Here is a 72089-nt window from a genome sequence, read left to right as displayed (position 1 = left end):
ATTACAATATCATACTTATAATTCCTTTTGTTATTTGGATATCATAGATTAAAAAGAACTATTTAAATAACATTGTTATAATTAAATAGATGCTCCAAAGCACCTAGTATATTTTATGAATTTAGATTATAGTTATTTGATTTTAACCTTTTTTAACATTATCCTAAGAATAACTCGAATAATAGATACAAGGATGCATGGTATGTAATTTTATCATAATACCATGTACAAATTTTATTTTTATAGGAAACATGATGTGAAAACGCATTTAAGATAATTGATGAGCTTAAATTGAGAACATTGAAAGCATATTTTTAATTAATAAAAAAGTCATTTTTAGAAATATCCCTCCATGCAGATACGTCTTTAGTCACCCAGGATTATTTGTCATTGATATGTCACCTTTAATCAATATAAACAAATGAACGATGAGATGAACATGAATGGAATTGAAAATATTACGAGAGGCATGGATACTTGTCTCTCCCATCCTACCAATCCGGCATGTTATCTCAATCGTGTAGATGATATGATTCTTTCCAAAATGAACCAAAAGCAGCTGTTTCATCCATTGGTTCAAATTCAATTGAAAAAACACCATCCTACAAATCGATGTGCATTTGAGCCTCGATTCACCTGATTTGATGACCCCTCTTCTCCGTTCTTCCTAAAGGGGTCGTCGGAATTCGGTTTATCGATCATTTGGGAAACAAAAAAAAAAAAGGTTGAGATTGTAGAGAGAATTGAAGATGTCGACGGAAATGGCTAACACAGATCCAGAGGGAATCGATGGTGTTCGTATGACATGGAACGCCTGGCCTCGCACAAAAGTTGAAGCAAGCAAGTGCGTCATTCCAATCGCCGCTTCGATTTCTCCGATCCGTCCTCACCCACACATACCTAACAATCCTTACGCGCCTCTCCGATGCAAGACCTGCTCCGCCGTTCTCAACCCTTTCTGCCGTGTCGACTTCTCCGCCTTGATTTGGATCTGCCCATTCTGCTTTCAACGCAACCACTTCCCCCACCACTACTCCGGTATTTCCGAAACCAATGTCCCCGCAGAACTCTACCCCCAATACACCACCGTCGAATACGCCGTCCCCAATCCCGACACCCGTCTTAACCCTCCTCAACCCGTCTACGTATTCGTCCTCGACACGTGTATGATCGAGGAGGAATTAAAGTATGCCAAATTGGCATTACAACAAGCACTTGAATTCATACCGGAAAATGCTTTGGTGGGTTTTGTTTCCTTCGGGACGCAGGTTCAGGTCCATGAATTGGGTTACGCTGATATCTCCAAGGTTTATGTGTTTCAAGGCTCCAAAGAGATGACCAGAGAGGATGTACTCGATCAACTAGGACTCCTCGCCGGCGTTGCCAATGGCCGGAGAATGGGTGGTGGGCCGGGTTTTCAAAAGGGGGTAGTACAGCTACAAGGACAAGGGTTTCCAAATTCAGGGGTTTCTAGGTTTTTGTTGCCTGCTTCCGAGGGCGCCTACATCATCCATTCGGTGAGTATAATCTAAATTATATTCAAATTTCAACAGTTTTGATTCCTCCATTCTTACGAAAACTCATAATTTAGCGATTAGAAGAATTGGGTGTCGATTTATGGCCTGTTGCACCTGGTAATCGATCGTTGAGATGCACTGGTGTCGCATTGAGTGTTGCAGCGGGTTTGATTTGTGCTTGTTCGCCTGGAACTGGTGGTCGTATAGTGGCTCTGGTCGGTGGGCCATGCACAGAAGGCAATGGTTCTGTAAGTTCTTCAGATTACAAATACGCCATTGATGCATCATAAGCTCTGTTTTCACATTTCATTCAAACGGATGGTTTCCGTTGCCATTTTTATCTCACAAGATCTTAACCTTTTTCGCATTTTGGATTTTGACAGATTGTCTCACAAGATTTATCTGATCCAGTTCGATCGCATAAAGATTTAGACAAAGATTCAGCGTTATACTTTAGAAAAGCAGTCAATTTTTATGAGGAACTTTCAAAGCAGATGGTTAGCCAAGGTCATGTTTTGGACCTTTTTGCTTCTGCACTAGATCAGGTACAAAATGGTTACATGGATACAAGACAATGTTTCTTTAATTCTATAAAAAAACTTATCCACATTAAAAATGTAGTTTTTTGTTCATATCCTTTCGCTTTTAATGCAATTTATGTTATTAGGTTGGGGTTGCAGAGATGAAGGTTATTATCGAAAGAACTGGAGGCCTTGTTGTTTTATCAGAAAGTTTTGGTCATTCGGTTTTTAAAGATTCATTTAAACGTGTTTTTGAAAACAGAGAAGATTCTCTTGGTCTTTCTTATAAGTGAGTATTTCATAAGTTGGAAATTACATATTCATTTGAAAATAGTTTATTATCAGATAACTTTTGTCAAGATAAGTAAACGACACGTTTTTTTTTTTTTTTTTTCTATCTTTTTAAATTCATAACTAGTTTATTACTTGTAGTGGCACACTGGAGATGAACTGTTCAAAAGATATAAAAATTCAAGGGATTATTGGACCTTGCACATCTCTTGAGAAGGTATTGGTTTTACTAAATTTTATAACTTTTAATATTATCTTTAAAAATGTTGTGACATTTAAAAAAAAAAAAATGCAGAAAGGACCTGCTGTTGCAAGCACAACAATTGGTCAAGGGAACACTAATGCATGGAAGCTGTGTGGACTTGATAACGACACATGTTTGACTGTTTTATTTGACATTTCTTCAAGTGATAAACCAGATCATTCAGGAAACTTAAATCCACAATTGTATATACAAACACTTACAAGGTATAAATTAGACATTAAAATCTATCTTATTACACTAATGAAAATTGCTATAACTGAATATTGATTCAGCTACCAAAGCATTGATGGACAATCAAAGCTTCGAGTTACTACCATTACAAGAAGATGGATAGAGGGTTCAGCAGTTTCAGAGGTATTATTATTAAATATTTAAATTATTTTTACTTTTGTTTATTGTGTAAAAAAACAAAATTCCTCGTTTACAGGAATTAATGCAAGGTTTTGATCAAGAGACTGCTGCTGTAGTAATGGCTAGATTAACTTCTTATAAAATGGAAACAGAGGTATCTAAATTATAAATTATAAATTATAAATTGTAAATTGTAAATTATAATTCAATTGTTTGTATATTTTTGTTAGGAAACATTCGATGCAACAAGGTGGTTAGATAGAAATCTGATTCGTCTGTGTTCTAGATTTGGCGACTACAGAAAAGATGATCCGACTTCATTTTCGTTAAACCCTAATTTTTCATTGTTCCCTCAATTTATGTTCAATCTAAGGAGATCTCCATTCGTACAGGTAATTAACTTTAATTATTGATCTAATAGATTAGAAATTGCAATAAACAAACATTAAATATAATATAGTTTTAATTTGTGGAATGAAATGCGAATGAAGGTGTTCAATAACAGTCCAGATGAGACAGCTTACTTTCGCATGATGCTAAATCGGGAAAGCATAACGAATGCGACAGTGATGATCCAACCTTCTTTGATCTCGTATTCATTCAATTCGTTGCCTTCGCCTGCTTTGCTTGATGTGGCATCCATTTCAGCTGATCGAATCCTTTTGTTAGATTCGTATTTCAGTGTTGTTATTTTCCATGGAATCACTGTTGCTCAATGGAGGAACATGGGCTACCAAAATCAACCAGAACACCAGGTATATATATATATATATATATATATATATATATATATATATATATATATATATATATATATATATATCTCGTGTTCATTCTTTCTTTCCACTTCACACATGCCACCCAAAATAAAAAAAATTCATAATTTTTTAGGCATTTTCACAATTATTGCAAGCTCCACATGATGATGCTGAATTGATAATACGTGATCGATTTCCTGCCCCACGATTGGTGGTGTGTGATCAGCATGGTTCTCAGGTCATCTCATCAAATATCATTATCTTATATTTTGTTTATTTATTTATTTTTACCTTTTTACGTTGTATTAAATTATTTAAAAAAATGTTATATTATATGGTAATTAATCAGGCACGATTCTTATTGGCCAAGTTGAATCCTTCAGCAACTTACAATAGTGACGTGGGTGCTGGAATGGATGTTATCTTCACTGATGATGTAAATCTTCAAGTATTCCTTGAACATCTACAAAGGCTAGCAGTTCAATCTTCTTAGATACATAACACTTTAAATAGCACTTGATAGGGTTACAAAATTTTCATTTTTCATCAAAGTTTTGCAGCATAATCTAGAAATGATTATTTGCACAAAAACGTGTGATTGATCAAATTTGATGTAGTTTGCTTCGTTTAAATCAAATGGGGTAATGAAAGAAAGATGAAACATGTAAATTTGAAGGTTGATGGATTATATGAGGCAACAATCTACTATAAAAGATTTATTTTTAGTTGTGTTATACATGCATTGTATTTTATTATTTTCATTTTACCATATGTTTCCAAGTATTTCAATGAAAATTCTGAAACAAGTATAGATATAAGCCAATTAACTTGTTTAATATGATTCTCTTTGCCAATAATGTCATCAACATAGCTAAGAACATGAGGAACTACTGGATCCCATGAATATATAAAAAGAGAGGACTTGGGTTTTACAACACAAAAATCTAAGTTTTAATACCACAACTATGAAGCTATATATTCTTTTTGGCATCATCACTTGCATATGCGCATGTTCTATATGCCAATAACAAAAATAATAACATCTATGCTAATTTTTTATTAAGTAATGAAATTTTGCCACACATCAATAACCGTTGATATGTAAAAACTTTCAACATGATAGAACATATATGAGCATGATATGCTATGAAATGTCATTATGTTTGCTTTTAGAAAAAACTATAATGGGCCACATCATAACTTTTATGTATTGACATGACTATGGATCCTGGAGCCATAACACAACTTTTATTTATTGACACGACTACGGATCCTAGGTACTTAATGGGCTACATTATAGAGTAGGGTTGTAAATGTATCGAACGGACATGGACAGAGGCTTGTTTATGTTCATTCGTTGAAGTTAATGGAACGAAGACGAACAATGATTTGTTTGTAACGTCCAAAAAATACTGATAAAAAATTTGATTCTAAACCATCAATTCCATACAACCATTTGTTCCAAAACCAATCAGAGTAAATTGTATTTCCAAACATTAGGGTAAAACAATTATAATCAGTGCGGAAAAGCCATCAGGGGATGCTGTGCAGTTAAGCCAAACCCTTCCCTTTAGAACTGGAAGTACCTGAAAAAAAGTTAAACCACAAACCGTAAGCACAAAGCTCAGTGAGTTCCCCAAAATACCACATGCGATACATACATTTGCCATGGACTATCCCTATGGTCTTTCCTCGGATTGCCATGGGATACCCATGTGGTTTAATATACAAGTACCATGGACTACCCCTATGGTATTTCCTTACACTGCCATGGGCTATCCCCATGGTCTTGTATACAAGTGTCATGGGTTACCCTATGGTCTTTCCTCGGATTGCTATGGGATACCCATGTGGTTTAATATACAAGTACCATGGACTACCCCCATGGTATTTCCTTACACTGCCATGGGCTATCCCCATGGTCTTATATACAAGTGTCATGGGTTACCCTATGGTCTTTCATATAAATTTCATGGGCTACGTCTGGGGTCTTCCATGCAAGTATCACAAAGATAACTAGCATCCTACATAGTATAGTGAGAAAACTCACATTGTCGATGCAGTTCTTAGCTAACAGCTCTCACAACTAACAAATGGGCGCTAAACACCTCCTAATAAACCACACAGGGTAATCCCTAAGTCTACCTTCTTAAAATAGAAATTTGACCAAAAGTCAACGATTAAAGTCAAAATCAATGTCCATCATCACCATTATGTAATATCCATAAAAATCATGCCAAATTTGAACTTTTTAAAACATTTAAAAATCATTAAGTTATTACAATTCGTTTTCAAAATAGTATCACATCAGAGTTCCCAGAAATCATAAACATAAAATCGAGGAAGTGTACGGTTTGGATAGAAAACGTAAATTGTTAATTTAAATATAACATTACAATATCAACTTAAATATAAATTTCAGTTCCATTAAAAAAAACCAATGAATATTTTGTAAATAGTTAAAAATAATAATTGTAGTGATAAATGAAAAAACTAAATTGTAATCTCAATTTAACTAAAATATTTCCTAAAGATTTTTTATAATTGTTAAAAGTTTTCTAATAAGTAGCTTAAAATAACTTACAATAAAAATAGTTAAAAATAACTCTATATAAATTATTATATTGTTACCTTTATAATAAAAAATAATGTTTAATGTTTTAAATAATTATAATGATAGAAATTAAAACATTAAACAAATAAATTTAAAAAAATTAATTAACAATAAGAACAACTATAAATAACGTTAAACCATATATTATATTTAATTTCATTCATGTGCAACTCGTGGGTAGAAATCATTCAAACGATTGGGATTATGCAATTATAATAAATGTATATATGATCATATAATTCAAAATAATCAATATATTATATCAAAATAGTATACAAATTATTATATAAAATTTAACGACAATGTTATTGTTATATTTAAAAAAAACATATATTTATAAAGATTTCAACTATATAGGTGTTTTAGCGCGACGCGCGGACATTCGCCTAGTATACTTATAAAAGATACATTTTTACTTGCGCCACATGCATTTGAAACCTCCATAACTTTTCAATTTCTTTCTAATTATTATTATAAATTGATTAATAATGTTAAATTAATGCAAAAACTAAATTATATTCATAAATTAATTAAACTACAATATTAAAATATTATATTTTACTTCTATTTATAAAATTATGACTTTAACTTTTAAAAATTGTATAGTTAACTTATTAGTTTAGATATATTGTTGTATGCGAGCAATTGTCCTTTTAAAATCGCAACTTTTGTATAATTTATTATGCAAAATAGTTAAATTATTAAATTCAATATAATGTTAAACGGTTAAATTATAATCCTAAATTAAGAGACTGTTCTATAAATAGTTAAAAATAATAAATTATAGTGTTAAACCTAAATTATAATCCTAAATTAACAAAAAAAACCATGAAACTATTTAACATAATCATTAAGAATTTTCAAATAAGCAGCTTAAATATAACTTACAATGAAAATAGTTAAAAGTAATATTATATAAAAAGTTATAATGTTATCTTTAAAAACAAAAAAAAAATGTTCGTTGTTTTAAAAAATTACAATCAAAGAAACTAACAATATTCATTAAATAAATTTTAAAAAAATTAAATTTCCGAAACCAAATTAAAATACTTAAAAGTTTCCAAATACGTTATTTAAAATAACTTACGACAACAATAGTTAAAAGTAACATTATATACAAAATTTATATTGTTATCTTTAAAAACAAAAAAGAATGTTTGATATTTTAAATAATAACAATGATAGAAATTAAAATCTTAAGTAAATAAACTTTTAAAATTAATTAATCAGAACAACAACTATAAATATTTTTAAACCATATATTATATTTAATTTTATTAACGAGTAACTTACAGATAGAGGCCATTAAGACAATTGAGATTATAGAATTTTAAAAAAATGTTCAAATTATCATATAATTCAAAATCTACAATGTTTATACCAACTTATAATAAGATTTATTATATAAGAGCTAACAACGTCATTGATATATTTAAAAAACATATATTTGTAAAGATTTGAAATATATTGTTGTATTTTGCGCAACGCGCATGTATTTGTCTAATATAGTTGTAAAATAAGCATATTTCCAAGCATCACATATATTTGAAACTCACATGATGTTACAATTTTTTTTAATAATGATTATAAATTGGTTAATAATCTAAAATAAGTACAAAACCTAAATTTACTCAAAAATTAACTAAAGTTGATTATTATTCAAACATCTTTTACTTCTACTTATAAAATTATATCTATAACTTTTAATATATTATATCAAACTTATTAGTTTCGATATGTTTTTGAATGAGAACCATTGCATTTTTAAAGTTACACCTTTAAATAGTATAAAATATTTAACTTGTTACTTTAAATATACCGTTAAAGGGTTCATTTAAACTGAAATTTAAATTAAACTTAAAATAAAATCCAAAGATTATTTTATAAATAATTAAAATATATAGTATGTAGTGTTGAATGTAAAACCTAAATTGTAACCCGTAAAATAACTAAAAAAAATCTAAAATTATTTTATATTTGTTAAGAGTTTTTAAATAAGTTGTTTAAAAATAACTTACAACAATAGTTAAAAGTAATATTATATAAAAAAATTATATTGTTACCTTTAAAAAGAAAAATAATGTTTGATGTTTTCAAACAATTACAATGATAAAAATTAAAATGTTAACCAGAAAAAATTTTAAAAAAAATTAATTAAACATGACAACAATCATAAATAACATTAAACCATATATTACTTTTAATTTTATTTATGAGTAAGTTGCGCGTAGAACTCATTAAGACGATGAATATTATATAGTTTTAATAGATGTCTAAATTGTAATATCATTCAAAACAATCAACGTTTAATAACAATTTAGTATAAGAATTATTATATTAAAATTAACAACATCATTGTTATAATTAACAAAAAAACATATATTTATTTATAAATATAAATATTTCAGCTATATACGTATATTCTACGCAACGCGCAGATATTCGTCTAGTTTTATTGAATCATTGTCCCACAATGAGGATTTTAAGTTTAATAAGATTAAACTCCCTATTAAATCCCCCATTAAAGTCTCATTGGAGATGACCTAGGTTGAAAGATCTAAGCTCAAATGGCAATTGAAATTCATTTGTAAGGCTATTGCTAAGAAGCCTATGTGGTTGCTCTAATAAGGGTAAAAAAACAGCTTCAATTTGATATATTTGTGAAGGGTTAATGACTTAGGAGTCTAATAAGGTTTTAAGTTTGTCCACATTAGGTCCTTAAGATTTTTTTCTTATATATTACACCAATATGGTTTGTTATAACCGTTAAAAAAAGGTAATAAGGTTTTAATTTTGTCCACATTAGGTCCTTAAGGTCTTTTTTTGTACATATTACACAAACATGGTTATTATAACCGTTTAAAAAGGGGTAATAAAGTTTTAATTTTATCTACATTAGGTCCCTATTTTTAATATTTTTATCATTTCATCTAACTCTTTTACAATTTATATTAGTATCTAGTTAGATGGCTTTATCATTTCATTTTCTCATTTTAGTCGTCCATTCACTACAACCACGGTTTCATTTGAAACGCTACATAACAATTTTTTTGTCAAAAAAAAAAAAAACTAGTAATAATCAAAATCTTAATGATTAACTTTATGTTTGGCACACCACAGGTAACTAATAGGCTAGTTTATTTTTTCGATATTTTTTAAGTTGTCCTGTTTTTGGCAAGCCAAAAAATAGTGTATAAGCTAGGTTTTAAAAAAGCTACTTAAACTAGTTTTTTAAAAGTTTTTTTAATTTCCAAGTATACCCCTTAATTAATTAAAACAACATATTTTTAAAATATCCTTTTATGTCATTATATAAATTTCAGAAAGCTTATAAGCTAGTGATGGCCAAAGTAAATGAGTATCCGCAAAAAGTAATGGGGTATCGCCGATAGGTAATGGCTCCACCAATGGGGTATCCCTGATATGCCATCACTTATCGGGGATACCCCATTACTTGTCGGGAATACTCTTTTAGTTTGACCCTGACTCTGCCACTGACTTATAAACTATCTGAAATCTATATAATGACATAAACGGACATTTAAAAAATATGTTTGATTAATTAATTAAGGGGTATATTAGGAAATTTAAAATAAAAACTTTTAAAAAACTAACTTAAGTAGCTTTTTAAAACGTTAGCTTATAAGCTACTTTTTGACTTGCTAAAATAACAACTTAAAAAAGATCGAAAAATAAACAAGCTTATCAGCTAGCTGTGGCATGCCAAACATAACTTTAATCATTAAGAATTTGATTATTATTATTTTTTTTCTAAATTTTTTTTCTAAATGATAAAAAATTGTTATGTAATCTTTCAATTGAAACTATGGTTATGGTGAATGGGCAACTAAAATAAGAAAATGAAATGATAAAGTTATCTAACTAGATACTAATATAAATTATAAAAGAGTTAGATGAAATGATAAAAATATTAAAAATAAAGACCTGACAAAATTAAAATCTTATTACCCTTCTTTAAACAGTTATTACAACAATGTTGGTGTAATTTATACAAAAAAGATCTTAGAGACCTAATATGGATAAAATTAAAACATTATTATCTTTTGTAAACAGTTATAACAAATCATATTGATATAATAAAAAATAAAAAAAAAACTAATATACAAACTTAAAACATTATTAACCTCCTAGTCATTAACCCATTTGTAAGAGTCCCTCTCTCACACATTTGTAAGACTACTAGGTGTGGGCAACATGTTATTACATGTTATCACATCCAAATTGTCCACCTCATCATCCTAGTCACAATTTGGTGTTATAACACCAAGAGTGGAAATGAGCAACACCAAATAACATGGGATAACACATACTATTTTCTATTTCTTTTTTTTAAAATTTTTTTTTGGATGTTTTTAATTTCTATTATTCTAATTTGTTTTATTTTTTTATTTACTTCATATATTTCTAATTCGTTTTATTTTTTTAATATATTTCATATATTTATAAAAAAACATATAAATTAATAAAACATAATTTCATTAACTAGAAAATTAAAAACACCATACAAACTTAAAAACAAAACATTACAAACCAAAAAAAAACATTGAAAAAAAAAACACACGATAGTCATAATAATTAAAAAAAAAACACCGACAAACTATTCTTCGCCAAAGTATTTTTTCTCAATCTGTGCCTTTATCCTCTGTATCACTTCAGCTCGTCTCGGTGGTAAATTTTCTTCGTTTGTTGTAAGAATTGCCAAATCCTTCGACATGCGATCTTCTTGGGCTTCTTGACGAAGGAAATCCAAATGCTCCCGTTGTAATTCGTATCTTTTATTTGCGATTTCTGTGTGGGCGTCGATTTTTTTTTCATTTCCTCGTGCTCTCGAAGACGACTTTCATTCTTCTCCGCATGTCGTTGAGCGCGTTTTGCTTTGTCGCGCCCCATAGGTCGTCGTGGCGGAGAGATTTCCTCGATGTCGTCAAACTCGTCCGGGATCTCATCGGTGTCCGCGTTGAGGTCGATGTTCGTGCGTCCGTCGGAAACATCAACCGAACCCGAACCACGAGACCTTTTGGATTGTTGTTCCGATGATGTTGGCGTTTTCATCCATTTTGGATCTTTCCTCACTAACTCCCATACTTTTTCATACTCAAATACGTGCCCCATTTGCACGTGATATTCCTCCCTCGTGGCTCTAAACACATCGAAATCATTGGCACCACTCTGACGTTGCGAAGAAAGTTTGTTGTATATGGAATTGAATTTGGTGCACTTCCGACTAATTTGAGTCCATTTGCCACTAAGCATATCATTATTGCGATACGTGTCACCCTTGTTCAAAATTGTACGGAATTTGATGATTACGGCATTCCAAAAAGCAACTCTCTTCATATCGTTCCCAATAGTTGGTTGTTTTGAAGTACCGCACCAAGCCGTCACCAACGCATGCTCTTCCTCCGGTGTCCACCATGTTGGAGGTGCTTCCGTTTCGTCCGTCCCGACAACGACCTCTTTCCCTTTCTTTTTTGGTCTCCCTTTTTTTCCCGATGCTCTTTGACTACCACCAGCTTGCGTCTCAACAACGAGTTCTTGCGTGGGTGTGGGTTGTGTGACTGTTTGGCGCATGGGACCGAATGGGGTAAAAAGGTTTTGTTGAATGTTTGCATTTTGTTGCATAAATGGCGAGGTAGGGAATTATAGTAGGGGTGAGGTGAGATTGAAAAAATTGCCGGAATATGGAATTTGTGGTGAGTTTTGGGAGGTTAGAAGGTTTATGTATCCCTCATATCCCGCAAAACCTAATGGAGTGGATGTGTTTGTCTTCGGAGGAGGGGTATTCGGGTTTTGATCCATAGAGGGTATTTTTTTTTTGAATGAAATAAAGATGGATATAGATAAATAGAGATAGAGAGGTAAAATGATATATATAAAGTTAATTGAAGAAGTAAATTTTTTTTTTTATTAATTATACCGTATGCAACGGTATTATTACCGTTTTTCAACGGCTAAAAAACAAAAAAAGTTCGAATTCTACACGTTATGGCTCGTTATCGTGGTAACATCTCATGGCGTAACGCGCCTTAACGCGACCCTGGGGCGGTGTTCCGCGCCATGGCGCCGTTAAGGGCGTATGTCACGTCATATAACACGGCTACCGCGTTGCCCATACCCGAGCGTCTAAGAGTCACTCTCTCACACACGTACGCCGCACGTTAGGAAAAAATGGCACCACTTTCTCTTCTCTTTTGCTTGGTAATTCTTAGGTGGAGCTAACTAAGGTGGAGGTTTTACCATGCTATTTTCATGAAACCAATCGTTTTACCAAAACTCCGTACGTCTTATAATAATGTTTTCCCTGATGTTTATGCCGGTTATGTTGGAACAAATCTGAACCACATTTCATTTTGCTTCACATCTCAAGACAATCCTATTAATGAATACTGCCCTTATTATCAATTTGCTGGCATAAATAATCACCACATATAATCATGCACACTTTCCAATACCTTCTTTAGAAACTCAATAATTTATTATTTCCATTCTATTTATATGTATATAAACCGAATTATGACCAATAACCTCATTAAACCATCACAAAAAGAAAATGTCTTCCACAGAGGCACATCACCCTCATTTTGTATTGTTTCCGTTCATGTCCAAAGGCCACACCATACCATTGCTCCACCTAGCCCAGCTTCTCCTACGCCATGGCGTTTCTCTCACCCTTTTCACCACAAAAGCCAATCGACCCTTCATCACTCACTTTCTCCACCATCATGCACCAGATTCAATCTCTGTTATAGACCTCCCATTTCCTAGCGATGTTGAAGGAATACCTCAAGGTATAGAGAGCACCGATAAGCTACCTTCCATGTCTGTATTCTGGCAATTTGTCACAGCAACGAAGCACATGCAGCCACACTTTGAACAAGCACTCAACAATCTCTCCCAAGTTATCACCTGCATCGTTTCCGATGGGTTTTTAAGCTGGACACTTGAATCTGCAAATAAATTAGGGATCCCTCGCCTCTCGTTTTTTGGCATGTCCGGCTACTCAACCGCCGTGGCTCTAGAAGTGGGTGCAAACCGGCTGTTGTCAGGACCTGAGTCCGATGATGACTTAATCACTGTGACAAGGTTCCCATGGATCAAAGTCACTAGGAATGACTTTGACAAACCTTTCAATCAGCCAGATCCCACGGGTCCTCAACAGGACTTGCTAATGGAGGTTGTGATAGCAATGGCGAATAGCTATGGACTGATTATGAACAGCTTCTACGAGCTAGAGCCGCTGTTTATTGACTATCTGAACCGAAAGTCTAACCTCAAAGCTTGGTGCGTCGGACCACTGTGTTTGGCTGAGTCGGGATTAACAGTTCTAGATCACGATCAAAACCCCAAATGGGTGGAATGGCTAGATGAGAAGCTATCTCAAGGACGCTACGTTTTATACATAGCATTCGGAACTCAAGTCGAGATATCAACACGACAACTGGAAGCCATATCCAAGGGTTTGGAAGATTCCGGAGTGAATTTCATGTGGGTGGTGAGGAAGTGCGAGAGCGAGGTGATGAGTCATGTTGTTGATGAGCTTGAAGAAAGAGTGGGAGAAAGAGGGATTATCGTACGAGAATGGGTGGACCAAAGGGAGATTCTGAAGCACGAGAGTGTAAAAGGGTTTTTAAGTCACTGTGGTTTAAACTCGGTTATGGAGAGCATATGTTCAGGGGTTCCGATACTAGCGTGGCCGATGATGGCTGACCAACACCTGAATGCGCGGATGGTGGTGGAGGAGATAAAGATCGGTTTAAGGGTGGAGACGTGCGATGGATCTGTTAGAGGGTTTGTGAAGTCTGAAGGGTTGAAGAAGATGGTGAAGGAGCTCATGGAAGGAGAAAGGGGGAAAGAGGTGAGGAAGAAAGTTATGGAGGTTGGAAAAGCTGCGACGGAGGCAATGGAGAAAGATGGATCATCCTGGCGGACAATGGATGAGCTCATAGACGATGTTCGGACTTTTAGAAATCTTAACAGAGTGATTTGAGTCTTCGTTTTATCGATCCTGTTCTTTGTAAGATACGTGTAGTAATGTCGTTTTTCTAAAAGTATTTTTATCGGTTTCCACTACGATGAAGCTATGCCATGCATGTCCTTCCTGTCGAGTTTAAGGAATTTCTTATATCTTATATTTTCTTCTTGGTCCTGTAAGAGTTAACATTATTTTAAAGAATAAGAGCACAAGTTCACTTTGTTTTTTCCCAAGAAAAATGGTTTGTTATTTTTATGTAAATTTTCTTTTTACCATTTAACAAATTAAACCGTAAAATATATACAATTTTTTTTTTATCTAAATATGAATAATTTTTTTTATAAATTTTGTTAAGATTTTCTATACTTTCTTATAATATTTTTATGATATTTTTTTCCTATATATTTTTTTAATATAATGTTTTAAACTTTGCTTATATTTTTTTAAAATTTTTTTATACTTTGATATAATTTTAATACAAGTGCTTTTAAACCAAATATTTTATAAATGTTTTAACTTTTTCTTGCAAGTTGTTAACTTTTTTATTTTATATTTTCATATAATTTTTTTTTATAATTTTAATACAATTATTTTTAATTTTTTTACAACATTTTTAAGGTGTTTCACAGATTTTGTATGACAATTTAATATTCTTTCGTAACATTTTAAAATACTTTCGTTAAATACTAGTTTAAAATATTATATTAAAAAAATTAAAACTTTATAAACTTCTAATTAAAAAGTATTAAAAAGTTATAATAACTTAAAACATTTACATTATATAAACTTTTTTTTTTTTTTTTAAAAAAACCCTCCATACTTATTGTTATATATTTAATTTATTTAGTTTTATTGTTAGATACTATTTACTTTAAAAATACTGTATATGCTTAAAAATAAAAGATAAAAATTATAAGAAGCTATGTAAAATATTTCACAAAACAAAAACATATTTATTAATTAAAAAATAAAATTTAGAATTAATCAATATTTAATTAATATTTTGGAAATTATGGATATTTTAAAAATAACATTTGAAGAAAATAATACAAACAAATATGAAAAATAAAATCGCTATTAAAAGTGGGGAAAATGACTTATCCGAGTAATTAACTTTTCGTTTTTTTCACGTTAAGACAACTTTTTTTATACACATTTGAATATTTAACTTGTTAATGTGTTCACATATTACCATTATCACTTGCTATGGTCGGTTACAATGGTAATATGTGAACATATATAACAAGTTAAATGGTTAAATGTATAAAAAAATAAAAAAGTTATATAAATATGAACAAAACAACAAAGATAATTATTCTGATAAGTGATTCCCTTTTCCATTAATTTTCGTTTCTTTTTCAAATTTTTGGCTTTAGCCTAATAGTCGGTGGGAGGTCATTTTTTATAATGTGGCCTACAAAGATAACGAGATGAAAGCCAAAATGTGTAAATAGGATGGTAGGAGGGGATTTGATGACAACATTGTGAATGCTTAAGAAGGGTGTCGACATGGCTGGATGGCCACCATTTTTGGGTAATAAAAGATTGTATTTTTAGGTTTTATACTATTTTTTTGAAAAGAGACTATATGAAATATCTTTAAATTAACAACAAACTTAAAAAAAAATATTATCGACGGGTAGAAAAGTATAACAATTAACAATAAACAGTCACCTACCAAACGGAGATATATTTAGTCCAAAGACTTTAATCTTTGTTATATTATGGTCCCAAAAAAATTATTGGTAGAACTCTAAATTTGGTCCCTATGGTTAGCCAAAAAATATGGATGAAGTCCAAAATTATTTCAACTTGCATCACTGGTCCAAAATCGGTTTTTTTTTTTTTTTGGTTATGATCCCTGTTAAACATGAAAAAACTAGAGTAAATTGCAAAAATGGTCCCTGTGGTATGCAAAATTTTGGGGTTTTAGTCCAAACCACGAGTTTTTTGGAACCATAGTCCTTTTGGAGTGGTTTCTATGTGATTTTGGTCCCTGGACTTAACTCCCGTTAAGTTGGAACTGTTAAGCCCCCTCACGTGCCTCACACGTGAGGGTAATTTCGTTATTTCATATGTCAGGGACCATTTTTGCATAAACGTTTTTTTGGATTAATTCCTTTTAAATACCCCCACTTCATGCGATCTTCTTCCCCAACGTCTCTTTTCTTCTACCCTTCTTCTTCTTGAGCTCTGCTACAACAAAAATGGTGCTATGTTTTTGTGGAAAAGTTGCTGTGGTGAAAACGTCTTGGACCCCTTTGAATCCAGGAAGGAGATTTTTTGCATGCCATACGAATGATTCCGTTTGTGGGTTTATTGGGTGGCTTGATCCCCCAATGTGTGCTAGGTCTAAAGCCATCATACCTGGTCTGCTAAGAAATTTGAATTCAGTGCAGGAACGGTGCAATAAGTTGGTTAGAGGTATGAACATGCTACAGGATCAATGCAATGGACTGATATGCGAGAACAACATTTTGGTGGCAAATGTCAGAGCATTGAAGGATGATAATTTGAAGCTGAAAATGTACATGTTTGGAAGTTGGTTTTTCTTTGTGATTGTATTCTTTTATATTTGGTTTGTGTAGGGGTATACTCTGAAGGGTGTTTTGGTCATTTTGTTGTAATTTTATGTGATCAAGTTTATAGTGACTTATGATGATAATGATATATGTATAATTTTATGATGCAAGTGTAATGAATGTTTTACCAAAATGGTATGAATGTATAAGAATTAACATATGAATAGAAATGGTATGAATGTGTTACCAAAATATATATATTAGAACCAATTGTACATAACCAAAATACACATTTCATTAAGATTTGTAATATAACAACCAAAGTTTCTAAACATAACAACCAAAGATTCTAAACATTACCAAAAGGGACACATTACCATACCTAAGATAACAACCAAGTTTTCATAACAACCAACCAAAAATTTTCAACAAAATATTGTAAACATAACAACCAAGTTTTCATAACCAACCAAAATCACAGAAAACTCCATGCATGCATGACACATTACTTCTTGGATTGATTCCCACCTTGCCCTTTACAGGTCCTAGAGTTGTGTCCCTTGTTCTTGCATTTGGTACAAGTAACACTGATATGCTTCCTTGATAGCTTCTGCACTCCATCATTTGCTGGTTTTTGGGAACCTTCTTCTTGTGCAGCATTCACTCCATCACCTTGACTTGCCTTCTGCTTTTTGCTTAACCTTTCACCCTCACTTTGTCTTCTCTTTTTCTTAGGCCTTCCCACCTGAGTGCGATGTGGAGGAGGGATTAGCTTTGTGGGACATTCACTTTTGGGCCACATGGATCTACCCTTAATTGGCTCCACCTTAAAAGAATAAGTCTTTTTCCATGTCTCTAGAAAATACACCTTGTGAACCCATTTGTAAATGTCAAGCTCAGCCTCTGGGTCTTTACTCATCTCATTCAAAGTTGCAATTGCATGTCTGCATGGAATTCCAATTAATTCCCATTTTCTGCAAGTGCATGTTTTGTTCCTAACATCAACCACATGTTGATCCTGCAAAGCTCCTGTGACTTGATACTTGTCTCCCCCGTTCCACCTAGCAATGTATTGTGAAGCAACTGTTTTTCTTGCAGCTAGGATGTCTGTTGCTGTGGGTGTTAGTGGACCTTTAGCCTTTTTCATTTCCTTCATGACATTGCATATCCTCTTCATTAGATACTCCCTTATGAATTCTAAACATCCAATGACAGGTTTATCCCTTCCTTTCTCTATCTTCCCATTAAACGCTTCACACATGTTTGATATCAACACATCAGAAACTGCTCTTCCTGTGTGTAAATTACAATTAAAAAACATTTAATACAATTCACATACAAGTAAAACAGTTCACTAAGTGAAAGACATAAGGACCAAATTGGAATATATAGATTTACCTGAAAAATGACTCCTTGCCCAATGTTTAGGAGGAATTTGCTTCAACCATTCACATGCCTCCTTATCATACTGACTAAACTCCTTCATCAAATGTTCAAACTCAGGAATGGTAGTAGCTGATGCACACCTCCATAAGTGGTCCCTGTACTCTGTTTGCCTCCATCTTTTCCTCATATTGTCATGAATATGTCTGATACAATATTTATGCTCAACATTAGGAAAAATTTGCTCAACTGCAGTATGTAAACCCTGCAAAAGTTAATTGTCAATCATTAGAATTAACTTACAACCACACTTTAAATGACCAAATATATAAAAACTACTTCCAACTTTACCTTTTTCCTATCACTTATGAAAGTAAAATTTGAGTTTCTTCCAAGGTCCAAGTCATCCCCAAGGTTATTTAAAAACCATTTCCAGCTTTCTGTGTTTTCAGACTCAACAATCCCATATGCTAATGGGTAAATTCCATTATTGGAATCAAGACCAACTGCTGAAAGGACTTGCCCAGGGAATGGTCCTTTCATGAAGGCACCATCAAAACCTAATAAGTCCCTAAGGCATGCCTTGAACCCTTTTTTCAGTGGACCCAAGCACACATAAATTCTTCTAAACTGCCTAGTTGGGGAATCAGGGTTAGGCTCAGAACATACATATATTTTCACTGTGGTGTCTGGGTTGGTGGCTTGAAGTTCGAGAACATAGTCCCTCAACAGTTCATACTGCTTTGTGTAGTCACCAGTTATATGCTTTCTTGCCTTATCCTTTGCCCTGAACACCTTGTCCATACGAACACCCACTTGGTAGGTCTTTTGAAAGTGATCTTGTATGGCTCTCAAAGGTATATCTGGATTCGCCTCAACTTGATCAAAGATTTTCTTGCTGATTAAAGAAGCAGTACAAGCCCTGAGTTTCCTTGTTTGCAAACATGTGTGAGTTAGGTTTAAGGTCCTTATAAACCAGTCGGATTCAGGATTTTACCTAGATGCATGAATGTACCAACCACATGTTACTTTTTGTGTCTTTAATTCTTTACCCTTTCTTTTTGAAGTGGTAGCTTGACTACCCACTTGGCCTTTATTGGTGACAGGTACAACACCTCTACACTATGCCCTAAGCCTTACATTGTCATTTTTTTTAAAGAAAAGATTCCTTCTTGATTCTAGTGCATGCAGATCAATTGCCTCCTTTAATTCTTTTTTACTATTAAATTTATCTCCAACTGAAAAAGATTGTTTATGTACTACCCCAGGACTGCACCTTTTTTCTTTTCTCAAATTCTTGATAAGAGCTCTTCTCTCTCTGTCTTGGCCGGATCCTTCATCCAAAGATTCAAATTCCTCATTGTTAATCACTTCCATATCTTCAGGTTCATGCCCATGAACAACATTTATACAAGAACCTTCCACATCACTTTCAACATTGATAGTGAAGTCTCCCATGTCCACATCCACATCCTGTATATTGTTGTCAATATCCATTATGTCATCCATATGATCTTCATCTTCTATTTGTCTCTCATCTTCTTCATACTCTGGATCACCATTTTCAGATTCATCATACTCTTCAAAATTTGGATCACTTTCTTGAGATTCATCATCCTCTTCATACTCTTGATTACCCTCTTCAGATTCTCCATCCCCTTCATACTCTGCATTATCATCATCACTCCCAATCAAATTTTCCATAAGGTTATCAAATAACTCATTCAATTGTTCATCAGCATTATTAACAGGGGGGTGTTGTAGCCTTCTTCATCAAAAGTTGATGCCTCTTGAACAACATTTGCAGCCTCCCTAACACCATCCATCTCATCAATATGAACACAAGTTGCTGCCTCCTGAACATTAGTTGAACCATCCAGATCATCATTCTTTTCCTTTGAAATGTGAACAACCTCATCAATATAATCTAAATTAAGCCTCTTGCTACAAGAACTTTCACCTATTTTGGAATTCCCAACCCTACCCCTTCTATACTCTGGTGAGAAACTATCATTCTTACTCCCAAAAAGAATCAGAGACATGAACTCACCAATAGGCTCACCATTACCATGGTTCACATTTTTCATTGGAGAATCTGCATGAACTTGACCCTCAACTTCAGCCCCTTGATCATCATTTTCTGGTAATTCCTCAATGACAACTTTACCCTTTGCATTTGGTGACATGAAGTAAGTCAATGAATTTGTCTTTCCATGCTCTGTGTACACCTCAATCAACTTGTTATGTGCAATGTATTTAGAAAGGTTGATCACATCCTGATCATTCCCTAAAGCTCTAAGACCAAATTGAAAGTCACCATTGGGTATCCTAAAATGGTAGTATATAACTGGGGATTCATCAGCGAATTCTGAATTCCGTGGGTCTGGGTAACCTAGGTCAAGCATTATGGAATCAAGTTCATGCACAGAAAACTCATCAATGTCCAGATAATCAACATAACGCACTTCACCTCCAATGTACTTTATATCAGGTAATTTAGTAAATTTCCCACCGTGATGAAGCTTAATACTAAACCATGTGGGTGCACCAGCTAAAAATCAAAATTATACATATTAACAAAGTTAAAATTTTGCATTTTTTTGTTCTAAATCAATAAGAAAATGCAAAGTATAAAAGTTAAAGAAAACAGAGCAGCTTACCATATACAATTGATACATCAACAACTTCGTGTTTTGGTCTGATATGCCACATTACGAACACCATTTCGTATTAAACGTATGCCCTTATATGTGTAGTGTCGATTATCTTGTTTGGATAAGCAACGAGGGTTTTTTGCAGGTTCAATGGAGCAGAAGCAAGAAGGAGGGAGTTGGGGAGTTGACGAGAGTTGGGGAAAGTAAATGAGGGGTAAATGTCAATTAATCCAAAAAAACGTTTATGCAAAAATGGTCCCTGACATATGAAATGATGAAATTACCCTCATGTGTGAGGCACGTGAGGGGGCTTAACAGTTCCAACTTAACGGGAGTTAAGTCAGGGACCAAAACCACATAGAAACCACTCCAAAAGGACTATGGTTCCAAAAAACTCGTGGTTTGGACTAAAACCCCAAAATTTTGCATACCACAGGAACCATTTTTGCAATTTTGTCAAAAAACTATTATACCCTTTTAATTTGTTTTTTATACTTTTTATATTTCTTTTACTATATTTTTAATTTAAAAATAAAAATTATATCAAACCCCCAACCCAACCCAACCCCTCGATTAACCTTCTCTCTCTCATACACACACACACACATCATCATCATCATCATCTATCATCGTCATCTTTCTATCCTCCTTGAAAATTAAAAAACACATGCATACTTATATTATCCATACTTGCATCTCATACACAAATACAAACAACACAACGGAAATTGATTCATACCCATCTCAATTCTTCAAAGTATTCCTTTCTCATATAATTTTAAAAACAGGATGTTCCATTGGACCTTCATTTTCATGTATGAAGCTTTTATTTGAGGCTAATTTATTGAAATTATCTTCTCATTGCGGTCCGAAATGGGTGATTTTTTAGTCTTGTACTTTCAACTCACTCTCCAACCTTTCTATAATGGAGAAAATCGGGTTTTTTCTCTTTTGTGTTCTTTTCACTTTACCACTCCCCTTCCTTCTTGCTGGTAGTGACTTACTCACTCCACCTGATGCATAATTTCATTTCAAAGAACATGTATCAAAATGTTAAATTTTTTTCTTTCAACAATAAAAGCATCCCAACCCTTCAAAACACCTTCCTTCTCTAATGAAGTTTCAATCTTTTCCAAAATATTTTTAAATCATGATTTTATATAATTGAAGTACATCCTTACGCCTACAATAAATCCATATTATAAAGGAAGTTGGTCGAGTGAAAGAAGGGATGATTTTTATTACCTCAATAATTTGTCAAATAAATGGCAGCTCATCAAGAAACACATCTCATTGCTCTTGTAGAAGATCGTGAAGCAAGTTTGAACATCAGAAAGAGATTAAAGAAGATGATGAAGGAACTCAAAGGTGAAGATTCCAGTTCAAGAAGTGATGCAGAATACTCTATTAGTCATCGTCATTCATCAAGACCCAAAACACCCTATTTTTGGAAGAAACAAGAAAGATGTTTGCAGGTGGAGCTCCATACATAGACCTCGCAACCGGTGGGAGGTGTTTTCCAATGGATTACATGTGGATCTATGGCGGAGATGGAGCAATGTGGTGTTGGTGTTGGAATTCTAAAGGGGTGATGGTGAAATTAGGTAGATCTGGGTTTTCATCGGGATGAGAGAGAGAGAGGGGGGGGGGGGGGGAGGGAGGAGAGGATATTCGCGGGTAGGGTTGGGTGTTTGGTGTTTCCTCTTTTAGTTTTTTATATTAGATAGGTACTGTAACCACAAAAAAGATTTGATTTTGGACTAGTGGTTCGAGTTGAAAATATTTTGGACTTCATCCATATTTTTTGGCTAACCATAGGGACCAAATTTGCAGTTTAGTCAAAATTATTTTATAAACTCTTCCAAAAATTAGTATTAAAATCACAAGAATAGTCCCCCCATGGTACGTCAAAACTCGTATGTTTTGGCAAAAAAATTTGGACTAGTACAAGTGATCCAAAAGTTTAATTTTCTTGCGAGTTTAGTCCAATTTGGTTTGAACTTTTTTGTAAAGACGATTTTGCCCTTATTATTTAATTTTTCATTTTTGTTTGATTACCAACGATTAAAAACAATTAAAAAAATAAAATACTCTATCACCCTCTCTCTTTCATCTACATTTTTGTTTCAATTCCAAACAAACCCACATCCAAAAAAACATGTTTACGTTGTCTTAATTTTTGTCAAGAAACATAAATCCATCATCCTTCTCTATCGTAGAAACAAAAATCGTGAAACCCGTTAAATCATATAATCTTAACCCTGTAAACACATTTCATCTTTAGAACCAAATCAAATTCAGAAACACATTACATTTTCAGAACCAATTCAAATTCAGAAGCACATTACATTTTTAGAACCAAATAAAATCGTAGAAATACATGTGTTGAGAGGTTTGTTTTTGTCAAGAAAAAACCTGCAAATTGAATTCAAACACAAAAAACACAAAAAAAAAAAAAAAAAAAAAAAAAAAAACTCACAAAAAAAAAAAAAAACAATTGAGGTTTCTAGTGGACCTAAAGGAGTTAAAAGATCGGAGGCGGTCACCACCATTTATTACATGTCGCCTGGAGCACCTTCGGAGGTCTGAGCTCTTCATTTTCCGAAAACAAACATGTGGTCTAAGCCATGCGTCGGAGATGATGGTTTAGTTTCCGTGTAGATCTGAAGGGTTTTAGTGGCGTTGTAACTCGAGGGTCGAAGAAGGTGATAGAATGTAGATGTTTATAGGTTTTGATACAAAATATAAGTTTGTTTTCACAAAAACCGGTCAACGGAAACGTTAAAAATAACAAGTTTATTTTTAGTTATAACAAAACCAAAACATCAATAATCTATTTATAGAGGTTAGAATGAAATAAAATAAAATAAAAAAGAAAAACAACCAAAGAGTGTTTTAGAATGTCAACCTTTGAAGCATTTGATCCCACTGGTTTTGGGGTGTTGATGAGGATAGCAAAAATTCAAGAGTAGAATTTCTCTATGTGTACCCACCATCAAGAGTAGGAGACTTGGAATGCTAGTTCCTTCTTGTAATACTTTGTTCTTTAAGCCTTTAAGTTCTTAAACAATTAAGCACTAAAGGAATAAACAAAGTAAGCACAAAATCTTCAAACTCGAACTTCAAAAGAAAAGAGGAAGAGGTTATAATTAAGCACTTGTAATACTTTGTATTTATCTATTAATTCATTGAAAAGATTACATACATCACTTATGTATAATTCTTTGTCGGGTCTTTTGTTCTTTAACTACTAATAGATAAAGATACTTGTGAATCATCTTCCTATATAAATAGGATTTACATATATCAAATGAATAAAGCTCATTTGCCTTCAAAAATTCCATCCTTTTGAAGTTGGTATATGTGTTACACATTTATATAGTCATGATGATTATGACATACCTAAGTTTCAATCAAATATCATTTGATTATTTAGGTGTTATGATCAGAACTATCAATTTAATGAAAGCTTATAGATTTACTTCATAATTAACATTATGAGAAAATATTCTTTAATACAACGTTGAAGAACATGAATGTGAACATTCATTTAAATGATAAGAGAATCTAGATTTATTCATAAATTTACAACTATAACATGTCCCTATAAAATAGGTACAAAACATCTATTGTTTAAATAAAGACCATAACAGAACTTGTTATATGTAACGTACCAAAATTTCCAGATAAAAATTTTCATTTCAAACATCCAATAGTCATGACAAAACAGCCAAAAAGTATCATAATGAAAATAAGATCAGAGTACAAATCCCAAAATCAGGTAAATGTGGAAAACATGGGCAGATACTGTGCGATCAAGATGGACTCTTCCCTTTCGAACTAGAAATACCTGAAACACAAACGGAAAACTGTAAGCACAAAGCTTAGTGAGCTCCCCAAAAATACCTTATACCGTACATACATAACAGTCAAAGCAATATTGGGTCTATTTCAACCCTTTCGGTCTCTTTTAACCGATACTGGGTATATTTCAACCCTTTCGGTCTCTTTCAACCGGTACTGGGTATATTTCAACCCTTTCGGTCTCTTTCAACCGATACGGGGTATATTTCAACCCCTTTAGTCTCTTTTAACTAGTATTGGGTCTATTTCACTCCTTACAGCTAACACATAATCATATCAGTAAAAGTCACACAGAGACAATAAGCATATGCAGGCAATACAGGAAATTGTCACGAAGATAATTATCATCCTACCAACATAGTCTAGTGGGTCGGCATTGGTACCTTCGACCCACGAGTAAAGTGAAGGAAACTCACATCAGACTGAAGATATCAAATCACACTCGAGCTGCTAAATGTGAAATCCTCTCACTAAATCACAAATAATAAAACCCTAATTATAAATATGGCCAATAACCCAACCCGAGAGACCAAACCCTAAATCCTGACTTATGGGTAAAAGGTTTCTTTACCCTTGCCTTATTGGGCCTAACACACTAAGGCCCAAATACAAACTAACCCAATGCCTAAAAGATTTTCCATGCCTACTATGGGTCTAAGATCAAGAAGGCCCAGCACAGAAAGGCTTGCGACCCAACAAGGGCCCAAATTCCTAAGTCCAAAATGATCCGAGATTAAAAGCCCAAAATCTCCTCTGGTGAGTATGCTAAGAGTACCGTCAGTACGCACGGCATACTCAAGATCTCCGCATTGTCGAGACCCCAAGTGCGTACGCGCAACGTACACCTGTGTACGTCCGGCGTACGTCCCAGTGGGCCAAGTCTTGCTTTTAAGGTCTTAATTCACTAAGACCTAATGTCCAACTTCATATATAAGCTTCTTAGAGCATATTAAGCCATAAAGTTGTAAACTTTATGCTCTTGCATGGATTTAAAAGGTCAAATCTTGGATTTTGTCATACTAACTTCATGAAACAACCTTCAACCCTTGCATGGTTGAGCTTAATCCATCAAGACACCATTTATATGCTCAAGGACATCAGAAACTGTAACGACCCAAAATTTAGGACCAAACATTTCTTTTAATAAATCATTACTTAAAGTAAAGTCATCATTCCAAAACATAATATGAGTATAAGTTTTCAAAACACATGTTCATTAATAGAGTAAATATTCCCAGGCTGTTTAATCTATGGTGTGTGCCATGCGATCACCCCGAGCTCTTCCCTTCGCTACCGGAAGTACCTGAAACCAAATTTGAAAACCGTAAGCACGAAGCTTAGTGAGTTTCCCCACCCTACCACATACCATGCATAACCACATACTGGGCCACACCCACTATCTTGGGCCTCGCCCCCTACCTCGGGCCTCGCCCGCTACAACGGCCCCGCCTGGTTTTGAGCCCCGCTCGGATACAAATCTGTTTTACTTAGGCCTCACCTGTCACAGGGCCTCGCCCGCCAACAAATAATAACACATAAACATTTCACAACACATAACTAACACATGCAACTGGTTCTGTCCTAAGGCCTTGCCTACCTTGGGCCTCGCCCATGTCCTGCTACTGATGAGTCATGGAACCCCGTCCACGCTCCTAATGATAGTGAGGTACGGGCCTAGTCCACTCTCACTCCTGTTCTAGTTTGGTTCTCGCCCCTATTCTGCTACTAATGAGATATGGAACCCCATCCACACTCTGCTATTGGTGAGATACGGGACCTCGCCCACACTCACCTCCCTACCAGGCACATACATGTATCACACAGACAACAAGTATAAACTATCATATAACAATTCCTTGGGCACCCGCCCGCTATTACTGGACCTCGTCCTGAAAATAATACTAGCATACTGTGCCTAGGGCTAACCCCCGAGTCTTCTACTCATAACTACATGGGCCGACATTGTGGCCTTAGACCCATTCACACAAAGGGAAACTCACCTGTACTGGCTGAACTTGCTGATGATCTCACTAGTTGCTGCCCGACAACTCACGGAACTCCTGCTCCCCTTGCTCCCCGAACTACCAATATCAATGCAACACTGAGTCTAACTGACCCCCGAAAGACAACCAAGTCCACCCTGGTCCAAGTCAAAGTCCTGGTCAAGGTCAACCTTTCAGGTCAACCCTACTCGCCGAGTCACCCTACTGACTCGCCGAGTTCATAATGTACAGATTCCTTCCATTCGCGACTCGACTCGCCGAGTCTACCGATTTCTGAGTCCAGACCTGTCCAACTCACTGAGTCTCCACCCGACTCACTGATTCGAGTCTCAACTCGAAGGGTTTGGGGTTTCACGATCTGACTCGCCGAGTCCAAGAACCGACTCGCCGAGTACAAGGCAATCTTCATATGACTCGACGAGTTGTTCATCCCACTCGTCGAGTTTCTCCACAACTTCATGCTACTCGCCGAGTCCACTCAAAGGACTCGCCGAGTCCCTTCAGATCTCTTTACATGCAGAGGACATTTGAGTCATGCATGAACTCCAAACTGTAGATCCACCCTTCCCAAGCCTTTTCCCCACGTAAAGTTGCAAACTTTACGTGTAGAGAAGGCGATCTAGGCAAAATATGCTATAAACTAGGGCTTAAGGCAAAAAGACTCCATGATCCACTAAAGGGATGATACTTTACAGAATTCTAGACCAAAATAAGCATGGATCTGAGGTATCATCCTCAGATCTGAACCTCTAGCTCAAAGGTTACTCTTAAGCCAAGAATACCCAAAACACACACAAAGATCTAGGTGCAAGTGAGGGGAGATAGCAGCTTGTTACCTCCAAGATGAACACCACTGAAGTAGATCTCTGATCTACACCTCCTCCTTGAAGCAACCTACTTGCCCTTCAAGTTCCTTTCCCCAAAGTTCCTTCCTCCAAGCTTTAACTCTCAAAATGATGGAAGCTCTCACGAATTCAAGGGTACACTGGCTCTCTAGGGTGATATGGGGGCTGAGGGAGGGACATAACACCCTTTAAATAGGATACAACTCTCAGGATTAGGGTTTTCCTCATTCAGACCAGACTCACCGAGTCACCTTGGCCGACTCGCCGAGTCGGTCGCTTACTCCTCGACCCGGATCCCGCTCGGACTCGCCGAGTCCCTCCTTGGACTCGCTGAGTCTACCCTTAAATTAGGGCTTTTCTTTCCTTTCTTGGCCTTTGAAACTTTGGGTGTTACAACTCTCCCCCACTTAAACTAAACTTCGTCCTCGAAGTTTACTATACTCTACTGCCGACGATCTGCCTCTAATGCCCCACCATCCATTCTAACACCAGCTGCCTAACTTTGTTGGCCTTCCGTTCAGTCATTCGGACTAATGCCAATCCTTACCAATAATAATCTCGGGTGCATCCTGACCCTGAACATCCTGGAAACACAACTTACTCAACCGACAATCTTTCTGGTATTCTCCGAGTACTGCAACATAGGGGTTCACCCCTTCTTTCCTTGCGCGATTTCCTTGCCTTCCCAAGGCAACGCTCCATAACCATTTATCTCCTCTGCCACTGTGAAGACCCTGTCTTCACCCAATCTATTACTCCCGCTACTCAGTATGGGTCATCATTGCCAGTATCCACTTGGCGTTCTTTCTACTACCGTTCGGTGCCGAGCAACCCTCGATCGACTAACTGAATTCCACCACACTGTGGATCCCCGCACCACTACTGACTAGAAATTTTGCTATTCCTTAACTGGCTTCCGGATTAACTGAGACCATCCTGGTCCCTACCAACCTATCAATATCTGGATTACCGACTCTTACCGATTGCTGACCCAACACAACCACTAGTCGCTCCCAGCGACATTCGAAGAAACTCCCGCCACCTATACTTCTCAATCTATTCTACCAGGCTGGCACTACAATATTCTGGGATCCTCGACCCCCCCCCCTATCTAGACACTAAGATCCTTACCAGGTCCCACCTGCACTGCTAAAACTCACGGGCCTCGCCCACGGGTCTCACCCAACCATACTACTGAGCAACGCTGCTCTCATGTCTCACCTATACTGCTATCCTCATACAGGCCTCGCGCACAGGTCTCACCCGACTATATCTTAGAGCGGCCTCTTCCAAGGTCTCATCTCTCAATGGCTATACAGGCAACTCCATACCATTCTCATCCATTCCCCATTCCCGATCCCTATCTGAATGCTAGGAGATAAGGGCCTCACCTCGACTCCGCCAACGAAGCTACTACCAAAATGCTACGGCTGCCCCGTAGTCTAACAACACTTCCACCACTGACTGCTAGTGAATGCTACGGCTGCCCCGTAGTCTTACATCACATTCCACCACTGACTGCTAACACGAAAACATCTCCTGCTATTTGACCTCACGATCTCCATTCCAACTCACACGAGTCCTACATGCGACCCTTTAACCTGAATCCGAACAACATACCAACCATTACCCTTTACACGCACGCACTGATGGGAAGTTCTCAAACTGTTGGATTAATGTCTAAGTCCATAACTATAATTGGTAAGACTTGACCCGACCCGGCATGGTCCATTTGGGTTGCATGGCATCATGCACTTGGATAGACTATAATGAGAGAAATAAGACACTTATGGTTATTAATATATTATAAGTTCTAGTATATTAATAATAAGAATAATAAGATTATTTAATTAGTATTGATCAAGAATTAATCTAGGATTAATTAAGTGATCAAAAGAAGACTAATTAAATATATGGGTTGATTGTGTAAATCATCCATACTTGTATAGTGGGCTAATGCTCCATGGATTATCTAGTTGGGCCAAAACCCATATGATGCTCCATGGTATATTTGAACCCATGGATCCAAGGAAATGGAAAGTCATGACAATTAGAGTTTACCCTAATTGTATAACTATATAAGCATCTTATTCTTGAGGAAAATCGGAGACTAGAGAGAGCAAGAAAGGGCTAGCCGATTTTCATGAAGAGTGTATATTCTCTCAAGTTATTCCAAGTGTATTTGGTGTTGTGTGAACCATTTGAGGTGTCACACTTGGGGCACTAGGCACTCAAGCTTCATGAAGACATTCTACATCAAAGAGGTATATATTCTATCTTGTTATATTGATAGTTTTGTATGCTAGATTAGGATAATACCTTGGATGTTCATATTTGCATGTATAATAGAGAAAACATAGATCCAGGGTATTTAGGGTTGCATGTACACTTAGGAGTGTTAGAATGCTCATAACCCAACAGTGGTATCAGAGCCTAGGTTTGTTTTCTTGTTATACTTGCAATAGAAGCTGAAAAATCGAAATTGGTGCTGTCAGCCCAGCAGACTCGTCGAGTCCATGAAGGGACTCGATGAGTCCAAGGCAAAATGCATCCAACTCGCCGAGTTATGTTCATGCACTCGACGAGTTGGACCCCATACAGCATATTTTCGAGGTTTTTGGCTAGAAATGGACTAGGAACATTACCCTAAGTTGTTTTTGAACTTATAAACTTGTTTTGTTTAATGTGGTAATGTTCATGCTAATCCATTTTCAAAGATAATTGTCAATAGATTCATGTTTTGTATTAGTTTAAAGGTTAGACTAATTACATGAAAAAGTTTGATTTGAATTATCTTGTTCTTATGAGTTGCTTAGATTAATAGAAAAGTTAATTGAAATAGTTGTTTTCAATCCATTTTAATCTAAGAGTTGAGTATAAAATGTGTTTGTGTAACTTGTCCTCAAGTTACATGAAGAGTCACATTAAAGACTCATAAAACTCATAAAATTGGCAAAGGTTACAAAAATGAAGAGTCTAATTCTAATTAATTGGAGTTATGACTCCATAATTTGTCCTCAAGTTACGGAGGACCAAGAGTCTCTTCATTAAATTAAAAAAAAAAAAAAAAAAGTGTAACCTTAATTAATTCCATAAGTTATAAAAATAAAGAAAAGTTAATTCTTTTATTAGTTTAAAGTCTTCCATAAGTTATGGAACTTGAAGAGTTTTTGGATTAAAACTACTTTAAACACATAAGTTATGGAATTAATTAGTTTTGAATAGTTTCAAAACTTGCCCTCAAGTTTTGGAATTTGTAAAGTTTTCTCTTATGAATACTTTATGTCCAAGTTAGCCCTTAGAATTTTAAAAGTTAAAATTCAACCCTTATACTTTATAATATTATAAGTTAATAATATATATATGTATAAGAGTAAAGTCGGTCTTACCGCTAGTACGCCTCATTCACGAAGCCGGTCTATAAGGTGGGTATAAGGTTGTTGCCTATAAAATGGCAACTTAATGGGTGTCCACTCTCACCCACCGCTTGCTTGACCGGTGGAGGGTCGTTAGCCGAACGGGTTTGACAAGACTAGAATTCTCCCTTCATTAAAAGTATTAATGATAAATACTAAGTAACTAAACTGTTAATAATACCCAATCTTAGTTACTTAGGAAAATGTGAATAAGGTGCTAATCCATGAAATTACACTTTACACTTTGTCTAAGTCGTTAGTGGAGCGTGTGTGGTTAACCGGCACACTAACTTGGACTTAACAAGGTAAGTAAAGGGTGACTTAATATTTATCATAGGATCGATGGAGCGTGTGTGGTTAACCGGCACATCGATTAAGGGGTAAACACTTAAGGGTACCAAGTAATTTGCATGGTTACTTCATAACCCAACACAAACTCCCAACCCTGAACTACTCAATCCAAAAAACGCTGAACTACCTCCTTTCCTTCTCAAAAATCATATACCCGATCTGGATTTGCGTGCCCTTACCCTTATACACTCGGAGGATTCTTCCCCACTTTGATCCTGCTTACACCTCGATGCTCGATGAAGAGAAATCCTAATCCTTGCTACCATAATCAATCCACTGAGGAATCCCAAGCTTACCATAGCTAAGGGTCTAACCTGACCATTCTAAAACTTATACAGCTCCGAACTAGCGAGACATACCGAGTCTCTCCAAGGCATGCTACAGATACTGCACCCTAAGTAACCTTCTTCGATACAACCCATCCCTTAATTACTAACCAATATCCAAGGTATGCAGATGGCATATAACTCGATCATAGACAACCCGCTAAAAAAATAAAATACTCATACAGATAATGATGCAGAACCATAACAATATAACATCATGCACAAAATAAAAGAACTGAAAACGGAAGTCGCATACCTGCAACGTCCGGCGCTGCTCGCGTCTCCAAAGTAGCCATCTGAAGAGCCCTGCCTCCAACTGCAGGCGCCTCTACACGGCCCTGACGGCCGTCTGTGATCCTCAAAGTTGCAGGGGCAGGTGCCATCACCCGTCCTGCTGAAAGCAAATTGGGGCACTGGGCCTTCTTGTGGCCCCGCTGATTGCAGTGAAAACATATCAAGTCTGATCCCTAAGTGATGGTAGCAGTACAATCTCTGCTAAAATGACCAGTCTGACCGCACCTGAAACAGCCAGACTCACCACCACAACCACTCCTACACGCGCCCCCGTGCGTCCTGCCACACCTTCCGCATCGACTGCGGTCCTGATAATCCCTCGATCTCGACTCCGATCCCTTGGGCCTTTTGCCCGAACTTGCGGCTACCTGAACCTCATCCGGCTTCCTCTTCCGGATCTGCTCCAAATCAATTTCCCTCTCCCTGGCCCGAGAAATCATATCTTCTAGCGTCTTACAACCGGACCTACTCACAAACTCCCTGATGTCATCCCTCAGCATCTCGTGATATCGCGCCTTCTTCATCTTCTCATCCGCGACATACTGCGGAACAAGAAGGGCTCTCTCCCTGAACTTGGCGGTGATCTCCGCCACAGTCTCAGTAGTCTGTGTCAAATCCTGAAACTCCTGGGCCAACTGCTGCACCTCAATAATCGGTGAAAACTCCGCTCTGAACCGAGCTGAGAAATCACTCCAAGTCATCGCGTCCAACGCGGCATCATCACCCAAAGCATGACCAATCTCTTCCCACCAATCCCTCGCTCTGTCCTTTAGAAGACAGGAAGCGAGTCTGACCTTTTCCTCCTCAGGACACCGGCTCGTACGGAATGCGTTGGCAACATCAGCCAACCATCTGCTGCTAGCGATGGGGTCCCTGACTCGTCGAGTAGGAGAGAATTTGGTCGTGTGCTTTAAGTGACAAACTCGACGAGTTGGATCTGAAGGATGAAACCCTAATTTCTAGGGTTTTACACCCTATTTAAAGGATCATTTTCCTCCTTAGCCTCCCTTACAGTCCTCTCTTGAGTCTAGAAACCCTAAATCATTGCTTACTCTCCATTTTCATGACTTTAAGCTTTGAAAGTGGTTGCATAAGGAATATTTTGAAGCACTAAAGCTTGGAGCAAGAAAATGGTTGTGGATCTGAGTCCTACTTCATCTTAGCATCGTTTTGGAGGTAACAAGTTGTTACCTGGACCTTCTTCTAACTAGATATATTTATGCTTGAGATTAGGACCATTTTAGCAACATTGATGATTCATTTCGGGTATTGGGTATGATATGAAGTTGCAACTTCAGATCTAAGCTTATCTTGGCTCTTATGGTCATAAAGCCTCTGCCTTTAGCAAAATAATGCCTTTCCGTTACCTATAACCTCTTCTTTAGCTTGATTTGGGCCACTATCACCTTGCATGTACCTAAAGTTTGCAACTTTATGTAGGAAGTATACCTTAGGAGCTTAGATCTGTAATGTTGAGCTTTGGGGTGGCATAAAATCATATGAATGGAGAAAGGACTAAAGGAAATCGACGAGTTGCATGGTCTACTCGGTGAGTCCGATGAAGATTAGCCTTGAGGGTTTCTGCATGAACTCGGCGAGTCGGCAAGACGACTCGACGAGTCAGTTAGGGTTTTCTCGACTTTGGACACGCCTGACCTAAATGAGTTGTTTGGAAACTCGACGAGTCAATTGGGGGTTTTCATGACTTCTCGAGTTCCGGAAGGACTCGATCAGTCAGTAATCTGCACTCGATGAGTTGGATCAACATGGATTGTTGACCTTGTCGTTGACCATGACTTTGACCAAGGGTTGACTACTTGACTTCTTGGGGTAGTTTGGTAAATTGGAAATTTATGGAAATGGTCTTATGGTAATTATAGGTGGTGGAGTCTGTGGCAGTGATTCGAGAGTTTGAGCTTATCACTTTAGTATAACATTTGCGAAGTGAGTTGTCCTCACTATACTAATAGGTTCGAATGCACTAATTTCGACCCTTTTCGGATTGGTATCCGATTTTATTGCACGTTATGCTTTATGATATGTATATTGTTTATAGGATGGTTGTTATATTAGAGATCGGTTAGATCAGTATCCTGGTTATAGGATGGTTGTTATGTTAGTGATTAGTTAGATCGGTATCCTGGTCATAGGACGGTTGCCATGATCAGTGACATGTTAGATCTGCATGTTTATTTGTTTATATGTATGTGCACATGTTTGTTGGTTTGGGAGATTGGGTTAAGGTAGGTCCTGCTATGTGTTGTAGGCCAAGACACCCAGGTTGGACCAGATAGACTACAGGCCCGGGTAGGGCAAATTAGTCGGGCCAAAGGACCGCAGAGCAGTCCGGATAAGTTGAAGGCCCTGATAGACGGTCCAGACGTTCTGAAGGCTCGGAGAGCGGTCGAGAAAGACTGATGGCCTATGAGGCGGTCCAGTCAGACTGATGACTCATTATGCATACTGTTTGCTTATATGTTTATATGATGTGGTTATATCTGTATGTCGTTGGTATTTTGGGAGAACTCACTAAGCTTCGGGTCTATAGTTGTTGATTATGTTTCAGGTACTTCTGATGATCGCGGGAAGGCAAAGGCGTGATCAAGCACCTCCTTATATTTTCCTGATTTGATTCTAGGGATACTTTGATGTTTAAACTATTTTGAAAACAAATTGTGATAACTTAATGGTTTTAAATGTTTTAAAAAGTTTTAAATTGGCTTGAATTTTATGGATGTTACAAGTTGGTATCAGAGCCTTGGTTTGAGTGAATTAGAGGAAACACTCGCATGTCTCCAGTCTCGAACTGAGGACAAGATTTTAAATATGATTTTCTTAAAATGTTTTCAAAATAATTGTCATAACATGAAATTTTTCGACCAAGAAAAGCCTAAAGCCTAACCTAGTACAAGTGAATCTACATTGCACTCCTTGTTGCATTCTATCCTTTATAGCCTTAAGGGCTTGTTTATAAGCTTGGATTGAAAACTAAATTGGTTTAGGGTTGTATAATTCAAGTATTAACAAAAGCTTAAGGGTTAAAACAATAAATATTCACCATTAAATGGTGAATTCGGTCAAGGAATCAAAAACAAATGAGAATTTAGTTTTAGGAATAAAAATATCAACTTGATTTCGGTTCTTACACTTCTGGGACATTAAGAATTCGGTTTCTAGTCAAAACATAATGGAGAATTCGGTTTCAAGGTGTTCAAGGTGCTTTATGACCGAATTTCCTTTTCTTTTGGACCACCATATGATCAAATTCATTTCTTTGAGGCCCATTAGCACCGAATTCATCATAATGTGAATGTGTTTGTGTGAATCCGGTTATAGTAGGCTGAATTCCCTTTCGTTTTGGCCGAAAACCCCTTGAATATTTCATATCTTATCCATATTCAACATACCAATGTGATAAGATTCAATTACCAATGCACCGCCTCATAAGTTTACTTTCATATATAAGGTGCAAAGGAATTCATTTCCACATTCACAAAGTAAACACCTCCATACTCTCTCAAATTTTCCTTCACAATATCATTCTCAGTAAACTTCTCATTCTACAAACTCTCTCAAGTATCATTCTTCATTTCCATCTTCAAAGCAATTAGAAATTAAGTATCTGAATATTCAATCTTCAAACTTGATTTCCCTTGAATACGTAGTAAGTTCTTATGATCTAAGTATCTTTCTATTATATTTCATGCTAGTTTCATATATATTCACACACTATGGTGTGTTTTAAATCCATTAGGAACACGACATCTTTTAGGGCAGATCCACACATTCGAATGCCCATTTGATATTAGTTTATATATATATATATATATATATATATATATATATATATATATATATATATATATAGTATAAATTATGTAATCATAGAAGGATCACACTCATCACTTCTAAGAAGATCATTATTGTTAACTCTATAATTACTTAGTGAATACATTAGGGCTATATATAATGAAGATCCGATAGACATTGGAATGTGTGATTTCTGCCTTTCGTCCTGTTCCTTGTTTGGTTGTGGGACTAAGGCATACCCACACCTTCAATTTTCCATTCGATCTGGATTATATATAATTTGTATTCATTAAGTAATCATAGAATGAACTAGTTTGATCACATCTCTTACAAAGAAAATATAGGATTTTCTGAAGGAAGATATTCCTCACAACTTAAAGAATTATTACAGTTAACTCTATAAGTGCCTAGTGAATACGTCAGAGTTATATACAATGAGGATCCGACAAACAATGGGATGTGTGATTTCCGCCTCATTTCCTATTCCTTGTTTAGTTGTGGGCTTGGGGCAGAATCACACAATCGATTGTCTGTTCGATCTGAATTGTATATAACTTGTATACACAAAGTACTCGTAAAAGGAACTAGTAAGAGTCATTTTACTTATCATTTATTTCATCAGGAGATATAGGATTTTCTGGGGAAAAACATTATGGTTTACAAAGAACAAAGAACCCGTTTTCTAAAACAAAACGCTTATGAACTCACCAACTTTAATGTTGACACTTTTTCAACCCACTTGTATTCTCAGGATCGTTAGTAGACAGGTACTCTCTCAGATGTTTCGAAGACGGAGCTTTACGTCTTAACTTTTGTTGTAGTTTTATTGTTAGAACAAGTAATGTTTTGAACACAATGTAAATATTATGTTATTAATATAATGGTTGTTGTTGCTTTGATTATTATTATACAATTTTTTTTGATATTGTACATGACGTCTTCCGCCCCCGAATGTTTCCGCCGTTCTGGTTTGGGGGTGTGACAGGTAGACCATTGTTTATAGTGAACTAAGTATATCAACCTATAAAAGATATACAACTATAAATACAATGGGGCTAAAGTGCTCTGACTAAAAGTATATTTTTAAAATATAAGTATTTTATAAGAAATATACTAACACTCATACATACAAGAACAGTATCACAGTCATAACTACATAAAAGTATTTGGATGTTGGACATTGTAGTTAAACCTAGACATTTATGTAATCATATCTAGGATAAATATAGTCTGATCAACTATATTTATTTGTGATACGACCAACATGTGTTTGAGAGTAATAGTTGTGTTGCAGCAGGTCTAAAACTTACCACCCTATATACAAAGAAATGATAGAACAAAACATAAAGTTGAAAACACTATAGGAGTATTTTAAGTACTATAACTAACTTATGTGAAAACTAAAAGACCTTTACTGGTAAGGATATAATTACCGAGTGTATACATTAAGGTTATATATAAATGAGATTTTATAGACTTTGAATTGGTGATTTTCACTTTACTTCCTGTTCCTTGTTTGGTTGTGGTTTTAGAGTAGGATCACTTTTTCGAAGGTCTATTTGATCTTAGTTATATATAATTTGTATACACTACGTGATTAAAGAAAGACACGGTAAGGATCATCTACGTAAAAATTTATTTTTAATTAATATGTTTTATTAATCTCGTAGATTCTTTAGATATTTCCATTCTCGCACAACCGACACACCTAGACATCGCAAACAGCCAACAGAGGAATCAAGGTAGAACCAAAAGAGGGTTCGCAAAGAAGATTCCGACAAAAAGACCGGACAAAGAGAAAGGCACTAGATACATTGTTAACAAACCTTACCCTATCAGAAACAAACTAGAGAACATCGTATGCATCATACTAATAACGAAGAAACTAATATAACCTAGTGAGTCAGTGATTACACTGATCACACTATGTGTTAAGTTTATCACGTATTTCATCACAACTAATAACTGCAAATCAAGTCACGGAATTTCAGGGAGGGTAGTCATTATTGAAAAATTCATAAGTTTATTTTCACACAGACTTCTATTATGAATTGATTACAATACACTTGACATTCAATTTATAGCGACTACCGATATCTTACCAACCTTTCATCTTTAAAATTTCTGACAGAAAGATACCGCCTCGTGGATATATTAGGTGTAATAACAACACGACAAAAAATCCACCACCACCACCTTCACAATATGATCATGTTATGTTCCATGTTGCGGTGACTGCCGTCGTAACAGCTGTCATGTCTCATATCCACGCAAGTGGTACCAATGTAACGGGGAAGTAGTGCTAACCCATCTAACCATGGAAATAGCCAAGGACACTCTAAGGAGTGTACATATAAAGACTTCATGAATTGCAAACCCAAATCCTTTAGTGGAAGTGGGGGAGTCATTGCTCTAATGCAATGGTTTGAGAAAATAAAGTCGATTTTCGAAATTTGTACGTGCCCAGAAAGGAGCAAAGTGAAGTTTGTTGCCTGCACTTTCTCCGATAGGGCCCTGACATGGTGGAACGGCCATATTAACTCACTGACCCTTACAATAGCAAACTCAATGAGCTGGGAAAGCCCAAAAACAATGATGTTAGAGAGTACTACCTGGGGGGCGAAGTATAAAAACTGGAGCAAGAGCTATGGGAGCTTACTATGACAGGTTCAAATATAGTGGCCTATACTAATAGATTCAGTGATCTAGCGGTACTATGCCCCGGGATGGTTATCCCAAAAAGCAAGAAGATAGAGAGATACATATGGGGACTATCTCCTCAAATCCAAGGACACGTGATAACTACGAAACTTCCCACATTTGACAGTGCCAAGCGACTGGCACAAACACTCATGGACCATGGGGTTCGCCAAGGAATAATGACCCTATTCCTGAACCAACAAAAGAGGACGAATATAAGCGAAAGTCTGGGAGCAAGAAGAAAATGCATTCAACACAAGAGACTTCGAAAAGACAACAAATAGTTGCGATTCATGCTGCCACGACACCAGCCACTCCAGTACCTGGCAGTCGATATGCTGGAAACCTTCTGAAATGTAACAAATGTAACTTTCACCTGAGTTTTTCGGCAAATGTATTGCAAGAACTGCCTCAGAATGGAACACACCATCCATTTCTGTAGGGCACCCGCACGACCAATCTCTCAGGTCCCATACAATGGAATAAGCCAAACATGTTACAGGTGTGGTGAAACTGGACACTTCCAGAAAGATTGTCCAATAACAAGGAACTCTGGAGAAGATGGAAGAATATTGATGATCACCACAGGAGAAACTGTCCCGGAACCCCTGTGAATAGCGGTACGTTTTCCCAAATAAAAAATATTTAACTTAAAACTTTTTATAAATAATAATAAATACACTTTCGTCCGAACAAAACACATCATTCATATAAAAACTAAGTATCCTTACAGGTGAGCTATAATGGCTTAGTGTATACACTAGGGTCATTTATAATTAAGATTTGTAGGCTTTGAGTGAGTGATTCCGCCTTATTTTCTATTCCTTGTCTGGTTGTGGATTTAGGGCAGAGTCACTCAATCAACTATCTTCCCAATTTTAATTATACATGAATTGTATACACCAAGCGATTATAGAGGGACATGGTAGGGATTATATTATAAAGGTTAATTATTTTTAGTTATCAGAACACTCGTACTGCTAGTACTCGCTAAGTATAATACAAATATTTGTAATAGTAAAAACAAGGATAAAACAAGCACTTTTTCCTAATCGACTTAACAATCATTACGATAAGAAGTTGTATCCTTATAAATGGATTTGTTTGGTCCTCACCATACCAATTTCTTGTGCCACGTAAAGACCCTTCGTCTTAATTTGACCATCTAACGAAACTTCCGCCACGTATATCACATTCTGACACAATCGTCAAGGGAACACCGTGAGCTTTCACTATCTCTTTCATGTAAACCTTGGCAAGCTTATCCATATACCATTTCTCATTGGTTGCTATGAAATGTGCACTCTTAGTAAATCGGTCCACAATCACCCAAATAATATTGTGACTTCCCTTCGTTCTGGGTAACTTGGTCACAAAACCCATGGTGATGTACTCCCACTTACCCATGGATACCAGTAAAGGTTCCAAATTCCCATATGGTTTCTGATGTGTAGCTTTGACTCTTGCGCAGGTCACATAATCAGCCACATACTTAGTAACATCTAGCTTCATCATTGTCCACCAGCAATATGATTTCAAATCCATATACATCTTGGTGCTGCCTGAATGAATAGAGTACATGGTTTTGTGAGACTCTTCCTTGAGATCTTTTACCTCCCATCTTGGGCATCCAATTTCTATTTTAGAATACCTTCAACCCTTGGTTGTTCGTTCAAAACACTAACATCTTTCCCAGACATTCTTCCTTCCGGTTATCTCCCTCCAAAGCGTCATTTTGAGCTTTCTTGATACTCTCCAGAATCGTTGAGACGATTTCAATTCTTAACACTCTTGGCTCTTTCCTCTTCGTGTTTATTTTTCTGCTCAAATCATCTGCCACGACATTCACTTTACCAGGATGATAAGTATCTCGCAGTCATAATCCTTGAATAACTCTAGCCAACGTCTTTGTCTCATGTTCAACTCCTTTTGATCAAAGAGATATTTAAGACTCTTATGATCGCTAAAAAGTTTACACTTCGTGCCACAAAGAGAATGTGTGCAAAGATAATGTGTGCATATCTTTAATGCAAAACCTACCGTTGCTAACTCCAAATCATGAGTGGGGTGGTTATTTTTATGGATTTTCAGTTGTCAGGATGCATATAGTATCACTTTATCTCTATGGGTTAGAACACAATTTAACTCAACTCCAGATGCATCACTGTAAACTGCGAAGTCTTCAACCTCATCAGGTAAAGCAAGGATTTGTGCTTCATATAATCGCTTATTTGACTTCTCAAAAGCTTCTTCATGCTTCCTACTCCATGTGTAGGTAGCCCATTTATGCTTCCAGGATGTTAATAAAGCAGTTATCGAAGAAAAACATTGGATAAACCTTCAATAATATCCAACTAATCCTAGAAAACTAAGAATCTTAGTAGGACTTTTTGATCTTTTCCACTTCATCACTCTTCAATCTTTGATGAATCACTCATTATACCTTCTTGGTTAACTACATAACCCAAGAATTTCAACTCTTAGGATCCAAAAATCACATTTTGATAACTTAATTTCCCATTATACCTTCTTGGTTAACTACATAACCAGAATTTCAACTCTCAGGATCCAAAAATCACATTTTGATAACTTAATTTGCATGTGATTTGGATTGACGGTCGTTTTAACCATGTTCGGCGTGTCATTTGGTTCCTCATAAAACTAAAAAGGCTGAAATGTCGTTCTTATATATTTTTTATGTTTTTTCTATTTCATTTTTAAAAAAATTAATTAATTTCAGACTTGGATGGTTATTTTTCAAAAAAAATACTTTTTGTCTGTCTAAAATTCTCCATTCCAGACTTAGATGGTTATTTTTCCAAAAACCCAACTTTTGGTTGTTTTCTTTAAATACACATTACATTATTACATTATGGTTAGTTTACTCAATTTCCATTTTGTTATTTTGTTAATGACAAATCAAATTCTCTATCATAGAAATAATTTTGCATATTACATCCTCCCCTTCAAATCAAAATCAAAAACCCAAATACAAATTCTCTATTATAATATAAATAACAAGAAAAAAAAACATGACTCGTGCAAATAATAATAAATAGACATAATTTGGTACAAAATTTTGCATTAGTAGTAGCATAAGGAAGTAGCGATTGAGTAAGCATGGGGTCCACATATGATATCATATTCATACCCCCTCTCTACCTTTCTTGCTTGTGGATGAAGATTTTGTTTGCTTTGTGGCTTTCTTCTTTGCTTCTCTAAGAGCTTCTCTCTTCTCTTCCCTGAAAAAAAAAATAAGGATCAGAATTTTTCTTATATTAAAATTAAGTGGATAAATTAATAAAACAGTGAAAGTAAATTAAGTAATGAAGTTACCTGGCTTTTGAGATCTCTTCTCTAGGAGGAGGTTTATACTTCTTCCTCTTCTCAAAGGTGGGAGGTTTATCTTGGAATTTTCTTTTGAGATCATTTGACTTTGTTGTTGACTTTTTTTTCAACAACTCTTTCTTTTGTGGTTGTTGAGGAATTTCCACTTCTTCCATCTCAGAAACTTCTTCTTCTTCCACCTCTTGTTCTACTTCAGAAGCTGCAGAAACTCCCTTTGAATTACTCATTTTCTTCAACTACAATATCAAATAATCCAATTAGGGTTTTTTATCATACTTTCAATAATTAAAAAAAAAAATAAAAAATCAATAAAAGCAATGTGATACCTTAGCAACAAAAAACCCATCCATGTTATGAACATGAGGGTAGAATCGTCTTGTCTTTTCCAATGATGGATGAAATCTACGTTCTCTAAATCGAACAAACCTTTAAAAAAAATATACAATTTCTTTAGACACAAATATATTAATCAAAAAATAAATAATAAATAGATACCCTGGGCGCCCAAAATCTAGTCCACATGGCACAAGTTTCACATCCCTCTTCTTCAATGCATAATCTATAACATCTTCATTCTGCAATATCACAAGGTTTAAAAAAAATATTCGGTTCTTTTTTTTATTAAGATTGTTGTTGTTAAGTCCATTAAGTTAAAAAATTAAAAAAAAATAAATAAATACCTCAATAACCATCATGGAGCATGTGGAGTAAACCACATAACCCCCTGTTTTTGAATTTGCATCCACCATGTCAATTGCTGCAAGTATTAATTCCTGTAAATCAACATATTTAAAAAAATTAACACAACTTGCTTCAAATAGTTAAAAAAAATTTACAATAATAATAGCATAAGAGGTGTAAAGTGTTTGGGTACCTTTTGTAGACGTGAGAAGTTTTGTACATCAACAGCAGTTTTAGAGGTTTTGACAGATTCATCTTTAGATATAACCTGTAAAAATCATTAAAAATAAATAAATAAATAAATAAGTAAATAAATATTCTCGTTAAACTAAAAACCATATAAAGCTTTTATGCTTACCCCAGTACCACTGCAAGGTGCATCCAACAAAACCCTGTCTGCTGTGTTATGTCCCAATACTTTTGGGAGCTGAAATCAAATAAAAAAAAAAAAAACAAATTACAAAAATACCCTAAACAGAAACTCAATATTATATGAGACTAAAGAATATTTCTGCAACAATTCAGTGAGGATGAGGGCTTTCATGTCTTTTTCACAAAGAAGAGATTGTAACCTTTTTGGGTGGGTCAAATTTATATATATATATATATATATATATATATATATATATATATATATATATATATATATATATATATATATATATATATATAAGTAAGAAAAAACTAACCTCTCTCCCATCATAGCTGCATACTACAGTATTTGTAACACCCAATCTTTGTAAATTAGATGTTAGTTTACTGAGCCTCTTCTCCTTCATCTCATTAGCATAAATAATACCTAAAAAGAATCATATATGGAGGCTGATTAATTAGATAAAATTTATATAAAATATATTTTATATCCAAGAAACATGAGAAATCACATACCAGTGTTTTTCATAAGAGCTGCAATGTATGTAGTTTTACCACCAGGAGACGCCCTACAACAAGTAAATTTTTTTTTTTTAAATGGATTAAAACAAAGAAAGGATATAAAAGTGAAAGATTGCAATTCCTTTTAAAAACTTTATACAAACTAAAAGTTTTTAAATAAAAAAAAATGTTGTGAATGCTTACGCCATGTCAACAATCCGTTCTTTCTCTTGTGGAGCAAGGGCCATTACAGGTAGAAAAGAGCTTGCACTTTGCACCTGTAAAGAATAAGCAAATTTTATAATTTAAAAATAAAAAAATAATAAAAGTTTTTTAATTAGGAAATATATAACTATATAACTATATAAGTACCATGTAATGACCAGCCATGTATTCTGGAGTTGCACCATATGGCACTTGATGATCATATACAACCAAGCCAACCTGTTGTTATTGTTCAAGGGGTAATTATGGAAACATTACATATTTTTACAAAAAAAAAGATGATGAATGATTATTACCTTTGACCACTTGCTTAATGGATCCAAATTGATTCCTCTATTCAACAAAACACCAGCCAAATCGCGTCTTCTTGTCTAATCAATCATGAAAAAATGGAGCTACATAAGTATGATATCAAAAAAGAAAAATAATTAAAAAAAAAAATAATTATAATAAGTTTTGTATAATTGTATCAATCACCTTTAATGTGTTGGTGCGTAGGGTGATAGGTCTAGGCTTTTCAAAAGCTTCAATTAGTTCCATAAGTTCAACAGGTGGAAACATCTGCACAAAATGTAACATTATAGAAAGAATTGGAATTTGGTGAAAAATATGTTGAATTTATCATACAAAATATATCAGAGATTAGTAGATTAGTAGATTAGTAATTACCTCAACAAATGATGAAATAAGGAACTCATTGTAGCCATAATATGATCCTAAATCCAACTTAAGTTGCTCTATATATTGCTTTCTTGTGGCTCCTTCTTGCCTCAAAGCACTAAAATTTGAGAGAATTCTAACAACTGGAGAGTTTAATTTGAAAAATGTTATAAAAATGGAGATGGGAATATAGGGGCATAAGTGGAAAATGAGTTTTTTTTAATCACAAGATAAGACTCACTCTCTTTTATTCTTTGTTGGAGACCAGTGAGATCAGGGGGTCCACGAGCTTCCTCTTCAAGTTCCTAAAACTCACCAAAACCAAAATACGATTACACTTGAGAAAATATAAACTTTAGTTAATATAGAATCATGAAATTTTGAAAAAGAATTCGTAAATAAAATTGGATTATATTTATATTGCGAACTTGCTTTCCATTCCATGATAGAATGAAGAAAAAAAGCTAAGAAACAAAAATTGACACAATGAAAGGAATCACATTGCTTTAAGAATGTTCATTCCATTCCATCAGACAAAAGAAACAAGTTCTTTTTCATTCCAATGGAATGAGTCATTCCATTCCTTGCCCCGATTCTATCGTATACACCAAACACTACCCAAGTAAATGCAACATAACATGTCATTTAACCACAAATGATAAGAAAAAAGGAAGAAGAAGTAAACCTCTTGTGTTGGCAATCGAAACTCATCAGGTTGTTCTTTGATGTTGAGTTGTAGTTCATCTTGCCCCTCTTGTTGTATTCTCCTATTTGCTGCATCTATAGCTGTAGATTCTGTCTGAGGATCATGATCATCAGAATCGGAATCGGAATCCAATTCCGCATCTGAATCTGACCCCTTAACTGTAAACAGATAAAACCAACCCAAAATGAAAACTAAGAACACTGGGATGGATATATTAAAGTTGAACAATGGAACATAACATATTAAAGTGAAACTGTGAAAGATTGTGTTTTTAGAAAATTCAATAAGGTCCTTAATGTATTAAGGTGTTGTTTTTTTTTACTTAAATGACTTAGTGTAATTATTTTTAAATTTAAGGAATTTAGGAGGTTGTGTGTATCTAAATTCACTGTCCAATTCCAGTTGAGTTTAATTTTCTGACCTTTTGGAAGACCTACTTTTAAGTTAAGGAGTAAAAATCAGCACCTCTACTCAAGCTTACACTTCTTTATGGTGTGAGAATATTTAACAAATTTAGGTTGTTACATTTACCTAATTCATTTTGATAGATTATTGTTTCAACAGGCATGATTCTTGAATCCAATAATTGTAATTTGAAGTACCTTCATCATCGCTTCCGTCTAAAAAATCGCGAGCCAATGTATCATCCCCATCCAACGAAATTTCCGACCCTGAATCCCCACCTTCATCACTATCAACACTCTGTTGTTCAAGTTCTTCGTCTTCCATATCAGACTCGCTCAGAATATCATCTTTCTTTTTGCTCTTGACGGAAACAAACTCTTTTCTGTTTGGTTTCTTCTGTGACTCGCTCAGAATATCATCTTTCTTTTTGCTCTGGACAGAAACAAGCTCCTTTCTGTTTGGTTTCTTCTGTGACTTTTTGCCTTTAGCAGCCATTGAAGCTACTAAAGAAGGTAAAACCAGATTAGAACAAAAGGAGTCGAGAAATTGAGCATTTAAAGGAATTTAAGTTCAAAAATCATAAAACCCTAAACATCAACATAAAATTCAGGTTATAGAATATGATATACCAGCAGGGGCTGAGGAGAAAAATCGAAATCGCAGGCTCTAAGATAGAGAGACGAAGGTCGAAGAGAAGTCCTCAGTCGCAGCTAGAAGAGGTGGAAGGAAAAGAGAGGGGATGCGTTATGTTAGGGCTTAGGGTTTAAGGATCGGAGCCCGCTGATATTTTGTTAACTTTACTTTTTAAATTGTTTTTAAGTTCAATCCAACCTGGTTCAATAATAATAATTAGATTATAACCCACGTTAAATGCGAAAGAATGTATAAAAAAAAAAGACGATAAAGTAATATAAACCTGGTTCAATAATAATAATTAAATTATAACCCACGTTAAATGCGAAAGAATGTATAAAAAAAAAAAGACGATAAAGTAATATAAAGAGACTTCGTGTTATTATAATGTGTAAAAGAAATAAAATGAAATGTCTTATTATCTATAATTGTTGAATGATCTTTTTTAAACAAAATTTTTTGTTTTATTGGTTGGACTACCTTCCTCGTTACATATAAATATCTTCGAGTCTTTTTTTACTTGTTGTGTAAGAAACATCTACATATACAGTAATAGATCCTTTAATGGGCCAGGAGAGATCATGGCCCCTCCGTTTTTCCCTAGATCTAGTTGTTTACCATAGATGTTGCAGAGGAAGGATTTCGGAATGGTTGTGACGAAGGCGACTACCCAACGAAAAAAGGGTTGGGAGGTATATTTGTTGGGGAATATCATTTGGATTGTTCAAAAATTAAAAAATTGATTCTTGAATCTTGATTGTTCAAACGGTATTGTTCTTCCCTTTTGATTCTCTGATTCTTTATCAATTTAAAAATCAAACTCCATTGATGATTCTTCTTTCTTGATTAGACTATTATCATAATCGGAAAATATTAGATCAAGCAAGGTCTAAACCTTAACCAAATATAAGGGAAACCACATTGTGACCTTGTTACAATTAATCACCCCTAGCCTTGGGTGCATATTTATATAGGTTAATATAAATTGAAAACCATGTTTGGATAAGTTATATATATATATATATATATATATATATATATATATATATATATATATATATATATATATATATATATATGTTAAAAACCAAGTGGAAATAAACAAATGAAGTCAACAAAGCCATATGGACTCAAAGGAGTCAACACAAGTCCAAACAATAAGTCTATATGCATATTATTGTATATTACTTCAAGGATTTCGACTTTTAGAGCCTAGGAACACTTTAGAAACGAGAATCAACATCTTAAAAGCCACCATGACCGAAATCTATTTCTTTTAGAAGTATTAGGACCGAAATCAAATGCTTTATGAAAGCTAGAACCGAAATCTCCAAGCCATGGACCAACATGACCGAAAACACAATGCCTAAATCCCATCAAGGCCGAAAACTCCTTCTTAGAGCATGCTAAGGATCGAAATCTCCATTGTTCTAAATAGAAACTTGGCCGAAAACCCCTAATAATATCTACATATTTTAGCCACTTGCTCTGTGAATTGTTTTCCCAATACGATAAGTTACACATACCATTGCAAACCTTATCTCAATGCTTCCTATATAAGATAGGAATTAGGCATCCTTCAAATTAATTTCATCAGTAAACTTTCACTTTATAATTTTACTCTCAAGATACAAACCCATTTCCTTCATCCTTTCAATTCAAGTTACACCGCCTTACCTGAACTAGGTGATCCAAAGGTTTGCTGAAGTGTTCAATTGGAAAGGGGGGCTTCCTCCACCCCGAACCCAACAACATACTATTTCATTAAAGGAAGGAGTTGAACCCGTTTCAGTGAGATCCTACATATACTCTCATACACAAAAGATAGAAATTGAAAGGTTTCTAAGCGATATGCTCAAGGCGGGGATCATCAGCCTTCACGAAGCCCTTTTTCCAGTCCAGCCCTGTTGGTAAAGAAAAAAGATGGGTCTTGGAGGTTTTGTGTAGACTATAGGAGTCTTAATAAGGTCACGATTAAGGACAGGTTTCCAATTACTATAATAGAGGAGTTGTTGGATGAGTTGCATGGGTCATGGATTTTCTCAAAACTGGATTTAAAGTCCGGTTACCATCAAATTCGGATGAAAGAAGAAGATGTCCCAAAGACAGCTTTCAGGACCCACGAAGGTCATTATGAGTTCATTGTCATGCCCTTTAGCCTTACTAATGCACCAACAACGTTTCAGTCGGTCATGAACGAAGTTTTTAAACCGTTCCTTCGTCGATTCGTGTTGGTTTTTTTTTTTTTTGAAGACATATTGATATATAGTCAAGATGAGAAGCAACACATACGACATTTGGAGATAGTTTTGGAGTTGCTTCACAAGCACGAGTTGTATGCTAACCCCGGGAAATGCGAGTTAAGCAAATTCCAAATTGCATACTTAGGTCATGTGGTATCTGAACGAGGTGTGGCTGTCGATGAAGAGAAAATCAAGGTAGTGGTGGCATGGCCTCTTCCATCAACAATGAAGGAGTTAAGAGGGTTTTTGGGATTGACCGGGTATTACCGGAAGTTCATAGTTGGGTATGCAAAGATTGCAGCTCCTTTGACAGACCAACTAAGGAAGGATTGTTTCAGTTGGAACGAAGAGGCTACTGAAGCCTTCACACAACTGAAATCCGCTCTTACTAACACCCCTATTTTGGCAATGCCAGACTTTACTAAGATGTTCGTGGTGGAGACCGATGCTTCAGGGAAGGGTCTTGGGGTTGTGTTGACACAAGAAGGGCACCCAATTGCGTATTACAGCCAAGTTCTCGGGGTAAGGAATCAACTTAAGTCTATCTACGAGAAAGAATTGATGGCGATCGTTTTGGCTGTAAGAAAATGGAGACATTACTTAATGGGAAGGCATTTCATCATAAGAACAGACCAACGTAGCCTAAAGTATTTGATGGAACAAAGAGAGGTGGGGCCGGAGTATCAAAAATGGATGTACAAACTATTGGGGTCCGACTTTGAAATTCACTACAAGCCCGGACCCACTAATAAGGTGGCAGATACTCTTTCACGACAAACCGAGGGCAACACTGAATTACAAGTGCTTCAGTCTACTTGCTCCTTGCCCTTGGAAGACCTGAATGAAGAAATCAAGAACGACTCATCCATTCAACAGGTGAAGGTTGACATAATAGAGGGTAACAAGGTGCACGTGGGAAACTCAGTCGAGAACGATAAGCTCTTGTATAAGGGCAGGTTAGTAATTCCTCATAACTCAAGGCTAATACCTACTTTACTCAAAGAATTTCATGATTCGGTGATCGGGGGACACGCTGGGGAACTGAGAACCTATCAAAGGTTAGCCTTTGAATGGTTTTGGGTGGGAATGAGAAAGACAGTGCAGAAACACGTTAAGAAATGTCAAGTTTGTCAAACTCAGAATTCCTTAAACACACATCCAACCGGACTCCTTCAACATCTAGCCATTCCAGAATAGGTGTGGGACAACATCTTTATGGATTTCATAGAAGGTCTACCTAACTCGAAAGGATACAATGCCATTTTAGTGGTGGTGGATCGCCTCACGAAATATTCACATTTCATAGCAATGAAACACCCTTTCACAGCAGTGTCGGTGGCAGCTACATTTGTCAAAGAAATAGTAAGACTCCATGGGTTCCCAAGAACCATAGTTTCCGACAGGTACATGGTTTTCATGAGTTTGTTTTGGCGTGAGCTATTTAAGCTGCAGCGTACTAATTTACTCATAAGCACCGCCTACCATCCCCAAACGGATGGCCAAATGGAGATAACCAACAAATCGATGGAGCTCTACTTACGTTGCTTCATACAAGGGAACCCTCGAACATGGTCAAATTGGTTACCTTGGGTTGAGTTTTGGCACAACACAACCTATCACACGTCCGGAAAGATCACACCTTTTAAGGCGTTATATGGTCGAGACCCACCTCAGGTGCTTAAGTTACAAAGAGGGGATACAACTGTTTTTACTGGGGAGGAACAATTATTAGAGAGAGATGCCATACTCGATGATCTTAAGGGACATCTGCTCCAAACCCAACAAAAGATGAAGAGAGAGGCGGATAAAAACCGCCTGGAGGTTTCGTTCAATGAAGGGGAATGGGTATTTTTAAAACTGTAGCCTTATAGACAACAATCCGTAAGACACAGACCATTCCAAAAGCTGGCAGCTCGTTACTATGGGCCTTTCATGATTATCAAGAATGTGGGATCAGTGGCCTACAAGCTCCAACTGTCTGAGACGGCCAAGATTCACCCCGTATTCCACGTTTCGCAATTTAAAAAAGCCATTGGGGATCAGGTAGCAAGGCCCACGCTACCAGCCCACTTGTCGGAGGACATGGTTTTACAATGGAAACCAGAATCTGTTTTGGGGGTGAGGAGTCAAATGGAGAAGGAAGGACAAAGAATAGAGGTTTTGATCAAGTGGAAGGACATACCAGATTTCGAGTCCACATGGGAAGACTTCACCAATATCCAACAAACATTCCCAGACTTTAACCTTGAGGACAAGGTCAACCTTTAGGGAAGGAGTAATGTGGTGCACCCACCAGTGTAATTCACCTATCAGAGAAAAAGGATAAAAAAGATTCCAATTATGGAGTGGACCATATATACTCTCGATAGCACTGCAAGAGTAGTGGGACAGTAGGGGCAATTTAGGAATTAGAATCATTCTCTGTCTTGGCAGTCTATATAGTCGGCAGGGTATATCCTTTTAGGGAATAAACAGAAAGAACCAGAAGTTTCTTCTATCTAGGAGACCTTAGCATCTCGAATAACTATTTCTATCATTTCTATTGTTCTTGTTCTTGTTATGAACTGAGTTTAATACAATCATTTGACTGCCATTCAAATTATTGATATTGTGAGTGAGTTCATAACAAAACCAAAATTAAATGGTCAAAATGACCAAATCGGTTCAAATGTGTTCTTTTGTAACCGTAATAGCAAGTTAAAAATTGACTCGAATACTAACTTTTTATACCGGATTGAAATGAATAAAATTAGCATTGTACCAAAATGATAAAATTAGACTTATGGTCAAAATGACTAAAACGGTCCTATTGTGTTCTTTTGTTTATGTAATGCAAAATTTAAAATAATGAAAATACTGATTTTTTATGTTTTGACTAATTGAAATAGCATCCTACTATGGTCATTAATAGCAAAATGATCAAAATATACTTAAACGGTCAAAATGAGCAAAATGGCCATTTTGAGCAAAATGATTAAAATATACTTAAATGGTCACATTCTTTAAAAAAATATCCTCAATCTTACCCCTGAAGAGAATAAAAAAAAAGTTTAGGAATGAAAATTTGTTGTTGTGACGAGAATAATGAGAACATAATATCGGATAGAATTTTAACTTCTCTGGTCTTTGTGGAGGAAATCACAAGCTCTCCATATTTGTTGATTCGATTCTTTTCCTGCTCAAACAACATAAAAGGAAAAATTTTAATATATTATTTTTTTTTATAAATATTTTTGGCATGCCATTTGTAGAATTTCATCTCTCACCCTGTAACTTAATCAATAAGCTGCCTTATAGTTAAACCTCATATCAACTTTGGTATTTACCGTAAACAAAGTAATTGAAGTGGTGGAGGGTAATCTTGGTATAACAAGAAGAATAATAAAAAGAAGAAGAATAATTTTTTTTAATATGTGAGAGAATTATAAGAAGTGAAACCTTTGTGGACATTTTGACTTCCAGATCCACCACTTCTAGCAAGGCTCACGGTAACATGAAAATAATGTTAATAATAATGTTAACAAATAGAGTCAAATTAGCCATTTATCATTTATTTTTTTTATATATTATTTTTATATAGCATTATAATTTATATTATTCATTATGTTTCTCTTTAACATCTATTTAAATTTATATAATTATTTACAAATATATATTAATATTAATTTTAAATAATCTATAGGAAAATTGTCAAACAAACTTGACCCTTATTAATAATATAAATTTTTTACCCGTGAACTAATATATCTGAGAGAGACATGGAAAAGATAAAGTCACAGGGATGTCAAGAAAGAGATGCGAAGGCAAGAGGGAGAGAGATGTTGGAGGCAAGTGTGAGAGAAATGAAGGAGTTGAGAGTGAGTGTGGAGTTGAAGTTGTTTCCAATAATTTACAAAAATAGTCCTTACATTATCAACATAATGTCAAAATAATTAGGAAAAAGATAGGGGTATATTTCTCATAGACATTTAACAGATGAGAAACCACAAAGTCTGGGTCAGGGACCACACATGCAATTTTTGGAAACCATAAGGATTATAAATATCAAAAACTAAAAAAATGGACTAAAAAATGCCGATTGGTTTAAACTACAAGGAACAAACTGTAATTTACTCTGACAACCAATTAGCACGACCCTAGCTCCCCGCCCAAAATTTGAAGTCAGTCAAGTCACCACCAAAATTTTGCAGAAAAAAAAACTATACGATGCACTACATCGGCTCCGATCATCATCAACGGTCGGACTCCGATCAACAACTCCGGGACCGGCAATACTTAACATGCTCACAAGGCCATACTTCGTCTCTGATACTGCAAACCTTAGAAGGCGGATCGATCTGCTTAGTCTGTCTATCCAATCTTATCTCAAATCCTAATTCCCCTACCATTCACGTCTCTTACGCCCTCTCTCAGCTCTCTCAGGCCATCTCTCAACCTCCTTTCCTCCATAATCTCCTCACTGTCCATCCTCATTTTCTCGTTTCTCCTCTCATAACTGCCCTTTCTTCTTTGGAAGACGAGCCCCTCGCCAAACAGACGATTGATTTGATTTCCGAATTGTGTAGCTCTGGTGATTCTTCAATTTACAGCGAGTTTGTTGCTAGGGTTTCGGATCGATTGTCTTCTGGTTCCTTAGCTTGGAGCAGGCGACAAATATATATGGTACTTGTCCTCTGTGTTGTTACTTGACCCATTTTTGTTCTTCTGATGGACGTCATTTAGGTATTTGAACATATCTTAGGATACTGAACTTTAGCAAATTCAGCTGGTTTCTGTTTCTTTCTCAGTTTAATATGACTGTTCCAAAAACGAAAATGATGGTTTGTGTTAGTTGTTGTTAGTCTACATTTATCTGCGCTATGATCCATTCACCCACTATAATGTAGCTTAAATGCTTCCTTCTCCTGCAAATTGTTCACTTGTGTGATTTCAGACCAACAAAGTAGTGATTAGAAACTATTTCCACAAAATAATACCACCTTGTCTACTTAGTGTCAACTAGAGTCATACCATATAGATAGGGTACCTGAGGTGGAATTCAAACTCAATGTTTTTACTTTTTAGATAATGTCCAACAGTCAAAGGTAGTTTTCTTTGGTGATTAGCCCCTTCATGTTTTCTTTATGGCTTTTCCTGGAGACTTTACAATTACTTGGCCTGATTTTCAGCTAACATTTTCAAGCTTTAGCTACACTGCTTAGGTGTTCTATTGGACAATCAGAAGAATGATCCATACACCCATATCAAAGAAAGAGATGAGCTTATTCTGAACCTAGTAACAGGTCTTCAGTTGCCTAGGTAACATTTGGAGTGAACATAATTATTGTATATATGCACATAGTTCAGCTTGATTCATCCTTATGAGCTGTTTTTCTTTCTTAAATGCAGTGAAGAGATCCAAGGCGAGATCCTATTTGTTCTTTACAAAATATGTGGCATCCAACAAGCTTTCAAAGCTAATAGCAATGTTGATGTCTTATATGTCCATTCTTCAAAGATCTTACATTTGGCATTAGAAGTCCTCTTGAAGACCCAACGAGATGATGTTCGCTTGAACTGTGTAGGTCTGTCAATACTCCATACTTCTCTGAAACTCTTCTTTATCTATTTATCAAGAATCATTTTATCTCACATCAATTAACATTTTATCTTTTACTTCTACAAAGCGCTATTATCTGTGCTTACACGCAAAGGGTTCTTCGAGAATGCATTCGAAAATGATGAAACCGCATACCCTGAAGCAGACAACTCCATGGAAACAACTGACCATGAACAAGAAAAAACTCCTCTGAATCTCTTGTTTGCAGAAGCCATAAAAGCACCTCTTCTTTCTTCAGATTGTGAAGTTCAAACTGCCACATTGGATTTAATTGTCCTGTACTTGTCTTATGGAGGTGTTTCAAGAAAAGATGTCCAAGTTCTGGTTGAGGAGAACATTGCTGACTATGTCTTTGAAATTTTAAGATTATTGGGTATGTTCAACATAGTTTTATCTACTCAATTCAACAAAGAAAACATTTAGAAATAATTTTGTCCTTTTGGGTCTATTTCTGTGTTTACAGGGTGCAAAAAAGATTCTCTTGTCAGCTTATCCCTACAAGTTCTTGATCTCATGTCAGTAGCAGAGGAAGCTTTCAAACAAAGACTTGCTATTGGTTTCACAACTCTTATTCCTGTTCTTCATCATGTTGCTGAAGTCCCTTTTCATCCTGCTCAATCTCAATCACTAAAACTTATATCAGAATGCATTTCAAATTGTCCTGGAATCATTTCAAGTTTCAACAATGAAGAAATCAGTCTTATAATGGCAGGGATGCTCAAGAGACATGTTGATGGGGATGCCAACATGCTTCCAGAAACATTCACCCTGGTATGCTCACTCCTTGTAGCTCTCATTAACTCTCCATCTTGTCATGGACCTCTTAATATTGCCAAATCACTACAAGATATATCAAGATACACCATTGCAATTTGCTTGAGCTTTTATGGGGAAGATTCTAGTCAAATGCTACACTCACTTTACTTACTAAAAGAAACATATGAATACAGTTTACAAGGGAATTATACAGAGTTACGTGACTGTATATTGGACATATGTGAAACCAATCTTTTGCCTTGGGTTTCCATGAACATTAATGAGATCGATGAGGATATAACTTTAGGTGTTCTTGAGATTTTTCACTCGATACTAACTCACTCTGAATTCCAACCTAAAGAGTTTGTAGATGCTTTGGTTTCATCTTCTTGGTTTAGTTTTTTATTCGGATGTTTAGGGCTTTTTCCCACAGAGAAGATGAAATGGAGAGTTTATTTCTTATTGGGATCCATCTTGAATGTGATTCTTGGAAATGAATGTGGGGAATACATCAAAGATGTTGCTTTGCATCTCCCATCTGATCCTATTGATTTGTTGTTTCTTTTGGGGCAAAAGGGATCTCATAATCAACAAATTTTCTCTTGCCAATCTGCTGTTCTGTTGATACTTTACACCAGCTCCTTGTATGATGACAGGTAGAAAAAACAGCCTCCATTTTTACACGTGTCATAATTTCTTCCATTTGGCATTGATTTGAATATTAATGGCAATTGTTATTAATTACTGAAGGCTTGCAGATGATAGGAAGGTGTTAGCTTCTTTGGAGCAATATATTTTACTCAACAAATCTAAGCTTTTGAATAATGGAGTTGTCAAACTCAAACCACTGATTTTGGAACTCCTTGTAAATCTTTATGGTCTTTATAGAGGTCTAGCTAAAGTAAGCTACCAAATACCATATAGCCCAGATGCCGAAAATACCCTTTTCCTTATTATCTCACAAAAACACATCCACTTTCTCTCTAGAAGAATCCACTCCACATCATTAAAATGGCTGTTTCAACAAGAAAGAATCTCCCAATATCTATCTGATCAGATTCTAAGATGGTGTAGACGATATTTTGTTTATGGAAACAACCAGATTCTTGTGTCTAATCATGACACAGTAAAATTCAGACAACTTGCTGAGCTGGCAGCATCTGAAGACAACTATGCAGCCAAATTACTTGTGTGTTTGTTGCGAGAGGTTGTTGAAGAAACCAGACAAGAAGATGATATTGTTTTATTGTTGAACATGATTGCATCAATTGTTGCTTTGTTTCCATCTTCTTCAAGGGAATTTTGCTTAAATGGAATATCCCCTGCAATCAAGTCTCTTTATTCCCAACATTCTTGTGGAGAGATATTAAATCTTACTTCTCAATTGGTTTTTACAATATTACATTCGATTGAACCGGAATCGGAATCGGAATCACTTTCCGATGGTGAAGCCTGGAATGGAATAGCAACAGAGTTGATACACTACTTGATCTCCACAATTACTAACAATGGGTTCACTCAAGAAGCTCTCCTTGTAATGGGGATTCTTTCTTTAATCTTGTATCACTCACTTCATCAAAACCTTCTAGAAGCATCCAAGACTATTCTTTTGAACACCCAATTGATCTCATTGGTTAACAAAATGATCCATGAAGCTTGTTTGAAAGGACCCGCATTAATTGATCATGATGAGACAACACAAACCGGAGGAGGCCTCATTTTTTTGCTTTTTCTTAACTATTTTTCTCACAGAAGGTTAGTGTTTACTATTTACCACTCATATAATAAACCTTCTTTTCATACCTCATAATTTTTAACACTCTGTTTTGTTTTAGCGTGCATGTTATTCTACCAGGGATTGAAGATGTAGAAAACTTACTTAACAGCGACAACAAAACCCAACACTCATCATTATTCTACATCAACATTCATTCCCATGACTTATGCAGACTCTTACATTTCGGGTCAACTCCAGTCAAACTAATATCTTCATTCTGCCTACTCCAACTATTCCAAACAATCACACAACAAAAAACAAAATTGCTACTCAAAGATAATATACGTTCCATAACCTCGATCCTACAAGGCTTAATTTTCCACAGCGATGTTACAATCGCCATGAATTGTGGGCTCTGTATATCAATGGTGATCGATTGGGAAAAACAGGATGATACTGATACCCGATTTGTTGAAAAGGATAATTGGTGTCGATTAATAACCGAAGAACTGGTGATGAGTTTGGCTGTTCCAAATTTGGCGTCGAAATCGATCATGATTCATCACAAGCCGGCGGTTTATGTAGTCGCGTCGAGGTTAGAATTGCAGAAAGTTCCGCCTCCATGGATGTCGGATGTGTTTGATGATTCGTGTATAAATGGAATCATTCGAAACCTTTCGTCGAGTAACATAACACGTGAGATCGTGTTATTATTTCGACGACTTTTGCAATCGGGGTACCTTAACTCCAAGCATATCGCTTGCCTCAATCAGCTTTTCCAGGTATTTACAGTTTTACACTCTGTATTCAGGGTAAAATATAAATTTTTGGACCAATCCTGTAACAAACGGTATAGTACAGGGACCAAACTTGTAACTTAGTTACTCTTTTGTTGCAGGGTTGCAGAAAACGAGTTTACTCAGTTGACACTGAAGATGCTGACACAGAAGAGAAGAAGAAGAAGAAGAAGATGGTTGTTTTTGCAGAGGATCCAGCTGGACATGTTTATGAGGTACTCATTGACTTTATTTCACTTCATTCTCATTCATCTCCAAATGAAGGACTTCTACAAGAAATTGAACTTTTCTGCCAAACACAAACACCAATGGAAGTAGAATAATAAATCTAAAAACAATTATAGTAGTGTCATCGGTATACGAAACAGTTTTTGGATTTTTTTTTTCTAAAAACAATAAGAAAAAAAGTTGAAGGTACAATATTATACTAGTGTCATCAAGAAATTATACAAAAAAATCATATGAAACGCAAGAAATCTTGAAGATAACTACAATTATAAAATTTTAACTCGGGATTCTTTTAATATCTTCAACATTGTTGACTTATAAGAAACCAAAATAAAATGCAAGAAATCTTTGAAAATAACATATACAATAATGATTGGGATTTTATTGGTTTTTTATAAAAAAAATATGCAACAAATCTAAGAATGTTATTATTTTACTTACTTGTTAAGTGATGTTTAAAAAGTTTGGTTAGATTATTTTACCTTATTAGATGCCTTTATTTTATAAGCGTAGAAATGATACTGTATCATGTTATTTTTTTGGATTAGGTCCAAAAATGATTCTTTTTGTAAAAACCGTCTTATAATAGGGTTCTGTTATGGTTTTGGTGCGTGACATTAATGCTGTTATGTTTGGTCCGTTAAATCTTGTAAAATGACAATTTTACCCTTGATTTTTTATCCATCTTTCTCCAAAATCTTGTTACATTTTCCTGCCAACACACATTTTTGGTAATTAAGGCTCAACATTCACTTACCAAATGCTTGTATCCTTGTGTATCGGAAAAGGTACCCCTCCCCCATGTGGTCGAATGTTCGAGTCTCATGATGGACAAAATGTTTACATTTAATAAGGGGTACTATTGGTGGGTGTGAGTTATCTGTTCTAAAAAAACGGCTCAACATTTCCTTTCCTTGATCTTTTCGATTCTAAACATGTATTTTCACTAGGTGTGTGTTTAAAAATATACGAATCCGAAAATTTTGATATGAAATTATCCGAAACTGATGCGGATTCATATAATTATTAGTTTTTTTTGGAACCGATAAATATATATAAAAAGAAACACCTCACATCAAGATGATGCAAGGGGGAAGTACAAAACAAAACAGGAAACAAGAAAAGAACGAGAAAAAAGTTACAAACAGAGAAACGGACCAAAATTTAAAATTCTCTAATCCATGTTTTTAAATGAACCTCTATGTTTACACCATACGAAAGTTATTGATTTTATCTTCTCCACTATCTTGAAAACCTTGTGGTCCTGTCATTCCATATATACCATAATCCTCCATATAAGAGCGCATTCAACATGATTCTTTTCTTTTTGCATTTAGACCATCGAGATATGAAGAGTAACATATCTTTGACCGAATCAAATCCATCATGTGAAATTTCACACCAAGATAAGATCGAGTTCCTGACAACCTTCGCCACTGGGCATAAGAGAAGGATGTGATTGCTCGTCTCTTCATCCAAGTTGCATGACACACAAATGGTTGATGGCACTGCCACCCCTTACTAACGAAATAGATGATGGAATTTTGCCAAGCTTTGCTCTCCAGATAAAGCATAAGATCTTATTCGGTATTACTTTGCACCATTCAAACGGACCATCACAAACGATGTGACTTGCCATTTCAATCCATTCACGTAACGATCTTAGCGAAAAATGGTTATCAACCACAAAGTCAGATGCCCAACAATCATCATCATTTTGGTTTTCCAATATACAATTTTCTTTGGAATCAATGTTGAATTTTTTTTTTAACGTAGTTCTGATTTTGACTATATTTTTCCATACCCCGATCTAGATATGTTAAAAGCACTATATTTTACAATTGATAACACGGTCCAATTTGACACCTACCACTACTCATTCTACTCATTTAAATGTGATATTAATAATTTCATTTTTAAACTCCCATGTTTTTTTATTATTTTTTTTGTAAGGATTAGCTTGAGAAACAACTATCTTTGTAAATATATTAATAAATTTGTCATTTTTAAATAAACTATACTAAAATTAATGTTAGTTGAATTTATATCTAATTAGATAAAAAAAAAATTAAGGATGAAAATTTTCGGGTATCCGAAATGCTATCCGGATTTATATTATAGATTCTAATTGTAAAATCCACTATTCAGATTTTTGGATATCTAAAATTCGTATATGATCCCCATATATTTTTCCTTGTGTCTAGATCAAACTTGTCATACATACAAATACAAATGTACACTATGCCACCACTTAACTGAATTATATAATAGTTTAAATTCCCATAGACACTCGAGTTTATTCAAGATACACTAAATGGTTGGTGACACTAAAATCACTAACATACACAATGCCTACCCTAAAACATTTAAGAAACCTGTGCTTTCCTTCCACATCTTTCGATATGAGACACTCCTAGTGTTCTTTTATTTTCCATCCGAAAAATTTAGTTATATTAGACAGTCATATATGTATTATTTCAACTGTCTTTTTAATTTATGTGACTATTCTATATAGAGGGTAATGTCAACACTTATATTTATAAATGGTTCTCAATAACATATCAACTTCTTTTGGAGTGTGATTTGTTCCACTCCTTTTGGTTAGTAAAGATGCGGGGTAATCATAAGATTTTTAGATGTTTTCACAAATGACTGTATTGGAAGTTTTAATTATATTTTATTCAGAGCAAGATACGGAGAAACTCATAACGTTTTCATTTGTTTTTAGTTTATGATCATGCATTTTTTTTTTTATTTATCTTTGCATGAATTTGATTTGAGTTTAAATTATATTGGAAGTTTCAAGATACAACAAAGTCTGTATGAAGTATGTATTTTTTTATTTTTTTTTTTTTATTTTTATTTTTTTTATTTTTATCTTTGTAAGAAGTATTTATTTGATTTTAAGTTGTATTGGAAGTTTGAACATGATTTGTATATTACGCTTATTGGCATAAAATTTGAAAGGTGTAAAAGTTTTATTATGTATTTTGATTATATGTGTGTGAGTTCCATAAAGATTATTTGAATATTTGATAAAAAATCCATGTCACTCATAAGAGGTTTCATCTTTATGTATTGTTTGTTTTAAATGTCGAAGTGTCAAAAGAAATCGGAAACAATGACTTGGAGTGAATTTATTAGAAGACTACTTTTGGAAATCTTAAGAGTGGGACATATCATTTGATAATTTATACTACGGTTGTTTGATATGTAGATTGTCACCCCAAAGTTGTGTATTTAATTTTAAATAAGGTTTTAGATAAAACAGTATATTTGTAAACTCATGATTGTATGTCATAAAGTTGTAACAACATAGCTTATAAATAATTAAAGTTTGGGGTGTCATAATTACCCTAGGTTCAAAGCCATATTTTTCAACTTATTCACTAAATAGAATTGTCTCATAGAAAGAAAGAACAAACAGATCTAGTACTGTATTGCGAGCAACACCATTTTCACACATCTAGGGATGACTTGTGTAATTCACATAAAGCTGGAAAAAAGATTCATGATAATAAAACATAGAAAGAACTTGTTGCAAACAATTGTTGATATATATATATATATATATATATATATATATATATATATATATATATATATATATATATATATATATATATATATATATATATATATATATATATATATATATATATATATGTTTAATTCACTCAGAATAGATTCTCATTTAAACACTAGAGGCAATTTCTATCAACTCATGTGGAAAAGAGTATTGAACTTTCGTTGTCTCTAATGTTAGCTTTTGTATTATATTGTAAGATCGATTTGGTAACACAAATAAATACCTAACTTAGGATCAGGAAATACATATACATATAGTACACATATACATCGTAAGAGAAATTTGTAGTCATTGGACCTTTTCCCTTTGAATTAAAGTGAATTGGTCTCCATTTTGTAACATCCTCCCAATTTCACGGTCAGAAAAAACCGATTTGTTTATGTTTTATTTTATAAAATCAGAGTAATCTTTTGATTAAAAGAGTTGCGGAATTTGTTCCCAAAACAAAAATGATAAGAATTTATCAAAACGTTTCTCAACGAGAATGTATTTTCATTATATAACAAAATCTCGGGATGTCATGTTCCAATATAGACCACAAGCATAAACAATATAAAATATGTAACACCCCCTTTTGGCACGTATCACAATAAACAAGGAAGGTATCCACACCTCTTTATAAGGAAATGTTTCGTTCTCCTTCCAAGCTGATGTAGGATCAGGTGCAACCCACCTTCACCCCCCATGAAGGATCATCAAAATCCAACAAGGAAAAGAAATTCTCAAAGATTGAAGAAGGAGGAGGAGGTGAAACCAAGTGGTGCGAGAAGTGTAAAAAGAAGCACTTCGGGAAATGTAGCGAGGAGGTGACTTGCTACAAATGTGGGAAGACAGGGCATTACGCCAGCAAGTGTGCGTCCAACAAGAAGGTGTGTTATGGATGTAACAAGGAAGGGCATATTTCCAGGGACTGCCCGGGGAAAAAATAAGGCAGCAAGACCAGAAACGCCACCGAGGCCAAGGGCATTCCACATGATCCTCGACGAAGCAGAAAACCGTGCAAGGAATCAATGATGAGGACTTCATATCCGAAGATCAAGTTATGCAGTAGCCATAGTGTCGTATGATGTAGCCTATTAGAGGCATAGTCTAGGGTGAACTTGGACACCTATGTAATAGTTTCAAGAAATAATAAAACCTTCGTTTTGTTATCTGATGTGTTAAAATGTTATGTGATTTTCTTGTATGGTGACTTGGGAAACTGCGGGACAATACTTGGGACGAGTATGAGTAGGTGTGAATGGTAGTAGAGGCCTATACTACCGGAAGCACAGGACTCACACTTGGATCAGGGAAAGTCACAAGGTTACCAAGAAGCTAGTAACTGATTCTGTTTTTTTCAAGTATGTCATTACCATCGTTTCGATAATGACTAAAAAGATTGTTAATTTCCGACCCTAGTAGTCGTACCGAATTGAGTCCGACTACGATGAGTATGTTGCGTGGTTCAGGGAACCAAGTTCGATGTAGCGTCCGACTTAAACCAAACAATTGAAATCAAAGCGATCAATAGAAGTATCGCGTTCGTTGTTAAAGAAGTTGGTAGCCAGAAACGCTACATGTTAAAGTGTGATTATATCACATTAGAACATGAAGGAAGGCATAGTCTATTTTAGAATTTAACTCTAAGATACCTAAGTCTAAACGTGCATCACATGATGATAGGTCATAATTTGAAGTCTAGCCTGAGGTAGAGAGCAGGTGCACGATCGAGTACTGCTTACAATCAATGAGTCTAAGAGATAGACTTGAAAGAATATAGAAGTTATAATTATTACCTAGGATGAAGAGATGACGTATGGAGTCATTATACGATCCCTTTTTCATTGATGATTCTGGGACGTAATCATCCTAAGGGGGTGATAATTGTAACGCCCGCAGATCCGGGTTAGTCAATTTAGAGGCAATAGAGGTCGAAAACGACTTTTCGACAAAAAGATTATTTAGAATAAATAATCTTAACCAAGTTGAAGATAATGTCACAAGGTTTCTGTACATATAAAGAACGCCGAAATCCGAGTTATAATGAAGAAGTTATGACCCGTCGAAGTTTCGCGTCGGAACCGGCACGACGCCGGGAAACGTAAATAGTAAATTTATGATAGAGAAGATTTAGTCTTAGCACTCTAAACAAAAGTCGTAGAATATGTTAAACTAAGAACATCGATAAAAAGAATGCCCAAATCTGACTTCGTATGAAGAAGTTATGATTTTTCGAAGTTTCGGATTAGCGGTGTACAGCCCGAAATTCGAATTTTAGATCGATTGATTTTTAGCCGACACAACCTAAACAAGAATCGAAGATCTCGTTATTAGTAGCATAACGATAAAAAGACAAACGAAAATGGACATCGGATAAAGAAGTTATGAGATTTTAACGGACCAATCTTGTCCCGGCCTGTTAAAAATATAATTTTAAAAATAAAGTCAAAATTAGTCGACGGAGTCTAAATGAAAGTTGTAGAATACGTCTCCACCTATGCGTGGATATAAAGAACGTAAAAAACGGAGTTCGTATGAACGAGTTACAAATTATAATAGCATATTTACGTATTAAAATAAAGTATAAATCATGTATATGTACACATATATATACATATGTCTATATCATTAGAAATGTATCGACGATGCGGTCATTATAAGACTAATGTTGAGTTCTTTCGACATTAGTTTAGTACAAAGATCATTAAATCCATTTAAAATAGTATTATAGAGGGGTGTTTAGTTGTTTATATAACTAAAAGGTCATTAAGTAATTATGGATGATAGTTTTTGAAAATTCAATTAGTATAAATAAGAGCCTTGGGCTCTCATATTTCTTGCACCATTCTCTTGATTCAAGAGTCTTTCTTTCCTTATCCCCCGAGCATTTCGGTCCCTCGTGATTCGACTTCTCTTTCTGTAGTTTTAGTATAGTAAGGTGAGCGCTGAAGCGCTGCACGAATCTTTCTTAGAAAGATTCAGCAACGAAGTTCTGCCCCTGCAGAGCCCGACTCCTAGCTAAAATCCCCTTGAAAGTAAGTTATGCTTACCCTATTTTAAATATAGTTTATATTTAAAATTAGTATTGTTATTATAAATTTATAATAAATATTTGAGCTATTATTATGACTTATATAAGTGTCGTTATAATATCTTTTAACTACTCGCGGTACGGGGAATCTGGTTTAAAGGGCCGCATAGGGTTGTTGGATTTCAGAAGTGCTATACGCCAAAATGGTCCTGCCCTCCGGTGTTTTATGTCTGGCCCCTGTCTGTACATAGTAGTTGGAAAGTATTGTTTAAACGCTTATATAATAATAATAATAATAATAATAATAATAATAATAATAATAATAATAATAAGACTAATAATTAGTCATGGTAATATTAGACTAAAATCTAGTGGTGATAATACTAGGTTTCGTCAAAGGAAATTATTTTAAAGTAAACGAAGCGCTGTCCGAGTACCGAGTCACCACCTTCTCAGGTGAGTGCATAGTCCCTTTCATCTTACACATAGATATGAAGTATTTTAATATAAATTACGTGCTATGTGTGCATATTGTCTGAATACTTGTTGTCTATGCTGAGTGAAAGATTTTATACATGTTTTAAATGATTTAAACTATATATGTATTTTATATCTATGAAAATGTTGGGGTAAAACATGGGTAGATATAATAGATGAAATATGAGTTGGATGATGAGTTGAGAGGTGATATAGACTATAAGGTGTGGGTGAGAGGTGTACGACGTGAGAAACCTTTTTCCCAAACGATGCCCCCGTCATTCAGTAGAGTATGGATGACAACCACGGACTATCCTAGATAGTCCAGTGGAACACTATCAGGCTCGCAACCTGTAGGTGTTGTGAACGATATGTTCACCCGGTTTACTCTAAACCTTGGTGATCATGCAGACTTGATACCTAGACCCTGACGATCATGCAGACTTGGTGCCAAAACCTTGGCGACTATGCAGACTTAGTGCCTATTGTATAAATTCTGGCGACTATGCAGACTTAGTGCCTAAACCCCGGTGACGATGGACTTCGTGCCGATTCCTTAGGATGATCCTTAGGAATGTATGAACGAGGAATAGTTGATTCTTAGGGTAGATCCTTAAGAATAAAGCAGATAATAGGGATGGGTAATTGGGTTGATTGTTTGATAATTTGAAAATAATAATTATATTATTGTGGGTTGAAAACCCTATGTACTCACCAGGTTTCCCAACCTGACCCACTCAGTTTATTTGTATCACAGGTGTCGATATGAAGTCACATTTCACTGAGAGATTTAAAAGAGATGTAGATCACTAGTGTAAATAAATGTAAGTTCTGTTTATGCTTATGTTTATGTATTGACGATGACATCCCAAATGTTTTTAAAAGTGAATAAAAATATATTTCTTTAGAAATGCTTTGACAATGCGATTATCATGTTTTTCTGGGAACAAATTCAGCAACATTTTTATTAAAAGAAGTACTCTGATTTTTATAAAGCATAAACAAAATCGGTCTTTTCTGGCCGTGAAAATGGGGATGTCACAGTTGGTATCAGAGATTGAAACATTTCCTTATAAGGGGTGTGGATACCTTCCCACATCGGATGGGAAGGAGAACTAAGCATTCCTTATAAGGGGTGTGGATACCTTCCTTATCACAACGTGTTTTAAAACTGTGAGGGCAGCAGATCCCATAAGAACTCTGCAGTTAAGCGTGCTCGGGCGGGAGTAGTACCGGGATGGGTGACCCCCTGGGAAGTCCTCGTGCCGAGTGGCCCAAAGCGGACAATATTGTGATACGTGCCAAAGGGGGGTGTTACAAATGGTATCAGAGCCAGGGCACGGGTCGATGTGTTCGACAGGGACGTCGAACCCTATAATGGGGGGTGAAGGTGGGTTGCACCTGATCCTACATCGGCTTGGAAGGAGAAAGAAACATTTCCTTATAAAGAGGTGTGGATACCTTCCTTGTCACAACGTGTTTTAAAGCCGTGAGGGCAGCAGATCCCATAAGAACTCTACAGTTAAGCGTGCTTGGGCGGGAGTAGTACCGGGATGGGTGACCCCCTGGGAAGTCCTCGTGCCGAGTGGCCCAAAGCGGACAATATTGTGATACGTGCCAGAGGGGGGTGTTACAAATGGTATCAGAGCCAGGGCATGGGTTGATGTGTTCGACGGGGACGTCGAACCCTATAATGGGGGGTGAAAGTAGGTTAGATTTGATCCCACATCGGATGGGAAGGAGAACTAAGCATTCCTTATAAGGGGTGTGGATACCTTCCCTATCACAACGCGTTTTAAAGCCGTGAGGGCAGCAGATCCCATAAGAACTCTGCAGTTAAGCGTGCTCGGGTGGGAGTTGTACCAGGATGGGTGACCCCCTGGGAAGTCCTCGTGCCGAGTGGCCCAAAGCGGACAATATTGTGATACGTGCCAGAGGGGGATGTTACAAAATAGACCTTACAACAGTCATTTATAACTACTGATCTTATAATCTAAAATCTCTCGTCAAGTTCACCAACTTATACTCTTGTGTCATTACCTGTAATGCAAAGAAAACTGAGTGGGTCAGGCTTGGGAGCCTGGTGAGCATATAGGGTTTTCAACCCACAATAATATAATTATTATATTTAATCATCAAATAATCAACCCAATTACCCAACCCCATTATCTTCTTTACTCTTAAGGTTTTACCCTAAGAATTGACTATCCTTCATTCATTCATTCCTAAGGATTGACCTAAGGAACTGACACGACACGAAGTCCATTGCTGCCAAAGTTTATCTATCAGGTACTAAGTCCATAGTTACTAACGATTTATCTCTCAAGTACTAATTCCATGGCTATCAGGCGCTAACTCCATAGTCACTAAGGTTTACTCAATGAGCGCTAACTCCATAGTCACCAAGGTTCACTTAACAGGCGCTAACTCCATAGTCACCAAGGTTTATACAATAGGCACGAAGTCACATCGTCACCAAGGTTTATCAGTAGGCATGAAGTCACATCGTCGCCAAGGTTTACTCGATAGGCACTAAGTCACATAGTCGCCAGGGTTTACTCAATAGGCACTAAGTCACATAGTCGCCAAGGTTTACTCAATAGGCACGAAGTCGCATCGTCACCAAGGCTTTACTCAATAGGCACAAAGTCGCATCGTCACCAAGGCTTTACTCAATAGGTACGAAGTCGCATCGTCACCAACTATTCCATCTACCTATGTTCTACCCAACATTTTTGTAGATATAAATACAAACATAGTTTAAATCATTTAACACCCGTATAAAAACATCAATTCCAAGCCTATCTCACATAGACAAATAATATATAACACATAACACGTATTTCATAGCTAATACTTTATATTTATGTGTTAGAAGAAAGTAACTATACACTCACTTGATTAGACGATACTCGGACAACACTACGGCTTGTAAAAGTAGTATTCTTCGGTAGATCTGGAAGATCTTCACAAAAACCGGGCTTCTCGTGGGCAGAGCTTCGGCTCGAGAATTTCACTTCTCGGGATCTTCAGGGTTTCGGAACTTGCTTCAGGTCTCGGGAATGATATCGGAGTATTTCTTGCACGCAAAACAATGCAAAAATGAGAGAGAAAGGAAGAAATAAGCAATAGAACTCAGCTGTACTTGACATCTATTTATAGGGGCTGAAACCCCGAATTACGCTGGGCGTAATTAAAGTTTACACTGGGCGTAACCTGGACAAGGTCGCTGACTCCCCCCCCCCCCCCCCCCCCCCCCCCCTTCGGATAATATCGAAATTTATAATTAAATTTAATATTTTAATTATTTAATAAACTTCAAAAATTCATTTTTTTCATACGAACTCTGTTTTCGATGTTCTTTATATCCACGCGTAGGTGAGACTACGCTCTACAACTTTTGTTTAGACTCCGTCGGCTAATTTTGACTTTATTTTTATTATTTATTTTTAGTAGGTCGGGACAAGAAAACTCCGTTATAAATTCATAACTTCTTCATCCGACGTCTGTTTTCGTCTGTCTTTTTACCATTGCACTACTATCAACAATATTTTTGATTCTTGTTTAGATTGTTTCGGCTAAAAACCGCTCGATCTCAAATCGAGTATTCGGGCTGCATACTGCTAAGTCGAAATTTAGAAAAATCATAACTTCCTCATACGAAGTCAGATTTGGACGTTCTTTTTATGCACGCTCATGATTTAACGAAATCTATGACTTTCGTTTAAATTGCTAAGGCTAAATATCTCTCTAACGTAAATTCACTTTTTACGTCATTCAACGCCGTGCTAGTTCTGTTGCGAAACTTCAATAGGTCATAACTTCTTCGTTATAACTCGGATTTCGGCGTTCTTTATATGTACGGAATCCTTGTAACATATACTATAACTTAGTTAAGATTATTCATTCTAAATAATCTTTCATCAAAAATTTATTTTTGACGCTTATCGTCTCTAAATTGACTAGCCCTAATCTATGGGCGTTACATATTTGCTACAAGTTTAGTATAAAACAAACATTAAAATGGTTTTTAGTAGTAAATGACAGTACAATCAAAGTAGATGTGTGTGTGTTTAGATCTTGCCGCTCTTTCCATAAACCCATCATGAATATTCTTCAGAGAAACCTAAATAGCAATTTCATCAATGAGTACTAAAAGGAAGACGATTTAAATTTTGAATTTGATATTACGTCAACTTTCATCTATAAGGGGAATTAGACCTACACATGGATGAGATAGGGTCATGTAAAGGAGGTTCTAAAAAAAGTCTGCATCAAATAGTCGTAAATATTTGATTTGATTAATAGTCACAATTATAAATTTCATGAAAACCAAGGCATTATGGACAAGCATCTCAAGATAGGGTTTCTAGCATAAAAAATAAAAGAAGGCTAGCACTAATCTCCATGTCTGCCAAGTTTTTAAAATACTATATGCCCTAAAGTAGATCTTTCCACATGATCATTTGCAACAATACAAGGAAATGAGAAAAGATAAATGGACTCTATAACACATAATAGTGATAATACATACAAGAAATACCTTGGGGGGTGATGCAAACTAAATTTAACAAAACATAATTAATCGATTGTCAAATGTCAAGAAGATATTTGTGCTTATCGTCCACATAGATGTGAGATTTATTATCATTAATGTTAAAAACACACAGCTAATAGTGCATCTATTATCCATTTAAATTAACTTTTATCAAATTCACCAAATCTGCAAATCTCATCCTTTGCTTTCTGTTGTTTTTCATCATCTTAATCCTCGATTCATGTCCATAACTAGTACAATCCGACCTACCAAGCAAAATAGTGTTTCCACGTACGAATTCACAGTGGAGAAACTCCTAATTCTATCAATCTTAAGAGCATTCAAGTGTTGTGAGTTGGGCTCTTATACATAAATTTCAATTTCTTCATAATATAATATTTCACTTCTACTTGCTTTATGGTTGTGCCATTCTTCCTGAGTCCTAGTTCCCTAATAGACGTTCCATATTCTGGTACAATAATGTTGAATAGCTTTGTAAACAAATTTTGAACACCATTATTCTCCATAGGGGTGAGCATTTGGACATGTGGATCGGACCGGACCGTTTTTTGGACCCCGGACGTTTCTCGGTTCTATGATTTGAGCAAAATCGATCCGGTTTTTTTACCGATCCAGTCCGGCCGGTTCTGGGTAAAAATCGGTTTTGGACCGGTTTATTTTTTAACAAAATTGTATTTTGTAAAATTGTTTAAACAAACATATATCATTCGTTTTAAGTCGGATTGCATGCGGTTTTTTCCAACATTTAATTTAGAGCTTGTAGATGATTTTAGACTATAATTTTGTTGTTTTTGGTGCTGTATTCGACGACCAACAATCGTTCAAAGATGAGATATCAAAGCTGAAATATTTTAGCTTTTCAGCAAGAAATTTAAACTTTTGTATTATGTGAAGTTCTTTAAAAAAACATATCTCATTCATTTTAATTCGGGTTGACATGTGTTTTTTTTTTTTTTTTTTTTTTTTCAAAATATAATTTAGAGTTTGTATATGATTTTAGACTATAATTTTATTGTTTTTGGTGTTATATTCTATGAGTTACAATACGAAATATTTTAGTTTAGCAGCAAGAAATTTAAATTTTGTATTTTGTGAAATTCTCTAAACAGACATATCTCATTCGTTTTAAGTTGGGTTGACATGCGGTTTTTTCCAACGTATAATTTAGAGTTTGTAGATGAATTTAGATTATAATTTTGTTGTTTTTGATGTTACATTCAATGAGTTACAATCTTTCAAAGTTAGGATATCAAAGCTAAAATATTTTACTTTTTTAATTATTACTTTTTATTAAATACGAACAACATTTTCATTTTGTGTTTATGTAGAGATTGCACAACCCTTAAACTGTAACATCCGAACAATACAACCCAAAATTTTTTGTTTTAATATTACTAAAAACCATAACATCATATATATATATATATATATATATATATATATATATATATATATATATGATAAAACCATGAATCGTATGTCTCAAAATGCCATAGTAAATGTATCAATTCAAAACTGAAGTCAATATCATATCAAAATATCTGAATAAAACTCCCAAGATAAAACTGCAACTGTGTGTGTGCCATGCCATCAACCTAAGCTTTTCCCCTTGCTAGCGGAAGTAACTGAAACCAAACTGAAACTGTAAACACAAAGCTTAGTGAGCTCCCCCAAACTACCACATACCATACAATAACATATAAAGCACATACTGGGCCTTGCCCACTGCATCAGACTGAAATATAGAAATTGCATCAGACCGAAGTCCAGAAACTGCATTGGACCAAAGTCCGGAAACTACATCGAACCGAAGTCCGGAACTAACCAGGGCCTTACCCTCTGCATCGGACCGAAGTCCGAAAACTGCATCGGACCAAAGTCTGGAACTAACCAGGGCCTTGCTCTCTGCGTCTGACCGAAGTCCAGAAACTGCATCGGACCAAAGTCCGGAAACTGACTGAACATAGCATAGCATAAACATAACTACTAGCATAAACACATATACTGCATACTGCATCAGACCGAAGTCCGGAACACATAACACAAAGGCATGCTTAAATCACGAAGACATCAAGCACATTGAACTACTGCATCGGACCGAAGTCCGGAACTACCATTAACTAGACGGACCGACATTATGGTCGTAGACCCATTCCTACTGGAAGGAAAACTCACCTCGGAGAACTGACTGCTGAAATCCCGTGTGAAATATCCCTGACTGCTGTCTCGGCTGCTCTCCGGCTATCATGACAAATCAAACATTTAATCAAAATGAGGATCTTTCTATGGGTAAAATGACTATTTTACCTCTACTATGGTGTGGGTCATAATCATGGCCCAAACCCTTTAATTCCTTCTAAGTTCACCACTGGCCCATAAATGGCCCACTAATGGCCCATTTATTCAACATTGGGCCTAATTAAGCCCAAAACTACCCCTGGCCCATAATCTAACTCATATTGTCCCACTAAGGCTCAAATTCCAAAATACAGCCCACACCGAGGCCCAAATACTCAAAGTCCAACTGACTGTGTTACGCGGGGCGTACTCCAAAGTATGCTTAGCGTAACTGCTTGATGGCGAGTACGCTGGGCATACCTACGCATACGATCAATGTAATACCCTGATAAGTCCTTTTTCTATTAAGTGCTTAATATTCCGAGTCAGAAGCTACAAACTTAGATCCAAGTCTTATTCCATGCCTTAAACCATAAAGTTGCTTACTTGATGGCTTACATGACTCACACAAGCTCCAAAACTCTAAAACAATAATCGATTTCCATGGAAGTGGCTAGATCTCATGCATGGCTTCATGAAAGCCCCAAAGATTGAAACTTTATTGCTAAGAAGGTGTTCCGAGCCTCAAGGATGGCAACCCAAGCTCTAAAACGACTTCACAAGGTCAAGGTACAACCTTTGGACCTAAAGAGGTCCAAAACTTCCATAACCCTAGATCTAGAACATGAGGAAGAAAGTTTAGTGCTTTATACCTTCCTTTGATGACAAAGAGTGAGTTTAGTCCAGATCTCTAAGCTCAAGCTTCTTCTCTAACCTTTCCCTTCCTTCTCCATAACTTTCTTTCACTAAAAACACTCACAAAAGC

At 35.5% G+C, this 72089-nt stretch overlaps 3 protein-coding genes, 1 long non-coding RNA gene and 1 pseudogene across 4 annotated transcripts; 3 read left to right on the top strand and 2 right to left on the bottom strand.

The window, feature by feature from the left end:
* The first annotated feature begins 444 nt into the window (after positions 1 to 444).
* On the top strand, positions 445 to 4428 carry LOC145031290 (protein transport protein SEC23 E-like). The gene is made up of 12 exons (XM_078979811.1): positions 445 to 1517; positions 1592 to 1765; positions 1901 to 2062; positions 2185 to 2327; positions 2471 to 2546; positions 2625 to 2797; positions 2867 to 2948; positions 3022 to 3099; positions 3176 to 3337; positions 3437 to 3700; positions 3837 to 3941; positions 4053 to 4428. The coding sequence occupies exons 1-12, from the start codon at positions 750 to 752 to the stop codon at positions 4194 to 4196; spliced, it is 2331 nt and encodes a 776-aa protein (XP_078835937.1). The 5' UTR covers positions 445 to 749; the 3' UTR covers positions 4197 to 4428.
* Positions 4429 to 12882: 8454 nt separating this feature from the next.
* On the top strand, positions 12883 to 14453 carry LOC145031289 (UDP-glycosyltransferase 90A1 pseudogene; annotated as a pseudogene).
* A 27002-nt stretch (positions 14454 to 41455) lies between these two features.
* Positions 41456 to 46157, bottom strand: LOC145031288 (26S rRNA (cytosine-C(5))-methyltransferase NOP2B-like). The gene is made up of 18 exons (XM_078979809.1): positions 46006 to 46157; positions 45574 to 45879; positions 44951 to 45129; positions 44507 to 44570; positions 44275 to 44408; positions 44083 to 44166; positions 43902 to 43976; positions 43753 to 43824; positions 43585 to 43658; positions 43396 to 43448; positions 43197 to 43306; positions 42866 to 42934; positions 42701 to 42775; positions 42507 to 42599; positions 42322 to 42401; positions 42153 to 42252; positions 41815 to 42062; positions 41456 to 41720 (listed from the first exon to the last, which is right to left on the bottom strand). Exons 2-18 carry the CDS (start codon positions 45869 to 45871, stop codon positions 41624 to 41626), a joined length of 1905 nt encoding a protein of 634 aa, XP_078835935.1. The 5' UTR covers positions 45872 to 45879; positions 46006 to 46157; the 3' UTR covers positions 41456 to 41623.
* A 4334-nt stretch (positions 46158 to 50491) lies between these two features.
* Positions 50492 to 51745, bottom strand: LOC145028987 (uncharacterized). Its single transcript, XR_013676302.1, has 3 exons — positions 51691 to 51745; positions 51368 to 51427; positions 50492 to 50558 (listed from the first exon to the last, which is right to left on the bottom strand). It is a non-coding gene; the product is annotated as an uncharacterized LOC145028987 (long non-coding RNA).
* Positions 51746 to 52431: 686 nt separating this feature from the next.
* Positions 52432 to 57685, top strand: PRD1 (putative recombination initiation defect 1). The gene is made up of 8 exons (XM_078979808.1): positions 52432 to 52914; positions 53441 to 53550; positions 53641 to 53816; positions 53919 to 54224; positions 54315 to 55263; positions 55358 to 56362; positions 56443 to 57106; positions 57223 to 57685. The coding sequence occupies exons 1-8, from the start codon at positions 52459 to 52461 to the stop codon at positions 57442 to 57444; spliced, it is 3888 nt and encodes a 1295-aa protein (XP_078835934.1). The 5' UTR covers positions 52432 to 52458; the 3' UTR covers positions 57445 to 57685.
* The last annotated feature ends 14404 nt before the right edge of the window (positions 57686 to 72089 follow it).

This window comes from Lactuca saligna, chromosome 2 (assembly GCF_052625555.1).
Source record: "Lactuca saligna cultivar CGN05327 chromosome 2, ASM5262555v1, whole genome shotgun sequence".
NCBI lineage: Eukaryota > Viridiplantae > Streptophyta > Magnoliopsida > Asterales > Asteraceae > Lactuca > Lactuca saligna.
Note: the sequence above shows the minus strand (reverse complement) of the source record. Positions and strands in the feature narration are given on the sequence as shown.

Coding starts and splice junctions, on each gene's coding strand:
- LOC145031290 (XM_078979811.1), top strand. CDS start 750: ATGTCGACGGAAATGGCTAACACAGATCCAGAGGGAATCGATGGTGTT. Junction 2,063..2,184: donor TTGCTTCTGCACTAGATCAG/GTACAAAATGGT, acceptor TTATGTTATTAG/GTTGGGGTTGCAGAGATGAA. Junction 2,328..2,470: donor TCTCTTGGTCTTTCTTATAA/GTGAGTATTTCA, acceptor TATTACTTGTAG/TGGCACACTGGAGATGAACT.
- LOC145031288 (XM_078979809.1), bottom strand. CDS start 45,871: ATGGCTGCTAAAGGCAAAAAGTCACAGAAGAAACCAAACAGAAAGGAG. Junction 43,449..43,584: donor GAACGGATTGTTGACATGGC/GTAAGCATTCAC, acceptor TACTTGTTGTAG/GGCGTCTCCTGGTGGTAAAA. Junction 42,776..42,865: donor CACCTTGCAGTGGTACTGGG/GTAAGCATAAAA, acceptor TGATTTTTACAG/GTTATATCTAAAGATGAATC.
- PRD1 (XM_078979808.1), top strand. CDS start 52,459: ATGCACTACATCGGCTCCGATCATCATCAACGGTCGGACTCCGATCAA. Junction 55,264..55,357: donor AGCTCCTTGTATGATGACAG/GTAGAAAAAACA, acceptor TAATTACTGAAG/GCTTGCAGATGATAGGAAGG. Junction 57,107..57,222: donor GCCTCAATCAGCTTTTCCAG/GTATTTACAGTT, acceptor CTTTTGTTGCAG/GGTTGCAGAAAACGAGTTTA.